The sequence below is a fragment of the Podarcis cretensis genome (genome assembly GCF_951804945.1).
Source record: "Podarcis cretensis genome assembly, chromosome: 10".
NCBI classification, from domain to species: domain Eukaryota; kingdom Metazoa; phylum Chordata; class Lepidosauria; order Squamata; family Lacertidae; genus Podarcis; species Podarcis cretensis.
Genome location: NC_137179.1, coordinates 104133 through 174845, shown reverse-complemented (window position 1 = coordinate 174845; position 70713 = coordinate 104133). Strand labels below are relative to the sequence as shown.

General features: G+C 48.7%; 4 protein-coding genes and 2 long non-coding RNA genes across 6 annotated transcripts in view; 4 read left to right on the top strand and 2 right to left on the bottom strand.

Moving 5' to 3' along the window:
- LOC307224824 (olfactory receptor 13H1-like) overlaps nt 1-1593 on the bottom strand; it is a 5567-nt gene extending 3974 nt beyond the window's left edge. Inside the window, exon 1 of the mRNA XM_079991951.1 lies at nt 825-1593. Coding sequence (XP_079848077.1) covers nt 825-1466 — 642 coding nt within the window. The 5' untranslated portion in view covers nt 1467-1593. The remainder of the gene's footprint in view (nt 1-824) is intronic.
- The window catches only part of LOC307225337, a 13763-nt gene extending 8500 nt beyond the window's left edge, over nt 1-5263 (top strand). The window contains exons 2-3 of the long non-coding RNA XR_013842904.1: nt 4929-5041; nt 5121-5263. This is a non-coding gene — a long non-coding RNA (uncharacterized lncRNA). The remainder of the gene's footprint in view (nt 1-4928; nt 5042-5120) is intronic.
- Nucleotides 5264-30086: 24823 nt separating this feature from the next.
- Nucleotides 30087-31052, top strand: LOC307225182 (olfactory receptor 13H1-like). Its single transcript, XM_079993029.1, has one exon. The coding sequence runs from the start codon at nt 30103-30105 to the stop codon at nt 31033-31035; it is 933 nt and encodes a 310-aa protein (XP_079849155.1). The 5' UTR covers nt 30087-30102; the 3' UTR covers nt 31036-31052.
- A 3006-nt stretch (nt 31053-34058) lies between these two features.
- On the top strand, nt 34059-36317 carry LOC307225181 (olfactory receptor 13H1-like). The gene is made up of 2 exons (XM_079993028.1): nt 34059-34262; nt 35195-36317. Exon 2 carries the CDS (start codon nt 35204-35206, stop codon nt 36134-36136), a length of 933 nt encoding a protein of 310 aa, XP_079849154.1. The 5' UTR covers nt 34059-34262; nt 35195-35203; the 3' UTR covers nt 36137-36317.
- A 13679-nt stretch (nt 36318-49996) lies between these two features.
- LOC307225344 lies at nt 49997-63764 on the top strand. Its single transcript, XR_013842912.1, has 3 exons — nt 49997-50013; nt 63430-63542; nt 63622-63764. It is a non-coding gene; the product is annotated as an uncharacterized lncRNA (long non-coding RNA).
- LOC307224823 (olfactory receptor 13H1-like) lies at nt 54523-60090 on the bottom strand. The gene is made up of 2 exons (XM_079991950.1): nt 59322-60090; nt 54523-55899 (listed from the first exon to the last, which is right to left on the bottom strand). The coding sequence occupies exons 1-2, from the start codon at nt 59961-59963 to the stop codon at nt 54958-54960; spliced, it is 1584 nt and encodes a 527-aa protein (XP_079848076.1). The 5' UTR covers nt 59964-60090; the 3' UTR covers nt 54523-54957.
- Nucleotides 63765-70713: the final 6949 nt, after the last annotated feature.

The following is a 70713-nucleotide window of genomic DNA, read 5'->3' as shown; positions in this document are numbered from 1 at the left end:
TCCCTCCTATCCTAGGCTACATCGCCCTATTAGCATACCATTTATGGTCTTTCCTTAATTGCATATTGTCAGAGCTGCCTCCAGGTCCCAGCTCACAGAGGACCAACGCTAGGCTGTAGTTATGTACAAAAGTCTTTATTGAGATTCAGTCTCCATTTAAAAGCCGCAACGTGCAGCTCTACGTCCCGACCTTAGACCGGCGAAGTCCCGTCTGAGTTTCCTCCCCCTCCACACCAGTTTAAGACTCTCGCTTTGCTCCACCTCTTCCTAAGTTCCTTTCTCCTCTGGGCCCTCCTGCCCGCTAGGGTCTCATCCTTCCTGGACTCCTCTGACGCTGACCCTGACGATTCTTGCCCCTCCTTCCGGCGGGCTTTAGGACCTGGTTCCCTATCCGGGCTACCTTCTGTGCCGCTCGCCTGTATCTTTGAACTTGGCGCGCGCGCCCAGCCTGCAACTTTCCTCTTGACCGTTAACTCGCTCTCCGATGGAGGCGTGGTCAACCCTGACTCATCTTCTCTCGCTGGTGGTGCATATGTGGGCTCTGACACCTGGGACTCCTCCCCCCCACTACGCTCTGGTGGGGAAGCTGGTCCTGATTTCCAACTGCTGCTCTGGGAGTCCCCGCTGGCCCCTTGCTTCTGGGGTGTCCCCCTTGGGTCGCTCCTTGCCCTGCCCATCGGCGCCCCCTTCTGTGAATCTTCCGATTCGCTGGAGAGGCTCATGGAATCTATCGGGCTGCTGTCATATTCTCCTACGCTGCCCTCGGATTGCTCCCCCTCACTCTCCATCTCCTCTCCTCCCTGCGCTCCCGCTGAGTCCCTGACAACTATGAAACCAAAGGGAGGTATTAAAATAGAGATGCTGGCAGCTTGCATAAAGAGCTCACTAGCATGAATGTCAGAGCAAGCCAGTTTGAGGAACGACTCCAGCTCACATGCAAAATGATTGATGACATTTTGTCCACAGAAGTCAGTAGGCCGCAACAGTGCATTGATCAGAGTTATCAGGAAAGGAAAGCCCACAGATGCAGCCACGAGGCAAAGGCAAAATTTCCAGCTCATGATCTTCATGTAGTGCAAGGGCTGACATATAGCCACAAAGCGGTCATATGCCATGAGCGCAAGCAGGACACACTCAGTGGAGACAAGTAATAGACCAATGTACATCTGGGACAGGCATCTGTAGAAGGAAATTGTCGGCCTGTAAATGAAGCAGTTGACCAAGACCTCTGGAACTGTATTGCTGATGAGGGCGATGTCTATAGAAGATAGAGCACACAGAAAGAAATACATGGGAGTATGAAGCCTGGGGTCCACAATGATCAGCATGATAATGAGGCCATTACCAAGAAAGCTAGTGAGGTAGACTACCAAGAGGAAGAGGAAGAAGATGGTTTGAGCTCTGGGGTATTTGGATAATCCAATCAAGATGAACTCTGTCACCATAGTCTCATTTGCAAGTCCCATGGTATTCTGAGACTGGTATCTCCTGCAGGGAAGAAAGGTCAGTGTGTTTAGAAGCACAGACAGAGGTTTCTCTAAGAAGCATCCAGCATAGAACCAGGCATGTCCTAGCTCACGGGCTGCTTTCCAACTCATTTATGCACAATTAGATCCCACTGAAATCAGTCAGTGCTGCTGTTGGTTTGACAACTTATTGTACTAGGGTTGTCATATTTCAAGAAATATGGGCACAAAAAGTACTTGAGGTTTCTTAGGGCCATCGCCCGATAGCCCCACCACCACCGCCAAGCCAGAGCCAGAGCCTGGGTCACCTGTGCCTGCACCAAAGCCTGAACCAGAGCACACACCCCCCCCACATATTTTTTTTAACCCCAGATCCAGGACATTTACTGTAAAATGTGAAATTTCCCCCTGGATGGGCATGTAGGACCCTGAAAAGAGGACATGTCCAGGAATTCCTAGACGTATGGCAACCCTATATTATAACTACCTGACTTCCCAGCAGCACAATTCCCACACTTCCCATTTCTGGCAGGGGCAAAGCAGTGGGGAGGTCTGCAAACACTAGGGTTGCCATATTTCAAAAAGTTCTGAAATGGGATGCCCTATGTCTGGATTTCCTTGGCCATTGCAGATTTCCGCCCGGATGCTGTTTATGAGGGCCGAATGCCAGTTATGTCCAGGAAATTCCAGACGTATGGCAACTCTAGCAAACACAATGAGTGAGCCAATCCTGCACTCCCAGTGCTGCGTTTGCATTGCACTGACTGCCGTTGCCACCTCTCCCTCTCGCTCCTGGTAAGCACCAGTAACTCCACTGCCAGGAGGTCAGCCAAGATCCCCTTGAACAGCCCTGCCATCTGCTATGGAGAATGAAGTTGCAGAACTTGTCTGAAACCCTGGAAAGCCATTTTACTGAGGAAGATTGGTCAATGGTCTGACTCAGTACAGTAAAGCAGCTTTCTATGTACCTAAGGAACACTGAGAGTCATGGAAAGGGGTGTCATTGTTAAACAGAAGTTGCTAGCTTTACACAGAATTGGGCAAGAGCAAAAATTGTATATAAAGTGTTGATAAAATGGCTACAAAACAACAACATTTAATCCCACAAAAAACATCAACATACAATTGAAATGTGAATAAAATTATCGAAACATAGTGATGTATATCTGTCTAGAATGATGGCCATATATCAACCCGATGGGGCAAACAATGACTAGAGACCAATTGTGTTTTTGACACCCCCAGGGGTCTTCCTCAGTGGTCAAGGCCACTTGTATTTATTCCAGGTCAGCTCCCCCTGTTGTCTATATAGATTGGCCAAGTGGCTAACTAATGTTGACCAATTGCATTACAAATTCAATACGTTGTTTTTATAATTTCTAATGAGACCGAGAACCTTATTCTGATAAACTAAGATTTTAAAACTCACCAAATATATCCATAAGGCTACTACACACACAAACACACACTGAACATGCAGATATATATGAGCTGATATAAAAAGATAGTCCATTAATTTCCATTAAGTTAGTGATTTTTTTAATAATAATAAAAAAGTTGTAGCATCAGCTTTCTGGATTATCTGGTGGTGTTATTCCACAATTCCTTCTGCGTATTTCCTGTATTTGTTGCTTTATTGTGTTGTTTAATTTTAATTTGTTGTTGTGTCTTTTAATTTCGTGGCTGCTCTCACCATCTGCAGTGATCATGGTGCCCAAGAAAGTAAAATCTCTCACTGCCTCCATTCCACCATTCCTCATCAGGCTTCGCTCCCATACCTTGGATCCTCTTGGTTGCCCTCCTCTGCACATGTTCCAGCTTGTCAACATCCTTCTTAAATTGTGGTGCCTAGAACTGGGCCCAGGACTTTAGGAGGATCTTACCAAGGCAGAAGAGAGCAGGACTATGACTTCATTAACATACATGAGGATTACTGATGGGAAACTGGATAACTTGGTGCAAAGGCCCCCAAATGTCTACAGCCTGTAAGCGTCCAGGGCCTGCTTGTTCTTGGTGTACCTTCATGGGGTGTGAACTGGTGGTGACAGACCAGCAAGGAGACTTAGTAGTAGTAGTAGTAGTCATAGTAGATAGCTCCAAGAAGATGTGGGCCCAGTGTGCGGCAGCTGTGGAAAAGATGAACTCCATGCAAGGGATCATTAGGAAAAGGATAGGAATGTGAGCTGCCAATATCGTCTTGCCATTATGCAAACCTATGGTGTGACCACCTTTGGAATCCTGCGCAGTTCTGGTCACCTCACCTAAAGAAGAAGATTGTAAAGCTGGAAAAGGTTCCATCGGCCTCAGCCTCACAATGGTTCTCCTGCATGCTGGGGGTGATGGGACTTGTAGTCCCAAACATCTGAGGCACGAGGTTGCAAAGGCTATGATGTGCACAGGTGTGAGTTGTGGTCTGTGCCCAGATCTGTGGTCTTCCCCTTTTGTTGTTGTTTGGCTTTTCTGTCATATCTCGTTGTCAACACATACTATGTTACAGTCATACATAATATAATAAGAAAAAGATAGCATAGATATAAAACATAAACATATGATAGGTGGTGAATGCAGGGTAGCAAATGCTTCCCTCTGTGAGGGAGTCTTCCCAGACCTGCTGAAAGAGGTGGTCATTAAACCACTTCTCATAAAAACATCTTTAGACCCGGCCAGTATGGCCAATATGACCAACTATCGTCTAGTCTCAAATCTTCCATTCTTGGGCAAGGTGATTGAGCAGGTGAACACACCTGGAGGATGCAGTCCATTTGAATCCCTTCCAATCAGGATTCAGGCCTCATCATGGGACTAAAACTGCCTTGGTCGAGCTGGTTAACGATCTCTGGTAGGCTAGGGACAAAATTAAAAGCTGTTTCCTAGTTCTGCTGGATCCTTCAGGACTGTCTAGAGGAGTTAGGAGCTGGGGGCACTGGCATACAGTGGTTCCGCTCCTTCCTCCTGGGCCATGTCCAGAAAGCAATGTTGGGAGATGAGTGTTCAGACCCCTGGGCTTTCACTTGTGGGGTGCCTCAGGGTTCTGTCCTCTCCCCCATGCTTTTTAACATCTATATGAAGCTGCTGGGAGAGATCATCGGGGGTTTGGGCTGGGTGTTCATCAGTATGTGGATCATACCAAGCTCTACCTCTCTTTTCAATCAGAACCAGTGAAGGCACTTGTCAGGGACGCAGCAGCAGCGCAGGGAGGGGAGGAGATGGAGAGCGAGGGGGAGCAATCCGAGGGCAGCGTAGGAGAAGATGACAGTAGCCCGAGAGATTCCATGAGCCTCTCCAGCGAATCAGAAGATTCACAGAAGGGGGCGCCGATGGCCAAGGCAAGGGGGGTCCCAAAGGGGATACCCCAGAAGGAAGGGGCCAGCGGGGACTCCCAGAGCAGCAGTTGGAAATCAGGACCAGCTTCCCCACCAGAGCGTAGTGGGGGGGGGGAGGAGTCCCAGGTATCAGGGCCAGCGTATTCACCACCAGCGAGAGAATATGAGTCAGGCTTGGCCACGCCTCCATCGGAGAGCGAGGGAACGGTCAAGAGGAAAGTTGCCGGCTGGGCGCGCGCGCCAAGTTCAAATGTACAGGCGAGCGGCACAGCAGGTAGCCCGGATAGGGAACCAGGTCCTAAAGCCCGCCGGAAGGAGGGGCAAGAATCAGGGGGGTCAGCGTCAGAAGAGTCCAGAAAGGAGGAAACCCCAGCGGGCAGGAGGGCCCAGAGGAGGAAGGAGCTAAGGAAGAGGTGGAGCAAGGCGAGAGTCTTAAACTGGTGTCAAGGGGGCGGAGACTCAGACGGAGCTTCGCCGGTCTAGGTTCTAAGACGTAGAGTTGCACGCTGCGGCTTTGAAATGGCAACTGAACTTCAATAGACTTTTGTACATAACTACAGCCGGGCGTTGGTCCTTTGTGAGCTGGGACCTAGGGGCGGCTCTGACAGCAGTGAATGTCCTTTGTGAGTGTCTGGAGGCAGTTGCAGGATGGATGGTGGCTAACAGATTGAGGTTGAATCCTGTAGCAGGAGACCCCCCCTTCATTACACTGTAATGCACAAGCACCACACACACACTTCCCACCTTCCCCGAGCCTGGAGATGCCCCTTTTAGAGGGGCATCCCCTGAAAAGCCTTCCGTAAATAAGGAAGCACTAATTTGACAGCTCCGCACGGAGCCCCTTTGTTTTCATGTATATTTTTTTGGGAGTTGACCGTAAAACCCTTCTTTGCTCTATTCTTATAATGGGTAGATCAGTTTTCTGAACCCTAGGTCAATCGGCTGCCGCTCCAGCCAATCAGCGTTACCAAACAGCGCCCCTTGTGGCGGCCACGAAGGTACTGCAGGCAAAGGCGTACGCTTCTCTATACTTTGACAGCTCTCAAATACAAAGTTTCCAGGTTTAATTGACCGTGACTGATCTAATCAAAATGTAACAAGCTGCTTCCGGAAAAGTGAAAGTGCCTTTTGAACTCTTTGGACAGTTTCTTCATAAATTCACTATAAATCAGCCGTACGTCGGATTTGCACCGGACCACTTTTATTTTACTTCTTATGACAAGGACTATCAAAGGGGGGTGGCTTGATACTAGTCAGCCATAATTCCTTGAGCGAGAGGGCACGTACTCTGCAGCCCTTCCCAGTTGGCATGGCAACCTTGATAGTCATCTTGATGGGCTCAGACAGAAGACTATCAAGGATTAAGGATTGGATTACCCTGAAGAACGTAGACTTGCTGGACTTGGAGGGGTTTGACGCCAGATTTGGCTGGCATGCGTACCTATGGCAAGATAAGGAGAGGGCCCATAAAGGATTCTATAACCATATAATCAGAGGTGCGCTACTTGAGGTATGGAATAGAAATAAGAAACTTTTAGAAAAGGACACCCCCTGGTGGCTATCACCGGTTGATATTTTGACAATAAAAAAAGCTAACATGGAGGGTCAAAGATGGACTTATGAGGATCTACTGGTAAAATCAGATAAAGGGTGGAAACTCAGACCATATGAAGAACTTAAAGATAAATTAACAACCTGGCTACAATTTTACCAAATCAATTCCCTATGGAATGAGCATAAAAAAATAGGGATGAGTGAGAAAAAGTCCAGATTCCAGGTGGAAATAATAGAAGGAAACTCCAAACTCCTATCTAAAATGTATAACCAACTATTAGACTGGGACACGAAGGATGAGGAGGTAAAGGAGGTAATGATTAAATGGGCCATAGATCTTGGCTATAACTTAGATTATGACAGATGGGCGAAACTCTGGAATAAGGACATGAAATTTACGGCATGTGTTGATCTCCGAGAAAATCTACAAAAAATGATGTACAGGTGGTATCTTACCCCTGTGAAATTAGGAAAAATGTACAGGACGGGTGATAAAACATGCTGGAAATGCAAGGTGAAGGAAGGAGACTTCCATCATATGTGGTGGACCTGTGAAAAAATAAAAAGGTTTTGGGGACTCATCCATGATGAACTAAAAAAAATTTTGAGATACACCTTCCCTAAAAAACCTGAAGCCTTCCTTTTAGGGATGGTGGGGAAGGAGATCAGACAAGAGGACCAAACCATGTTTCAATACGCAACGGTAGCTGCCAGGATACTGCTAGCGCAAAACTGGAAAACCCCTAATATTCCAACCATTAGAGACTGGCAATCTAAGTTATTTGAGTATATAGAGCTAGCAGGGATGACACAGAAGATCAGGCATCAGAAAAATGTAAAATTTATTAACGATTGGAGTAAATTCCTTACATACATGGAAACAAATCTAGGTAACATTAAAATCACAGTAGGCGATACATAAAGTTTGAGAGGTGTAAACAAGGTAACAAAAATACCCGGCAGGAAAATAACATGGGAGTACAACTCAAGCCGTTTTGAAGGGAAGTCAATCACTGTTTTGGGATGGGTGGGGGTATATATATATATATATATATATATATATATATCTCTTTTGTATGGTTGTATGTGTCGGTGGTTTTGTAATTTTGCCATATGGTACCTTTGTTTGTTATTTCTTGTTTTCTTCTTGTATTTGATTTTTTTGTTTGTTTTTGTTCTTATGAAAAAGAGCTCAATAAAAATATTTTTTTTTTAAAAAAAGAACACAACGGACTGCATACACGAGTGGATTCAGCACGGACAATGACAAAAGAACAGTGATTGGACTTCCGGGTTAGTGCGATCTGGTTAATGGCGGATTCCCTCTGAGCTCCGGAGGGAATCGGCTCCGCTGGAGAAGGGTTCTACCGTGACGGCGACGCGGGGACCCTCAGAAACCGCAGGCGCTGAAGCCTGTGGACTTGGTGACTCGGCGGGCACCTTAAGCGCCCCCCGACCCACGAAGAGCCTTTTTAAAGGCTGCGGAGAGGGTACGGGGAGCGGCGTGGTGCTGTGAGTGGACCGCTACTGCAGTGGAGCGAAGCCGCGAGCCATGGCCGGAGACCGCTGACTTTCTTCCCTGAAATTCGGACTTTAATTAATCCGTGAGTAGAATGGAATTGGGACTTTAAAATTTCTACCTTTGAATTCGGTACGATCGGGGGATGTGCTAAAGGGATGTCCGCACCCCCCCTATTTACAGAAGATTTAAAGCAAGGATCGGAGAACTAAGGTGGAGAGTTTTTTCTTTTTGGTGTTTTTTAAAAGATAATATTTTCATGAGTTTGACAGAAGAAGATTTGCGCTGGAGAGTAAGAGTGGAATTTTAGAAGCTTTGTCTAAACCCCCCCCCCCAGACCCGGGAGTGTCCTGTATGTGAGCTGGAGAAAAAGGAACAAGGAGTTTGACAGCTGTCAAAGGAGCTGTCAAACGGGCAGTGAAAGTTAAAAATCTTATTATTTAACACCTTTCTGGACTAAATTTGTTATATTTGAATTAAAGTGGTTGGGAACAAAGTAGTGAAATAACAAAGTAACGGACTGTTGGGAAAGGACTATTAAGTAACCAGAATCCCCCTAGGGGAAACATTGAAACACTACAATGGCTGCAGATGGAAAATTACAGGCAGAGATAGAAAGAATGTTCTTTCTCGTGGGAATGTTGCAGGAGCAGACTACGGCTATGAATAAACAACTTATAACCTTGAACTCTAAAATAAGTGACTCTGCTGAATGCACAATGGACTTGACCGGAAAAAAATCTGCAGCTGAATTAGAAGAGATAACTTTGGAACAGGAGGAGAGGGAACAAGGAGTGGAGCCAGTACAGATGGAGAGTACCAACCAGAAGCCTACATTGTTAGAACATGAAGAAGAAGACCTTTGGATTACAAATCTGCGAAAGATGCGAAAGAGGAGGGAGGAAGCCCCTGGAACACTTGGAATATTTGAATTTAAAAGAAACAAGAAATATGATTGGGGCTTCCTCTTTGAGTATGGAAGATCAGTTGACCTTTCGCAGCAGCTGGTACCAAGTACTTTGGATGGAAGAAAATCTGATGAGACTGAGCTAGAACTCCTTCGAGACCCGATGACCAACAAAGAGGGCTACCAACAAAATCGGCAGAGAGAGACATTGGGACATTGGGAAGGGACAGAAACCGGGGCGGGGGGGGGGGGAGAAAGAATTTTAAAAATGTTTATGACCTTTGTGTTTGATTATTATGACCTATTTTTAAGATAAAAGGGAAATTCGTGGAAGGAATTTGGGTCGACCTTAGAAAAGGATTTAATATTTATAAGAAAATTGGATAAGTAAAATTTGGCCAAGTAATAAGAATCAAGTATTTTTTTAAAAAAAATATATATATAACAACAATATGTAAAGGATGAGAGATATGAGCTTGCTGAGCTAATTCAATTGAATTAGGATGTATGAAGGGGGGGGGTGGGGGGAGGTCAAGAACTGGGGTTAGGAATGTAAGGACATGAAACCTTATACGTGTTGTCTTTGTCTGTGTGTGTCTGTGTTTATAAAATGTGAAAACCCAATAAAATTTTTATATATATAAAAAAAGAACAGTGATTGGATTCCCCCTCAGGGGGCAGGAAACTGCACCTACCCTTTTGCCTTCTGAAAATGACTTATGGGGAGGGGGAGAAGGGGCACCAGCCAGGTGTCATGATACTCAGGTTACCTGTGCAACCCCTCCCCTGACCCCTCCTGTTTTTAATGTAGTCATGATGTAGTTATGATGTATTTCTAGGGGTGTAACTTAGGGGATTAGAAACTAATAAAAGTTGGGGTCTTCTTTTGTTTGGGGCTTCCATTTTGCTTCACCTTGTGGATGGTGGGAGTCCTATTGCGACAGTATCAAATAAAGGCCAAGCCTACAGGCTGCTGGTTTGTCCAAATCGTCTTGGTTGGTGTCTTTATTTTGTCCAAGGGAGCCCTCAGATTTTTCTGGTAACAATCCTGACAAGACAGAAGTCCTGAATGGGGTAACTGTGCCCCTGAAGGACCAGGTGCACAGCCTGGGAGTCATTTTGTCCATGGAGGCGCAGGTCAATTCTGTGTCCAGGGAAGCTGTCTACCAGCTCCATCTGGTATGTAGGATGAGACCCTCCCGGACTTCCGGGTTAGTGCCATCGGCAATGGCGGCGTTCCACTGACTGAGAGGAACCCGCTCCGTGGAATTCGGGTCGTGCCGCGGCGGCGAAGGCAGAGACCCTTTAGAAATCCCAGGCAGATGAAGCCTGGGAACATGGGATTTGGCTGACACCAGGAGCGCCCCCCCTACCCACAGGGAAACCCCTTTTCGGGGGCTCCGAAGTGACGTGGGGTGAGTGGCGCGGTGTTTTGAATCGACCGCTATTTTTACGGAGTGAAGTCGCGTAGCCGTTGCCGGAGAGTGCTGACTTTTTCTTGTGGACAATTGGATTTCAAACAATAACCCGTGAGTAGAATGGAAATTGGATTTTTAAAGTATTTTTAAACAGGCACCGATCGGGGAAGGTCTAAACAGGAAGTCCGCCTCCCCTTTCTGTAAATAAACTGAAGCAAAGAACCTGTTAACTAAGGTCATGGAGAGTTTTATGTAAAGGATTTAAATTCCACTGATTGAAACTACCATCAATATTCTTTTTGGAAGCAGGGGAGCCTGCAGGAGAAGGTTAAAATTCGGGAATTGAAGCGCCACTTCCCTAAACCCGGGAGTGGTCTGTGAGAGCCCGCTGACGGTGAATAGATAAATTTGACAGCTGTTCACCAAGTTGGATCTTCGAGGGGCGTACAACCTTATACGCATGCGGGAGGGCGATGAGTGGAAGACGGCCATGTTTACGCCTTTAGGCACCTATGAATATCGAGTTATGCCGTTTGGTTTGCAAAATGGCTCCCATTGCTTCCAAGCCTTCATGCACCACGTGTTAGCGGGACTCCTCTACAAGAAGTGCGTCTGCTTCCTAGACGACATCCTGATCTTCTCGGAATCGCAGGAGGCTCACGAGAGAGACATCAAGGAGGTCCTGCAGAGACTGCGGGAGCACAGACTTTACGCCAAACTGGAGAAGTGCCAGTTCGACATGACGGAGGTGGACTTCCTGGGCTACAAGCTGTCTGACAAGGGACTCGCCATGGACAGCACCAAGGTCCGCTCGGTGTTGGACTGGAAGAGCCCGCGCAATCGGAAGGAGGTCCAGAAGTTCGTCGGATTCGCCAACTTTTATCGCAAGTTCATCAAGGGGTTCGCGATGGAGACGGCGGCCATCACGGACACCCTCAGCTCCAAGAAGAAAAAGTTCACCTGGACGGACCAGGCGGAGCAGTCCTTTCAGAGACTCAAGCGTCTCTTCGCGTCCGAAGAACAGCTGCTACACGTAAACCCCAGCAAACCAATGAGGGTGGAAATGGACGCCTCGGACAGAGCGGTGGGGGCGGTCCTGTTGCAGCAAGATCCGCAAGGGGACTGGAGGCCGTGTGCATTCTACTCCAGGAAACTCAGCAAGTCGGAACAGAACTACACCATCTGGGACAGGGAGTTGCTGGCCATTCATGCAGCCTTCAAGGCGTGGCGGCACTTCCTCATCGGAGCCAAACACACAGTACAGGTCCGCACGGACCACAAGAACCTGGAGTACTGGCGCACGGCGCGGTTCCTGAACCAGAGGCACATCCGCTGGGCGGAGTTCTTTGCGGATTTCGACTTCCGGATAGAATACATCCCAGGAGACAACAACGTCATGGCAGATGCACTGTCCAGGAAGCCGCAGTATCTCGAGGAAGCGGCACTGGTGGCAGCCAAACACATTTTTGCACCGAAAGCGTGGGCGTGTGCTTCAGCCACAGTGGACCTGGACGCCGTACATCGCACGCTGCAGATGGATTCGTTCGCTCAATCCAAGATGGAGGAGGTGCGAAGAGGCACAGCGAAGGACGACGAGTTCCAGATACGCGACGGACTGCTCATCCGCAAAGGGGCCCTCTACGTGCCGGGAGACGACCTCCGCGCGAAAGTACTGCAGCAGTTACACGACGCGCCCAGCGCCAGGCACTTCGGCAAGGACAAGACGGCGGAATTAGTAGCCAGAGACTTTTGGTGGCCCAAGATGAGGGGAGAAGTCGCGGATTACGTCACTAGGTGTGACACATGCCGGCGGGACTGCTGGAACCGCTACAGACGCCGCTCGAGCCATGGGAGAAAGTGGCCCTGGACTTTGTCACAGATTTGCCCAGCTCGCGAGGCAAAACAGCGGTGCTCGTGGTCGTAGACCTGTTCACCAAGCGGAGAGGGTCAACGCCATCATGCAGCAGTACCTGAGATGCTACGCGAATCAACAGCCCTCGACCTGGGTGGACTACCTACCGCTGGCCGAGTTTGCCTACAACAACACGAAGCACGTGTCCACGGGGGTGACACCATTCTTCGCCAACAATGGACGGCATCCCAGAACCTTCCCGGGATTAGAGAAAGTGGGGGAGGGGGAGACACAGGGAGCAGAGGCCTTTGTCAGCGGAATTACAGGAGGTCCACGAGCAACTCCGAAGGCACTTAGAACTAGCAAAACACGCCTACAAAGTGCAGGCAGACAGGCACAGGAGAGTCAGGGAAGACATCCAAGTGGGGGACTGGGTCTGGTTAGCAGCCCAGGCAGTGCCGGCCAGAAGGTTAGCTAAGAAGAAGCTCGGACACAAGCAGCAAGGGCCTTACCAAGTCGAGGCACAAATCAATCCGGTAGCCTTCCGGTTGACACTCCCGGAGGGCTCCAGAATGCACCCGGTCTTTCATAGGTCAGTGCTTACACCCTACAAGGAACCCCACAGGTTTCAGGCGCCAGGGAACGCACCAGACCCACCCCGCAAATCGCCAACAAGGGGGGGTCACCGAGGGCGGCGCCACTCAACGAGGTCACGGAGATTTTAGACTCGAGATGGGGGGGAAGAGGGGGTTGAATATCTCCTCGCCAGGGAAGGTACCCCGGCCAGCGCCAACAGGTGGGTACCGTACTATGCCGTGGAGGAGCACTACCTCAAAGACGAGTTCCATGCACTCTTCCCACACAGACCTATGCCGGCGGATTTTTTCGACGACTATCTTTTCACACCCACACTTTCAGCCAGCACGTTCCAGGGGTTCTCATCAGCTGAGGAAACGGCGCCAGAAACAAGCTCCCCAGAGGGATCGCTCTCGGGGTTTGCCACAAACCGCTCTTACTGGTGGGACAATCAACTGGAGGTGGGGTGGAGCAGGGAACTGCTGAAGGGGCCCTTACACGCAGCATCACCCGAGGCAACAGGGGGAGAGAGGGACATGGACGTGTTGGGGGAGGATCCTGGGTTCGAGCACAGCTGCAGAGAAATGGAAGCAGAGGAGATCGACGTCGACGAGCCCATTACGGACTGGCCGGATCCAGCTGGCCGGCTGCACACCAGGGGGGAAGAACTGTATCCCGCACTCACCCCCACAGCACTGGAGCACCCGGAACCCACACCCGAAGAGGGGGAGGGGGGAAGGGGGGCTTCGAGGGGGGATGGATGTCAGAGGCTCAGGAGCAGAGGCACAGGGGAGAGAGGAAATGGAGAGCGAAGGGGAAGAATCGGAGGGCAGCGTAGGGGAGTATGAAAGTGGCCCGAGAGATTCCATGAGCTTCTCCAGTGATTCAGAAGATTCCCGGAGGGGGGCACCGACGGCCAGGGCAAGGGGGGTCCCAGGGGGGACACACCAGAAGCAAGGGGCCAGCGGGGACTCCCAAAGAAGACGTAGGGCTGCACGCCGCGGCTTTGAAATTGAAACTGCGTTTCAATAAAGACTTTTGTATATAACAACGGACTGGCGTTGGTCCTTTGTGAGCTGGGACCTCGGGCAGCTCTGACAATAAGTTTTAATGAGAAATAAGATTAAATAAAGTAAAAGTGGATGGTTATTTGGTGAAAGAAAGAATGGAAAATTATAGTATATTAAGATAAGATATAAGGATAAAAATAAGATGAAGGATTTGCTGAAATATCTATATGAATTAGAATACAAAGAGGGGAATTATAGTATGTTAAGATAAATTATTAGGATAAAAACAAAGTTGGAAGGATTTGCTGGAATATCTAATTGAATTAGAATACAAAAATGGGAGTCGTGAGGAAGTCAAGGAAATAAGTGAATGTAAGTAAGTGAGTTAAAGGTTTGACTTGTTTTTTACTTCTTTCTTTTTTTTCTTTTTTATGTTTTTTGTGGATGGTTTTTTTATATGTACTGTTTTTTCTTTCTTTTCCTTGATTGTTTTCTTTTTCTTTTTCTTTTTTTCCGTAACCTTTAAAATCTTAATAAAAATTTATTTATTTTTTATAAAAAAGAGACCCTCCCTGCCCGTGGACTGTCTCGCCAGAGTGGTGCATGCTCTGGTTATCTCCCGCTTGGACTACTGCAATGCGCTCTGCTTGGGGCTACCTTTGAAGCTGACTTGGAAACCAGAACTAATCCAGAATGCAGCGGCTAGACTGGTGACTGGGGGCGGCTGCCGAGACCATATAACACCGGTCCTGAAAGACCTACTTTGGCTCCCAGTACGTTTCCAAGCACAGTTCAAAGTGTTGGTGCTGACCTTTAAAGCCCTAAACGGCCTCAGTCCAGTATATCTGAAGGAGTGTCTCCACCCCCATCATTCAGGCCAGACACTGAGCTCCAGCTCTGAGGGCTCTCTGGCGGTTCCCTTCCTGCAAGAAGCGAAGTTACAGGAAACCAGGCAGAGGGCCTTCTTGGTAGTGACACCCGCCATGTGGAATGCCCTCCCATCAGATTGCAGGAATCTTCAGGGTTGCAGGAGAGGATATATTGTTTATTAATATCCTTCCTGACTTGCACTAGCAAGTTCCTTTACTTAGCAGAGTTTCACATTCCCCTTCAGTAGAAAGCTGGTTACAGGCTTGTAAGAACCTTTTACTATTATGCAATTCAATCTGCCTCAGATTGAATTGTATGTTCCTGGTAAGATCCCCTTTTAAATTTACTCATGATCAAGCAGAGCACAGTGTGACCCCTGAAGGCAGGTTTTAAGCTTAAAGTTACAAACTTACTGTATACTAACAGGTTTATCCCTTAAGGGAGTTGACCTGGGGAACTGCTTGGCTGGCAGCCAGGAGTTCAGTCCAGGAAGTTTGCAGGATGAAAAGAAGATGGAAAAGAGGAGAGAGTGGCAGCATGCCTTGGCCTTTGACCAGGTCACTCCCACCCACTAGTCACATGCAAAAGGAAGGATGCTCCAGGCCAGGAGGAACAGGAAGTTTCAACTGGCTGGTCCAACATCCCCTTGCATGTCCACTCTAGCAGAACAAGGAATGTTGTACTTGACTGCTCCCAGTGGATTACATCCCACAGAAATGTCAAGGAAATAAACAACTATCTGACTTTTAGAAGACATTTGAAAACAGCTTTGTTTAGGGAAGATTTTAATGTTTGATGTTTTATCGTGTTTTTAATATTCTGTTGGGAACCGCACAAAGTGGGTGGGGTATAAATAATAAGTTGTTGTTGTTGTTGTTGTTGTTGTTGTTGTTGTTGTCATCTCTGTTCCAGGACAGTTCACTCTGTTCTATCGAGAAATTCCTCATCTTTCCCATTAGCTCAAAGTGTGGATAGATGGGCCTCAAGTTGCTGTACCTTCTCTTCCAGCAAGGCAACCAGCTTGCACTTGCTGGAGGAGTAGTTTTGCACGTTCACAGGCAGGAGGACAAACATGGAATGAGCGTAGCCAAGGGGTGGGTGGAGTAATCTATCCCAAAAAGCTTAACAAAAATCCTGGCTATACCCATGAAACATGGCACAGATATTGCAGGTGACTGCATCAGCTCCCTTTTTGTTCATGTCTCTTGGTCCTATGCACACTGTGAAATAGCACTCCGGGTCTCCCTCTCAAACTCCTGGATTCGAGCTCCCAGAGACTGCAATCAGCTAAAGAGAACTGTGCTGAATTGAAACAAACAGCAATGGGATTTTCTGTGGAATGCTATTTGTTCTGATTTAGAGCTAAAGAGCAGGTTTCCCAGGGGAAAGCAGCAGGGCCAAGGCAAAACCTGTGTCTAGAAAGCACAGGGAAAGCAGAAAACTTCCGGGCCTGTGCTTTCCAGGCCTGGGTCAGGCGGAAGTGCTCTGTATCTACACAGGTTGTACCTCCCAGAGACTAGCATGGTTATGAAAGTAATCAGCAATTCATCAGCTTGTCCATGCTGGTTATTGGATACTATTGCACAGGTATTGTGGTGCAGCCCAAATTACCTCTCAATTTGCTGCCAACCTAGCAGTTCAAAAACATGCCAGAACAAGTAAATAAATAGGTACTGCTGCGGTGGGAAGGTAAATGGTGTTTCCGTGTGCTCTAGCTTCAGCCACTGTGTTCCGTTGCTCCAGAAGTGGGTTAGTCCTGCCGGCCCCATGACCCGGAAAGCTGTCTGTGGACAAACTCCGGCTCCCTCGGCCTGAAAGCAAGATGAGCACTGCAACCCCATATTCGCCTTTGACTGGACTTTACCGTCCAGGGGTCCTTTATCTTTTTTTTTTTTTACCTTGCCTCTCAATTATGAAATAATAATAATAATAATAATAATAATAATAATAATAATAATTTTCCCTTAATAATCAATAAGTACTCAGTGGAATCAGGGAACAGAGCAATGTTTGATTGCTTCTTGCTTCTTATCCCTCCCATTCACCCATCAAACAGGAAAAGAGTTCTAACTGGACTCAATTTATTGAAGTTCTTAAAGCAGAGAAACCCACAATGGCAAGCAAGATCGCTGCCCACTCCAGACACATTTTTTAAAAATACATTCTCTCCTTCCTGTAGAAAGAAAGCTATTCTACTGCACCATGGGAGTTACAGTATGTAACTGCTTGTATAGAAAGAAGCAGCTGGATTTTGCTTGTAGAGATCACTGTCACTAAAGGGAAAATCCAGAGAAATGCTGGATCTCATACAGGACTATGGAGCTCAAAGGCTGCAGCCAGCTGTCCACTCGGAGAGATCCTTTCCTTTGCAATGGTTCTTCCAAGCAACCCTGAAAGAAAGAAAAATGAAAGCAAAAAATGAGGATGGTGGGGAGTAAGGCGACTGCTCTTTGGACTGCAGTGGGTGGAATGGATTGCTTTTAAGAACCTCAGAAAGCGTCCCAGTGAGGCCTCAGCACCAGCTGCTCATTCCTTCTTCCTGTTCACTGTGTGACCTTGACTGGGCCAGACTAACCACAGAATCACATAATGTTTTGCCCCCTGGTCCCCCTTCTGCTCCCTTGCAATCTATTTAAAACCCATCCCTGATTTTTTTCTTTTTTCTTTTAACAACAAAGGGACTGGTGCAATTTACAAGGCACATCATGGCTTCTTCAAGAAATGAATCATTCCCAAGTTCATGTTACATACATTAAAGTTGCCAAATGCCTATACCTGCCCTTGTGGTGTATTTTTGTAAGTCTTACAAGATGCATGTGTAACAAGGTTCTTCCAGTGGTGTAAAATGATTATTTTCCTCTTTTCCTTGCATAATCTGCATTTTAAGGGCAATTTTCTTTCTATTGCTAAAATCCAAACTGGTCTGTACTATACTGTTATGTTTAAGCTACCCAGATTTCCCCCCCTGTCAGGTGATGATTTATCTGGCTGCAATTAGAAAATGCAAAATTAAGTTCTTCAACTTGATAAGCTCATTATACCCTGTAAACATAGAAAGCCAAAAACATTCTGGAGTAAATTCAATATTATCACTTGTAATGCTAATCAGTTCCCTTTGGACATTAGACCAGAACCTTCATATTGAGGTGCAATTCCATCAGAAGAATGATCAGTGCTGGTGGTCAATGTAGAGTCTACCTATCCACACCCCAGAATTACCTGATGAAACCTTATTTGTCATGGAACTTTAAGCATGCTAAAAACCAGCTTTCTCAAACCTGGTGCCTTCTGTATATTTTGGACCATAACTCCCATCATCCCTGACCGTTGGCCACACTGGCTGAAGGTGATGGAAATTAGAGTTCAAACTATTGGGAGGCGCCAGACTGGGGAAAGCTGCTCAAGATCCTTGGTTTTGTTTCCCTTCTCCTAGTTTTCTCATAAACCACATTTTACCCCCAGGGCCAAGAGCAAATGGGAAAGCTGCAGTACATGAGCCTAATAAGAGCCCAGCTGGGTCAGGTGGAAGGACCCAGTGGCGTAGCATGGGTTGTCAGCACCCGGGGCAAGGCAAGTAATTTGCACCCCCTAACCCGTGGATTTTAGCACTTGAGTGCGAGCGCGGCCCCCCCAGATGTTGCGCCCGGTGCGGCCAGCCCCCCCCTGCACCCCCATGCTACGCCACTGGAAGGACCATCTCTGGCAGCATCCTAAACCGCTTGCTGTGCTGTGCAATGCCATGCCTTGTAGTGGCCTTGAATGTAAGAACATGTTCCCCAGCAATTTGCCAGGCATTTATTAGGACTTTGCTTTGAAAGAAATCAGACTCTCCCACTGGCTCAAGACTGCAATACCTCAAGGACCACCTCAAGTGCTGCCTCAATACTGCTGTGCCCTTCTGTTGCAGGGCTCTCTTGGAAATGATTTATCCGTGTGTCAGGGACTCAGCGGGAGCGCAGGGAGGAGAGGAGATGGAAAGCGAGGGGGAGCAATCCGAGGGCAGCGTAGGAGAATATGACAGCAGCCCGATAGATTCCATGAGCCTCTCCAGCGAATCGGAAGATTCACAGAAGGGGGCGCCGATGGGCAGGGCAAGGGGCGACCCAAGGGGGACACCCCAGAAGCAAGGGGCCAGCGGGGACTCCCAGAGCACCAGTTGCAAATCAGGACCAGCTTCCCCACCAGAGCGTAGTGGGGGGGAGGAGTCCCAGGTGTCAGAGCCCACATATGCACCACCAGCGAGAGAAGATGAGTCAGGGTGGACCACGCCTCCATCGGAGAGCGAGTTAACGGTTAAGAGGAAAGTTGCAGGCTGGGCGCGCGCGCCAAGTTCAAAGGTACAGGCGAGCGGCACAGAAGGTAGCCCGGATAGGGAACCAGGTCCTAAAGCCCGCCGGAAGGAGGGGCAAGAATCGTCAGGGTCAGCGTCAGAGGAGTCGAGGAAGGATGAGACCCTAGCGGGCAGGAGGGCCCAGAGGAGAAAGGAATTTAGGAAGAGGTGGAGCAAAGCGAGAGTCTTAAACTGGTGTGGAGGGGGAGGAGACTCAGACAGGACTTCGCCGGTCTAAGCTCGGGACGTAGAGCTGCACGCTGCGGCTTTGAAATGGAGACTGAATCTCAATAAAGACTTTTGTACATAACTACAGCCTAGCGTTGGTCCTCTGTGAGCTGGGACCTGGAGGCAGCTCTGACAGTAAGTCCTGTCTCAAATTTCAAAGAACCTCGCAACGTGAGAGGACGCAGCGAGGGGCGAAGATTGGTGCTTCGCGAGCTCACAAAAGCAGCACAAGATGACTACAGAAGAACGACTGGCAGCTTTGCAAGAAGCCGTGGTACAACTTAACGCAGAAATACGAGCGGCAAGGAGGAGAGAAGAGGAATCAGATGCTGTCTGCAAGGATCTGCAAAACAGGTTGGAAATGTTGACTAAACAGGGGCCACCGGCAGCCAAATCAGAAGGGATCGGGCTCGGGAAGAGAGGGGGGAGCCTGGTGTCGCATTTCGATGGGAGTCTGCAGCAATATCCTAACTTCAGAGCAGACGTAGTTTTTGCGCTAAAGTTGCTGGAGAAGGACTTTAGAGATGAGCAGGAGAAAGTAGGCTTTATACTAACGCATCTCCATGGAGAAGCTAAAGCGTGGTTGCGCAATCTGTGGAGAGATAATGATCCAGCCCTCCAAAACGCAAAAGCCTTCATTAAGGCGATGGACGATTGTTTTTTATCGGAGATAGATGTCGATGTCGCTAGAAAAGAGATTCACGGTCTGAAACAAGGCAGAGCCACTGTAAGGCAATATCATTCCCGCTTTTTTGCATTGGTCAACGCGCTGGGATGGGAAAAAGATTCAGCGGCCGTCAGGGACCTGTTCTGGGAGGGGCTGAACGGGGCTGTGAAAGACGAAATCGCAAGGGGGGAGAGGCCACGGAGCACTCAAGAAGTGGTCCAGAAGGCGTTGACGATTGGTGTGCGGCTGGAAGAACGTCCCTGGAGCAAAGATGAAGGGCGTTGGGGACGCACGCCAGCAAGGGCACCTCCTTTCTTCCCCAGAGACTCAGCGCGCGCTCAATCCACGCCTCCACTGGGAGGGGGAGAGGAGCCGATGGAGATAGGTGGTGCCAAGGCTCAGTCAGCAGCCAGAGCCCTCACACCAGGAGCAGCCAAAGTGAAGCCTCCTAGAGGGAACAGGAAGTGTTACATCTGCGAAAGTGCTCAGCATATGGCAAAAGAGTGCCCCCAGAGGCTCCACAAGCACAATGCAGCCTCAGCAAAAGTAACAGAAGCAGCTCAGCAGAGGGAACCGCAGCAGGGAAACGACGAAGTCTGGCTGGAAGCAGAGCCGCTGGGGCCCAGCCAGACGAATCAGTGAAGCAGTCCCCAGGAATCTTACAGCCCACAGACCCCCTCCCGCCCAAACCAGTGGTGCAGCTCACCGCAACACTCCAGCTTCCCAATGGGCTCACCATGGAAGTGCCTATTACCATTGACTCTGGTAGCAATGCAGACTTTATGGGGGTGGATTTCATCAAGCAACATAGCATAGCGCTCCTGCCTGCCACGATGCCCCTGAAAGTAGTGACAGTCGATGGAAGAGAATTGCTGGGGGGACAGGTGGTACAGCAAACGCCGCCAATGGTGATGCGCATTGGAAATCACCGCGAAGTCATCAGCTTCAACGTCACCCAACTGTCAGACACGCCCATAGTGTTGGGCATGAGCTGGTTGGACAGGCACAGCCCGGCATTGGCATGGTACCAGCGTAAATTGACCTTCTGCTCCTCCTACTGCGCAGAACATTGCATCATGACTAACCAGGAGGACGAGGGGCAAGAGGATGACCCACAGCTACAACTGGGCATGCTGCAAGCTGTACCCGACAAGTACAAGGCGTTTTTGGAGGTCTTCTGCGAGAAGGAAGCGGACAAGCTGCCTCCCCACAGACCCTACGACTGCAAGATTGACCTCCTGCCGGGGGCAACGCTGCCGACCGGAAAACTGTACTCCATGTCTGAAGACGAACTGCAAGAGCTCAGGGAGTTCATAGATCACAATTTGAAGCGGGGATTCATCCGAGAATCCAAAGCAGTGGGGGGCAGTCCTGTTTTCTTTGTGAAGAAAAAAGACACGCCCCAGAAGAGGCTTGTAGTTGATTTCAGAATTTTAAATTCGAAAACCAAGCCCACGGCTTTCCCGATGCCCAAGATCGACGACTTGCTCGCGACGGTGAGAAAGGGACGCATCTTCACCAAGCTGGATCTACGAGGGGCGTACAATCTTATACGCATGCGGGAGGGCGACGAGTGGAAGACGGCCATGTTCACGCCCTTGGGCACCTATGAGTATAGGGTTATGCCTTTCGGTTTACAAAATGGCTCCCACTGCTTCCAAGCCTTCATGCATCACGTGTTAGCGGGGCTCCTCTACAAGAAGTGCGTCTGCTTCCTGGACGACATTCTGATCTTCTCGGAATCGCAGGAGGCTCACGAGAGAGATGTCAAGGAAGTCCTGCAAAGACTACGGGAGCACAGGCTTTACGCCAAACTGGAGAAATGCCAGTTCGACATGACGGAGGTGGATTTCCTGGGCTACAAGCTGTCCGACAAGGGAATCGCCATGGACAGCGCCAAGGTACGATCAGTACTGGACTGGAAGAGCCCGCGCAATCGGAAGGAGGTCCAGAGGTTTGTCGGCTTTGCTAACTTTTATCGCAAGTTCATCAAGGGTTTCGCTATGCAGACGGCGGCCATCACGGACACCCTCAGCTCCAAGAAGAAGAAGTTCATCTGGACGGACCAGGCGGAGCAGTCCTTTCAGAAACTCAAGCGTCTTTTCGCTTCCGAGGAACAACTGCTGCATGTGAACCCCAGCAAGCCCATGAGGGTGGAGACGGATGCCTCCGACAGAGCCGTGGGGGCAGTCCTGTTGCAGCGAGACCCGCAAGGGGATTGGAGGCCGTGTGCTTTCTACTCCAGGAAGCTCAGCAAGTCGGAGCAGAACTACACCATCTTGGACAGAGAGTTGCTGGCCATTCATGCAGCATTCAAGGCGTGGCGGCACTTCCTCATCGGAGCCAAACACACGGTGCAAGTTCGCACGGACCATAAGAACCTGGAGTACTGGCGCACGGCGCGGTTCCTGAACCAGAGACACATCCGCTGGGCGGAGTTCTTTGCGGATTTCGACTTCAGGATAGAATATATCCCCGGAGACAACAACGTCATGGCTGATGCGCTATCCAGGAAGCCGCAGTATCTGGAGGAAGCAGCACCGGTAGCGGCCAAACACATTTTCGCACCCAAGGCGTGGGCATGCGCTTCTGCCACAATAGACCTGGAAGCGATACGGCGCGAGCTGCGAACAGATTCCTTCGCGCGCTCCAAGATGGAGGAGGTGCGCAGCGGCACGGCAAAGGACGACGAGTTCCAGATACGCGACGGACTGCTCCTCCGCAAGGGGGCCATCTACGTACCGGGAGATGAACTCCGCGCGACAGTACTGCAACAGCTACACGACGCACCCAGCGCCGGACATTTCGGCAGGGAAAAGACGGTGGAATTAGTAGCCAGAGACTTTTGGTGGCCCAAGATGCGGGGAGAAGTCGCGGAATACGTCACGAGGTGCGACACCTGCCAAAGGGCCAAGCCAGTACACAGACCGCCGGCGGGACTGTTAGAACCGCTACAGACCCCGTCCGAACCGTGGGAGAGGGTAGCCTTGGACTTTGTCACTGACCTGCCCAGCTCGAGGGGCAAAACAGCAGTACTTGTGGTAGTCGACATGTTCACCAAGATGGCGCACTTCATTCCTTGCGCGAAGGTGGCCACAGCGGAACAGACAGCCAAGCTGTTCATAGACCACGTGTTCAAGGTACACGGCCTGCCACGGTCTATCCTGTCTGACAGGGGGCGCCAGTTCATCTCGAGTTTCTGGCGGAAGCTGATGGGGATCCTGAACGTCAAGGTCAACCTAGCGTCGGCAAGACACCCGCAGACCAACGGACAAGCGGAGAGGGTCAACGCCGTCATGCAGCAGTACCTGAGATGTTACGCCAACCAGCAGCCCTCGACCTGGGTGGACTATCTGCCCCTGGCCGAGTTTGCATACAACAACACACAACACGTGTCCACGGGGGTGACACCGTTTTTTGCCAACCACGGGCGACATCCCAGGACCTTCCCGGGCTTAGAGAAAGAGGGGGAGGGGGAGCCACAGGGAGCAGAGGCATTGGCAGAGGAGTTACAGGAGGTCCATGAACAGCTCCGTAGACAGTTAGACCTAGCAAAACACGTATACAAGATGCAAGCAGACAAACACAGAAGAGTGGGGGAGGACATACGGGTAGGGGACTGGGTCTGGTTAGCGGCCCAGGCAGTGCCGGCCAGGTCCTTAGCTAAGAAGAAGCTAGGACACAAGCAGTTGGGCCCTTACCTAGTCGAGGCACAGATCAACCCAGTGGCTTTCCGTTTGACACTACCGGAGGGTTCCAGAATGCACCCGGTCTTTCATAGATCGGTGCTAACGCCCTACAAGGCACCTCACAGGTTTCAGGAGCCAGGAACAGCTCCCAGTCCGCTTAGAGATGCACCCATGACAGGGGGGTCGCCGAGGGCGGGGCCACTCAACGAGGTGACGGAGATTTTGGACTCGAGATGGGGGGAAGAGGGAGTCGAATATCTCATCGCAAGGGAAGGTGCCCCGGCCAGCGCCAACAGCTGGGTGCCGTACTATGCGGTGGAGGAGCACTACCTCAAAGACGAGTTCCACGCACTCTTCCCACACAGGCCCATGCCGGAGGATTATTTTGACGAATATCTTTTCACCCCCACACTCTCAGCCAGTACGTTTCAGGGGTTCTCCTCGGTTGAGGAGACGGTTCCAGAGACTACCTCGCCGGAGGGGTCGGTCTCAGACTTGGGTGCGGAGCGCTCTTATTGGTGGGACACTCAACCCAAGGAGGAGTGGCGCAGGAGACTGCTCAGAGGGCCCTGGCACGCAGACTACCCAGAGGAAATGGGGGAACAAGGGGGCATGGACGGGTTGGGGGAGGATCCTGGTTTCGAGCACGCCGGCAACGAGATGGAAGCGGAGGAGAGCGACGTCAATGTACCCGTCACGGACTGGCAGCATGCCAGGGGGGAAGACCGGTATCCGGCATGCACCCCCACAGCATTGGAGCACCCGGAACCCACGCCAGAAGAGGGGGAGGGGGGAAGGGGGGGCTTCGAGGGGGGGATGGATGTCAGGGACTCAGCGGGAGCGCAGGGAGGAGAGGAGATGGAAAGCGAGGGGGAGCAATCCGAGGGCAGCGTAGGAGAATATGACAGCAGCCCGATAGATTCCATGAGCCTCTCCAGCGAATCGGAAGATTCACAGAAGGGGGCGCCGATGGGCAGGGCAAGGGGCGACCCAAGGGGGACACCCCAGAAGCAAGGGGCCAGCGGGGACTCCCAGAGCACCAGTTGCAAATCAGGACCAGCTTCCCCACCAGAGCGTAGTGGGGGGGAGGAGTCCCAGGTGTCAGAGCCCACATATGCACCACCAGCGAGAGAAGATGAGTCAGGGTGGACCACGCCTCCATCGGAGAGCGAGTTAACGGTTAAGAGGAAAGTTGCAGGCTGGGCGCGCGCGCCAAGTTCAAAGGTACAGGCGAGCGGCACAGAAGGTAGCCCGGATAGGGAACCAGGTCCTAAAGCCCGCCGGAAGGAGGGGCAAGAATCGTCAGGGTCAGCGTCAGAGGAGTCGAGGAAGGATGAGACCCTAGCGGGCAGGAGGGCCCAGAGGAGAAAGGAATTTAGGAAGAGGTGGAGCAAAGCGAGAGTCTTAAACTGGTGTGGAGGGGGAGGAGACTCAGACAGGACTTCGCCGGTCTAAGCTCGGGACGTAGAGCTGCACGCTGCGGCTTTGAAATGGAGACTGAATCTCAATAAAGACTTTTGTACATAACTACAGCCTAGCGTTGGTCCTCTGTGAGCTGGGACCTGGAGGCAGCTCTGACAGTTGGCTAACCAAACGCCCACCTGGTGCTCACGGCTGCCCACAACAGATGGCTGTCCCAGCTCTCCTTGGTACCCACTCAAGATGGCGGCCGCGCTGAGGACCCTCTCAAAATGGCGCCCACCGACAATAGGCCGCGCTGCTAGCGGCAATAAACCGGGAACGTGCAGCCTCGGCTGAACCCTTGTCAACGGTGCAAATAAACCGTGCGGGAAAAGGGAGGGGGGATCCCGGCAGCGGCTACCCCGGTGCCCAGCAGCGACGCCCCTGACAAACTCTTCTCCCCCGCTGTCGGCTGCCTCACCTAAAATGGCTGACTGAAGCCAGTCACGTGGAGTATGGACAATGGCGGCGCCATGTGATCGGGAACCAGCTGAATAAGCGGAAGAGGATAAGGGATGGGGCGCTAGCCTGAGATGAGACCACAGCAACTGGGACGAGCGGCAAACTTAAGCGAGCGAAAAATGCTGAAATGAGCGGAAAAAGACCTTAGGAAGCGTCTAGTAAATAAAGGACTTGGGGTCACGGGAAAAGGATTGGTAAAAGAAAAAGAAAAAAAATGGGGGGGAAAGGGGGGTAGGTCTGAGTAAGATAGAAGCAAGCAACGACGGAGAGAATCCCGCGACGGGAATCAGGCAGCGGTCAGATGTACGTTACCGCCCGGGATAATGCTATAGAGCTGGAGTGTTGAAGGGATGATGCTGATGATCCTCACGCTTCGTGCCTTTCCCGAACGGGAGATAAATTTCCAAGGGGACACCCTCAAGGATCTGCTGTCCGGCCGCTCGGCGTCCAGGCGGGTCCTGCCCAAGCCGATTTTCCCGTGCGTTGTTCCGTCTGCTTTTTTATCTTCGCACCAATAGCAAGCCACAGACAGCAGACACAGCGAACCGAAGGATCCCCTAGAACGTCCTCGCTCGGGAAAAAAAAACAGCTCTCTCGCAGCAAAGGCTTGGAGAACAAACTTCTCAGCTGACCAGGAGTAAAGAGGGCGGTCCCTGGGCATGCCTGGCCTTAAGAATGCTAGGCCACACCTCCCCAGCCCGCCGATTGGCGGGCGGGTGGAAAGCACGCCCAGGGATTCCCACAGATCTCGCGGGGGCCAAATGCCAGCCCCCGCACTTGGGGGAGGGGCTAGACCGCAACCCCCTCTCCTCCCCAAGGGTCAGAAATGGCTTTGAGGCCAGCAGTTATCTCAGACAGTCCAGAGGTTACTGACTCTGGAGCTCTCAAAGATCCACTGTGACCAACTGGCTATGCCACCCTTCTGATCAGAGAGCCCAAGAGGCTCCACAGCATCACCCGCACCACCTCAATGTGGCTCATTAATCACTAGGAAACAGGTGTGAGCAAAATAATTACCTTTGGTCTAATGAGCAGAGCTGCAGGAATGAAGAATGGATCTTCCTGCATGACCCACATAAGCGTTCTCCACAAAGCTATTGGGCTCCTAAGGTTCTTTGAAAAGGAATGTAAATATCTCCCCAACCCACCCACACATCCTAGTATTTTCCTTTCTCAAATACAAGTTTCAAATCAACAACCTTTAGTGATGGAAATGTTTGATGTGAACACTATTTATCAGAGCAAACTCCAAAATGTGACTATATGAAGATCGAATTGACTGGATTTTATGGAATTTCAATAATTTTGAAGTTAAATGGGATTCTTACAGCTTCCTCTTCCTCTTCGACACTTCTTTAGACTGCACTTAGGATTGTACACATTACAGAGGATCTCAGTCTTTTGTCAAATTGGGAGATCTAAATTTAGGTAAGCAATATGATCTTTGCAATTGATATAACCTATGCCTTTGCAATCTATTCCAGCTCAGAAATAAGCTTCATTGAAATCCAATGGGGCTTACTCCCAAGTAAGTGGTTATGATTGCAGTCTTAATGTACTTTTAGGGTTGCATTGCTGTCTTTCTTCTGATCTAACCAGTTAATTCTAAGCTGTTTTTTCTTTCTAAATGCCCCTATTTTTCTACCTTTGGCACATAAATCTGCATGTGTGGACACCATGGTTGAACTAGGCTGCAACAGCATAAAACTAGGAATTCCATTTTCAAATACTAATGAGCACAGGAGGTTGCTTTATATTAAGTTGGTCCATGTAGCTCAGTGTTGTCTACGGTAATTGACAGTGGCTCTCCAGGACTCCAGACAGGGGTCTCTCCCAGCAGATACTCTGCCACTGAGTCATGACCTGAGTTAACAATCCACACGTTTAATTGCTTTTCTATGGAATTTCTTGCTAGCACTGTACCCTGAGGATTGCATAGACAAAAAATAAATAAATACAGTGACAAAATAATAATCAGTAAACCATAAGAAGAAGAAGAGTTTGGATTTGATATCCCGCTTTATCACTACCCAAAGGAGTCTCAAAGCGGCTAACATTCTCCTTTCACTTCCTCCCCCACAACAAACCCTCTGTGAGGTGAGTGGGGCTGAGAGACTTCAGAGAAGTGCGACTAGCCCAAGGTCACCCAGCAACTGCAGTTGGAGGAGCGGAGACGCGAACCCGGTTCACCAGATTACGAGACTACCGCTCCTAACCACTACACCACACTGGCTCTACACCATAGCATACTATAAAAAAGAAGACAGATAGCAACAAATCATGCAAAAGGCTGGGCTGGATGAATCCCTAGCTGGAATTAAGATTGCCGGAAGAAATATCAACAACCTCAGATATGCAGATGACACAACCTTGATGGCAGAAAGTGAGGAGGAATTAAAGAACCTTTTAATGAGAGTGAAGGAGGATAATACAAAATATGGTCTGAAGCTCAACATCAAAAAAACTAAGGTCATGGCCACTGGTCCCATCACCTCCTGATAAATAGAAGGAGAAGAAATGGAGGCAGTGAGAGATTTTACTTTCTTGGGTGCCATGATCACTGCAGATGGTGAGAGCAGCCACGAAATTAAAAGACGCCTGCTTGTTGGGAGAAAAGCAATGACAAACCTAGACAGCATTTTAAAAAGCAGAGACATCACCATGCCAACAAAAGTCCATATAGTTAAAGCCATGGTCTTCCCAGTAGTGATGTATGGAAGTGAGAGCTGGACCATAAAGAAGGCTGATTGCCGAAGAATTGATGCTTTTGAATTCTGGTGCTGGAGGAGACTTTTGAGAGTCCCATGGACTGCAAGAAGGTCAAACCTATTCATTCTGAAGGAAATCAGCCCTGAGTGCTCACTGGAAGGACAGATCCTGAAGCTCAGGCTCCAATACTTTGGCCACCTCATGAGAAGAGAAGACTCCCTGGAAAAGATCCTGATGTTGGGAAAGATGGAGGGCACAAGGAGAAGGGGATGACAGAGGACGAGATGGTTGGATAGTGTTCTCGAAGCTACCAGCATGAGTTTGACTAAACTGTGGGAGGCAGTGGAAGACAGAAGTGCCTGGCATGCTCTGGTCCATGGGGTCACGAAGAGTCGGACACGACTAAACGACTAAACAACACAACAAAGCAACAAATACAGGAAATACGCAGAAGGAATTGTGAAATAACACCACCAGATAATCCAGAAAGCTGATGCTACAACTTTTTTATTATTATTTAAAAAATCACTAACTTAATGGAAATTAATGGACTATCTTTTTATATCAGCTCATATATATCTGCATGTTCAGTGTGTGTGTGTGTGTGTAGTAGCCTTATGGATATATTTGGTGAGTTTTAAAATCTTAGTTTATCAGAATAAGGTTCTCGGTCTCATTAGAAATTATAAAAACAACGTATTGAATTTGTAATGCAATTGGTCATCAATAGTTAGCCACTTGGCCAATCTATATAGACAACAGGGGGAGCTGACCTGGAATAAATACAAGTGGCCTTGACCACTGAGGAAGACCCCTGGGGGGTGTCAAAAACACAATTGGTCTCTAGTCATTGTTTGCCCCATCGGGTTGATATATGGCCATCATTCTAGACAGATATACATCACTATGTTTCAATAATTTTATTCACATTTCAATTGTATGTTGATGTTTTTTGTGGGATTAAATGTTGTTGTTTTGTAGCCATTTTATCAACACTTTATATACAATTTTTGCTCTTGCCCAATTCTGTGTAAAGCTAGCAACTTCTGTTTAACAATGACACCCCTTTCCATGACTCTCAGTGTTCCTTAGGTACATAGAAAGCTGCTTTACTGTACTGAGTCAGACCATTGACCAATCTTCCTCAGTAAAATGGCTTTCCAGGGTTTCAGACAAGTTCTGCAACTTCATTCTCCATAGCAGATGGCAGGGCTGTTCAAGGGGATCTTGGCTGACCTCCTGGCAGTGGAGTTACTGGTGCTTACCAGGAGCGAGAGGGAGAGGTGGCAACGGCAGTCAGTGCAATGCAAACGCAGCACTGGGAGTGCAGGATTGGCTCACTCATTGTGTTTGCTAGAGTTGCCATACGTCTGGAATTTCCTGGACATAACTGGCATTCGGCCCTCATAAACAGCATCCGGGCGGAAATCTGCAATGGCCAGGGAAATCCAGACATAGGGCATCCCATTTCAGAACTTTTTGAAATATGGCAACCCTAGTGTTTGCAGACCTCCCCACTGCTTTGCCCCTGCCAGAAATGGGAACTGTGGGAACTGTGCTGCTGGGAAGTCAGGTCAGTTATAATATAGGGTTGCCATACGTCTAGGAATTCCTGGACATGTCCTCTTTTCGGGGTCCTACATGCCCATCCAGGGGGAAATTTCACATTTTACAGTAAATGTCCTGGATCTGGGGTTAAAAAAAATATGTGGGGGGTGTGTGTGCTCTGGTTCAGGCTTTGGTGCAGGCACAGGTGACCCAGGCTCTGGCTCTGGCTTGGCGGTGGTGGGGGGGCTATCGGGCGATGGCCCTAAGAAACCTCAAGTACTTTTTGTGCCCATATTTCTTGAAATATGACAACCCTAGTACAATAAGTTGTCAAACCAACAGCAGCACTGACTGATTTCAGTGGGATCTAATTGTGCATATATGAGTTGGAAAGCAGCCCGTGAGCTAGGACATGCCTGGTTCTATGCTGGATGCTTCTTAGAGAAACCTCTGTCTGTGCTTCTAAACACACTGACCTTTCTTCCCTGCAGGAGATACCAGTCTCAGAATACCATGGGACTTGCAAATGAGACTATGGTGACAGAGTTCATCTTGATTGGATTATCCAAATACCCCAGAGCTCAAACCATCTTCTTCCTCTTCCTCTTGGTAGTCTACCTCACTAGCTTTCTTGGTAATGGCCTCATTATCATGCTGATCATTGTGGACCCCAGGCTTCATACTCCCATGTATTTCTTTCTGTGTGCTCTATCTTCTATAGACATCGCCCTCATCAGCAATACAGTTCCAGAGGTCTTGGTCAACTGCTTCATTTACAGGCCGACAATTTCCTTCTACAGATGCCTGTCCCAGATGTACATTGGTCTATTACTTGTCTCCACTGAGTGTGTCCTGCTTGCGCTCATGGCATATGACCGCTTTGTGGCTATATGCCAGCCCTTGCACTACATGAAGATCATGAGCTGGAAATTTTGCCTTTGCCTCGTGGCTGCATCTGTGGGCTTTCCTTTCCTGATAACTCTGATCAATGCACTGTTGCGGCCTACTGACTTCTGTGGACAAAATGTCATCAATCATTTTGCATGTGAGCTGGAGTCGTTCCTCAAACTGGCTTGCTCTGACATTCATGCTAGTGAGCTCTTTATGCAAGCTGCCAGCATCTCTATTTTAATACCTCCCTTTGGTTTCATAGTTGTGACATATGGGCGCATAGGCCTGGCTGTACTGCGCATCCGTTCAGCACAGGGTCGCAAGAAAGCCTTTTCCACCTGCAGCTCTCACCTTGTTGTCGTCAGTGTCTTCTATGGCACAATCATGATCATGTACTTGAGACCACAAGGGAAATCAGTTTCTGAAAAGGACAAGCTCATATCTGTAGCATATGGAGCTTTGACACCTATGCTCAACCCTTTGATCTACAGCCTGAGAAACAGGGATGTGAAGGGTGCCCTTTGGAAACTGGCTGGAAGGAAAATGTCAGAATAAGTATCAAATGGATTGCATTTGATAGTGGGCAATTTCTGATAACAAGAGGAAGTTGTGGTAAAGAGGAGGAGGAGGAGGAGGAGAAGGAGGAGGAGGAGGAGGAGGAGGAGGAGGGGGAGGAGTTTGGACTTGATATCCTGCCTTTCACTCCCTTTAAGGAGTCTCAAAGTGGCTAACATTCTCCTTTGCCTTCCTCCCCCACAACAAATCCTCTGTGAGGTGAGTGAGGCTGAGAGACCTCAGAGAAGTGTGACTAGCCCAAGGTCACCCAGCAGCTGCATGTGGAGGAGCGGGGAAGCGAACCCGGCTCACCAGATTACCAGTCCATCGCTCTTAACCACTACACCACACTGGCTCTCTCAGTGGGACAAATTACACCCTCACTGTAGAGTTGAAGCAAATTAACCTTTCCAGTTCAACCTAAGTAATTTCTGTGATAAAAATTGTGACAGTTCCCAAGTCTGACAACCAGGGAGACACTTTTGTGACCAATGTGACCAATGTTGTCTGTCCTGAGGAATGCTTAGCTTTGATATACAGAAGCAAACCAGTTTCCAGTCTCATTTCTGTTCTTATTGGAATTCCCCAGCATCTTTACTCCTCCCACAGCTCTATTTCCATGTCCAGGAGCGGAACATGTTTGCTCAGCCCACAGAGGTGGCCAGAGATAGCTGCCCCAACCTTCCTTCCCAGTGCCTGCTTTCAGAAGGCAACCACTGGATAACCCCCAGACCCACGTGTGTGTGTGTGTGTGCATGTGTGTGGAGTATCAGTTCATTAGGCTTCAGAAAAACTGAATTTTTAAAATGTCTCTACTTTTGATACATATAAAGACCTTCAAGCCAGGCTATCCTAATTTTGTACCATGAGCTGTTATCTTTGTCTCGCAAAAACACTTTCCGGAGTGTCTGCATAAGAAAGGGAGACGTGCCTTGCTTCATGTCCTAAACTCCCTCAAGGTGTACCCATATAAGGAAAGGAATAGAGAGTTCTTTGTGAGCTTGCTTAGTGTATAAGTGTTACGGTAAATTCCGGGTGCGGAGTTGCCCTGCCACCCAGCTCGTCGGACGGAGTCCGCGGGTCCTAGCGGAAGAAATGAGTTCAGCCGGAGACGGAGCAAGATGCGGAGATCCGAGTTTATTGCGCAATAGGTTCAAGATGAGGTTGAACCCCAAGAATGGGGCGACATAAACTTTTAAAAGTTCCCTCCAGGTCCCAGAATACAGTGCAGAAAACGTCACGAATACATCACAAGAGGTGGGATTACACAGATCAGCACTTCAGGAAAGTGGGTGGGGGTTTACACAGATCAGCACTTCAGTAAGGTAGGGGTGGCTCAGATCAGCACTTCAGTAAGGTAGGTAAGGTAGAGGTTGCATAGATCAGCACTTCAGTAAGGTAGGGACTACATAGATCAGCACTTCAGTAAGGTAGGGGTTGCACAGAGTAAAGAGATATGCATAAACATTTCCTGAGTACAGGTGATGGCAAGACAATGGCACAGATATGCATCGCCCATTACCTAGCATTGCCCGGAGGAAGGGCTTGACTGGACCATCTGACAGGATTAAGGTTTTCCTGGGTACGTGACCTGTCGGTTCGAGGATTATGGCGCTGAGAGTAGCATCATGGAGTCCGGAGGGAATCAAGTAAAATGACGTTAAAATGGAGAAGATCGGAGCTTTGGCTGATTTTATATTATTTTTTGAAGTTTTCGGCTTCTTGCCGGTCAAGTGTATATTGTATATTAAAAGCGGAAACAAATGGATACAATGTAACAAGACTTTGACAGTTTTACAAGGTCGCTAGTTTCGGTTCCATTGTTCTAGCAGCGGGGAGCCATCAACAACTTGTCAGGAGGTTAAATGAGGCGTGCAAGAACTCCCTGAGCTAGCTCCTGCAGGGGAATGCACGTTCTTGATTGGCTAAGGCGCAGCCATTATAGTCAATGGGGAAAACAGTACGATACGGTCTACTCATGTTAGAGATAGGGCGAACAAGACTTAAGAAGGAAGGGCTTATTTCGCCCGTATATAGAAGGAAATATATAAAGTCAAGGGGTATAGTGTGGTGCTTGTGCAACAGTGTGGGGGTTCAGGAGTCACGGTAGAGCTGGGCGCCGTCGAGGTCATCGCCTCGGGCCCCTTACTCAGGAGGAGGAGGAGTGAGGAAAGGTACCCCCCTCTCCTTCTGTATCAATATGCAATTAAGGAAAGACCATAAATGGTATCCTAATAGGGCGATGTAGCCTAGGATAGGAGGGATTTTGCCGCAGTCTATGCATATGTAGTGCCTTAAGAGATAACAGAAATGTATATATGAAGGAGCCCCTCCCTTTTCTCAGGGCTCAGACTTTGGAACTGATTCCTCTGAGTCAGCTTGCTGGCTAGCCAAGCAATAAACCTTTTGTTATTCTTCATTCACTGCGTGGAGTTTTCTTTCAGCCCAGACGCTGCTATTTTGCAACACTTTGTTAAGAATGTAATAATCTCAGAACGATCTACTGCTTCATAATAACCCAGTGAAAAGACACAGGGCCTAGAGGTCAGACTTAGATCTTATGTGATAATGTATATTTCTCTCTTTTACTTATTTCCTTTCTTGGTTGTACTATCCTTATAATGAAGCCATAATTACTTTTGTTTATGATTATCTACCTTATGAGAGAATATAAAAAGACCACAGCGCCACCCGCATCCCTTTGTGAGGGGAATACATTCCATCAAATGAAAGATTGGAAGAATAGTGAGGCAGAAGAAAAGTAAATTTATGTTGCTAATATGTTGGTGGTGCTTACCATATAATTTCCCTCCTTCCTCCACTGTTCACAATATAGTCTTATTTAGATTATGAAATAATAAAGTCCAAAATGTTAATGTGAAGTATGTTCCCCCTGGGTTCAATTACATACCATTACTTGTGGGACTCACCTCTGGGCTTACCTTACTTACTCCAGAAGGACCTATAATACAAATGCAGCTTACGAAAAAGGGAAAGAAAATGAGAGCAAAATACTTACCTTCTTTATCTCAAGGACTAAGCAGGACTCTTCCGTTTACATGGAAGTGAACTAGATTTCAATTCATTTCACTGACCTTAAAAACAAACATCACTCTCTTAACACCAACTTTCCCACTACAACTTCTTTGTGTTCTGGGTCTGTGATGTATTGTGGAGAGCATATTGTTATAAACCTCTCAGATCAACATTAGGAGAAGTACCAGCAGGTAAGCATTTTAGTGAAAAGGGGATGACCATGCTTTGACTTCTCAGTAGTATCCATACTGTTTCCAACACTTGGCCTGATGAAGAATCAGAGGCATAACTATTCAGGGCTTTGGGAGTAAGTGAGCTTATTATCTGCATGTAAATGCTACATCTGTAGTTCAGATTCAGTAGCTCTATAGCAGGGACAGGGAACACTTGGTCCTCCAGATGCCACTAAACTACAATTCTCATCAGCGCCAGCAAGTCAAGCTGGTTTGTGCGACTACCTACAATTGAGATGGCAATCCTATCTCAATTCTTCTTTCTTTATTTTCTTGATTACCTGACTAAAGAGAACTGAAAGGTTGGGAGAAATTTGTGTTAAAATTTTATTTTGGGAAATGAGCCACTTATACATAAGACTATATGTTTACAACTTCTGACTGCCAGTGGAGGCAAAGCATTTTCACAGTGGGTGGTTTGTTTGTTTGTTTTTGTCCTTTAAACACATGCTCAGATATTTGTCGATGAGTTTATGACTTCCTCAATAATTCTTTTTTTATTTGTTTTTTTGGACAGGGTATCTACTGAAGAAGGAATGGATATCTGTGTGTTCCAGATAACCTTTTTGATTTCTTAGGTGTGCATTAATGTGGGTTTTGAATTTCAGAAATTTTTTATTTAGTAGTAGTCATAGCAGTCATAGTTACCATCTTGCCTTCTATGAAAGTTTCTCAGGACAATATACCATAAAAACAGCACAATAAAATTGAAAAACAACACACAGCAGATATCTTCAAAACTCAAAGCAAAGCAAAATAGGCACCCATGGTCCATACATTTGTCTTGGCTAGGTCTTCTGTCTTGGATAGAGCAGTTTTTAGGGATGACCAAAACTGCATACCTCTCACTGTGACATATTTCTAAACACTTCATTCTTTTCACCCTGCAGGAAAATGTTATGGCTGCTGAAAATGAGACTGTGGTGACTGACTTCATCTTGATTGGATTATCCGAATACCCCAGAGCTCAGGCTGTATGTTTTTGGTTCCTTTTGATTGCCTACCTCATTAGTGTGCTTGGCAATGGACTTATTATCCTGCTGAGTATAAAGGATCCTGACCTTCATACTCCCATGTATTTCTTTCTTTGTGTCCTCTCATCACTTGACCTTATCCTTACTAACAATGTACTTCCAAATATCTTGGTCAACTGCTTCATATACATGCCCACAATTTCCTTCTTCGGATGCCTGCTGCAGATGTACATTGGTTTGTTAGTTGTCGCAACAGAATGCATCATCCTGGCCATCATGGCATATGACCGCTTGGTGGCTATATGCCAACCCTTATACTACATGCAGATCATGAGCTGGAGAGTTTGCATAGCCCTGGTGGCTGTCCCTGTAACACTTTGCTTCCTCTACACCGTAGCCACAGCCCTGTTGCGGCCTACTGACTTCTGTGGCCGACACATCATCAACCACTTTGCATGTGAGTTACAGTCATTCCTCAAACTGGCTTGCTCAGATACACGTATCAGTGAGTTATTTATGCAAATTTCCAGCCTTTTTCTCCTAATACCACCCTTTGGTTTCATAGTTGTGACATATGGGCGCATAGGCCTGGCTGTACTGCGCATCCGTTCAGCACAGGGTCGCAAGAAAGCCTTTTCCACCTGCAGCTCTCACCTTGTTGTCGTCAGTGTCTTCTATGGCACAATCATGATCATGTACTTGAGCCCACAAGGGAAATCGGTTTCTGAAAAGGACAAGCTCATATCTGTAGCATATGGAGCTTTGACACCTATGCTCAACCCTTTGATCTACAGCCTGAGAAACAAGGATGTGAAGGGTGCCTTTTGGAAACTGGTTGGAAGGAAAATATCAGAATAAGTATCAAAATATGATGATAAGGCCATAGCTTTCAATTACTTTTATTAGCATAGGTCTGATCTGAAGATACTTGAGGGAAAACGATGTCCTTCACCCATATTTTTTGTTAATGACATTTAACCAGCCCCTGTTCCATTATAGCTCTCAGTTCTGTTAACCAGTTTCCCTCCCAGAGATTCATGTCCCCTAGAAGTGCCCCCCCCCATCTACATCACGAATTGAAGGAAACTGTAGCAAGCGGTGACAGCTCTGGACTTGACTTAATTTGAAACCTTTTCCAAATCATATAGATGTTTGGAGTGACAGAGTTTCATTAAAAAACTGTATGTTCTCTCCTATATTTATGGCATAGGGAATTTTTTATTTCAGCAGGTGAACCATTTTGTTGTTGTTTTTTTGTTGACAGCAGATTTTGCAAACCATTTTATTATATTCTGAGCATGGCTGTGTTGTAATAGCATTATATGTTAGGAAATATCAAACCACCTGATATTTGTTGACAGAATGTTTTTGATGTAATTCTGAGTTTCCTGCATGCCCATAAAAAACTTAGATATTCCTATTTTTCATTCATTTGTCACTCATTGTCAGGGGAGTGCCATTGGGACAGGGGAGGGAGGCAGGGGGATACAGAGAGCCTCCAGCGCTTCTGAGGAGCAGCTCCTTGTCCAACGGTGGGGAAAGCCACACCTCCAGTGCAGCAGAGGGGGAAGGGGGAAGCCAACTGAGAGCCCAAGCGCCTCACCTAGCCTGGCCAGCCAGGAAACAGGCACTCCCTTTCTGTCGCCCAGTTTGAGCAGAGGGGTGAAGTGTAAGGAGGGGAGGCAGAGTTTGGGGTGTCTAAGTATTTATGCTGGGGGAGAAACCAGAAGGGGCCACTCCCGGAATCTACAATAAACTAAGACGGACATGAACTTTGTGGTTCTGCACTGTAAATAGTTGCACAAATAAAAACCTGCAAAAGACAGGTCGGAGTCCTGCCTGGTTACTCGTGAGCAACCACATCACCACCTGACACTCCTGCTTAATATAATAGTATTAGAAATGGAATATCTGTATTTTTTATAAAAGAGCTTCTTCCTGCCCCTGAGAAATTTAAACTTTCCCAGTTTGATAGATCTATTTTTATTTCTCTAATTGATTTGGAATGATTGACTTGACTTAGATCTTCCAAATCTCCAGATTCTCAGATATCCAGCTGCGGTCTCCTTTAATCTACGCTTTCCCATGTGTGTTACAAAGCTAACTGGCTGGCGCTGTCCACCTCCAGCCACATCAGGCCCCCAGGGAACAGTGGGCAGTGCCCACTTAGCCAATCGGAGGCAGGGGCTTGGGGGTTGCAAGCAGCCTGCCCCTACCCTACTTAAGAGGGCGGCCAGGTGTGAGGATCGTCGTGGGATTTTTCCACCCACCCACCTAGTCTTTAAGGGCCCGTCCATGGGGGGGGGGGGGAGTGGGCACGTTGCCTATGAGCCTTGCTATGGTTTATTCCGTCGCCATATCCAGGGCCAAGGGAATTTTCTCCTGCAAGCAAATAGGCCAGCTTGCAGGTTTTTGCCTACCTCACATCAGCTTTCACAACTTTGGCAAATAAGGCATTGGTCTGGATACTTAATCACAGGGGTCCTGTAAAAGGGGTCCAGGAGGGGTGACTCTGTCCGAGAGTCCACTGGGGGACCAATGAACCAAAACACCCCTCCCAATGGCAGCCTGTGCAGGGTTGGGGCATCCAATCCATGTTGGGGGGTGACTCCCCAGCATAAGTTCCACCCCACCAGGTTCCTATCAGGAATTTGGATGCTAAGTTCAATACCTTTTCCTGTTTAGTGCTGATAGATTGTAGTCTTAGCACACTTAATAGGCACAACTCAGACAGTAGATCTGCTTCATGTTCAAAAGGTACAGTGGTACCTCAGGTTACAGACGCTTCAGGTTACAGACTCCGCTAACCCAGAAATAGTGCTTCAGGTTAAGAACTTTGCTTCAGGATGAGAACAGAAATTGTGCTCCAGCGGCATGGCAGCAGCACGAGGCCGCATTAGCTAAAGTGGTCTTCAGGTTAAGAACAGTTTCAGGTTAAGTACGGACCTCTGGAAAGAATTAAGTACTTAACCCAAGGTACCACTGTATTGGCTTGTCCACGGGAGGTGAATCAACAAGGCTTCATGGTAACATAGTGGCTTCAATGTTCTCTTGTTGAGTTGCCCTCACCTCTTGAGTTGCCCACTACTCTGCCAGGAGTCTTCTTCTTTGGCAATCCCTCGTAGCCGAGTAAGATTGTCTTCCATAAACATGGTTTTAACAACGAGTCCATAAGTGATTGTGGAGGCCAATTCTGGATCCACACGTCCTTCCACAGTGGGGACATTGGTTTCCAGGTGGGAGTTGATCACAGTGTGGATTTGCCAAGCGTGCCTTCCTCTTGGCACAGTTCTCCCTTGCGTCCTGAGTTCAAGCATCTTCAAAGCCCATGACACCTTTGGTGAAGGCTGTTCTCCAATTGGAGCGCTCACAGGCCAGTGTTTCCCAGGATTGATAATTTTGGCATCCCTAAAATCTGCTAGGATCGCTTCTCTTTCCCAGATTTTTTCGATTAGCTTGTGAAGTTGTTGTGCAAGTTCGATTCCACCCACTTTGAAGATTTTAGCAGGTATCCCATCAGGTCCACTGGCTTTGTTGTTTTTCATTTGGTTAATAGCTGTACACAACTCTCCTAGATTTGGAGATACTGCAAGCTCGTCTCTAATTTGTTTTTGTGGAATTTGTGAGAGGACTTCAGCAGCTACGGGGGAGATGCAGTTAAGGAGATGTTGGTAGTGTTCTTTCCAGAGCAGTGCAATAGCTTCTTTATCTTTTAGAAGTGTGGTACTATCTGCTGTCTTTGTCCATGGAGTTTTCTTGGCACGGATACTGGAGTGGCTTGCCGGTTCCTCCTCCAGGTGGATCACATTTGGTCAAAACTCTCCACTATGACCTGTTCATCTTGGGTGCCCTGCTCGGCATAGTTCATAACTTCTCTGAGTTCTTCAAGCCCCTTCGCCACGGCAAGGCAGTGATCCATGAAGGGGAACCTGGAATGTAAGAACCATGAACCTGGGTAAGTTGGATGTGGTCAAAAATGAGATGGCAAGAATAAATATTGACATCCTGGGCATCAGTGAACTAAAATGGACGGGAATGGGCGAATTCAGTTCGGATGACCATCATATCTACTACTGTGGGCAAGAAACCCGCAAAAGAAATGGAGTGGCCCTCATAGTCAAGAAAAGAGTTGTGGTCGTGGAAAGAAGCTTTCATCACACTTATACCGAAATCTGAATCTGAAAAGACACAACTTAAGAACTACCGTCCCATATCCCTTTTAAATGTGGATTACAAAATTTTTGCAGATATTTTAGCTAATAGATTAAAAAGAGTCCTAAATGAAGTGATACATAAAGATCAGGCAGGCTTTCTCCCAGGCAGACACTTGTCTGATAATACAAGGAACATTATTGATATTTTGGAGTTATTACAAGAGAATATTAATACAAAAGCAGTTATAATTTTTATTGATGCGGAGAAGGCCTTTGATAACTGTCAGAGCTGCCCGAGGTCCCAGCTCACAAAGGACCAACGCCAGTCCGTTGTTGTATACAAAAGTCTGTATTGAAACGCAGTTTCGATTTCAAAGCCGCGGCGTGCAGCCCTACGTCTTAAAGCCTAGACCGCTGAAGCTCCATCTGAATCTCCACCCCCCAGACACCAGTTTAAGACTCTAGCCTTGCTCCACCTCTTCCTTTGCTCTTTCCTCCTCTGGGTCTGCCTGTCCGCTGGGGTCTTGCCCTTTCTAGACTCTTCTGATGCTGAGTCCCCTGAGTCTTCCCCCTCCCTCCGGCGGGCTTTAGGACCTGGTTCCCAATCCGGGTTACCTGCTGTGCCGCGCGCCTGTACATTCGAACTCGGCCCCTTTGAGGGCCCCTTTGAGGATGAGCAGTCCGTCGCGTATCTGGAACTCGTCGTCCTTCGCAGTGCCTCTGCGCACCTCCTCCATTTTGGATTGTGCGAACGAATCCACCTGCAGCGCGCGACGTACAAATGTGCTTGGCCGTCACCGGTGCCGCTTCTTCAAGATACTGCGGCTTCCTGGACAGCGCATCCGCCATGACGTTGCTGTCTCCCGGGATGTATTCTATCCGGAAGTCGAAATCCGCAAAGAACTCCGCCCAGCGGATGTGTCTCTGGTTCAGGAACCGCGCCGTGCACCAGTACTCCAGGTTCTTATGGTCCGTGCGGACTTGCACTGTGTGCTTGGCTCCAATGAGGAAGTGCCGCCACGCTTTGAAGGCTGCATGAATGGCCAGCAACTCCCTGTCCCAGATGGTGTAGTTCTGTTCCGACTTGCTGAGTTTCCTGGAGTAGAATGCGCATGGCCTCCAGTCCCCTTGCGGATCTTGCTGCAACAGGACCGCCCCCACCGCTCTGTCCGAGGCGTCCGTCTCAACCCTCATTGGTTTGCTGGGGTTGACGTGTAGCAGATGTTCTTCGGACGCGAAGAGACGCTTGAGTCTCTGAAAGGACTGCTCCGCCTGGTCCGTCCAGGTGAACTTCTTCTTCTTGGAGCAGAGGGTGTCCGTGATGGCTGCCGTCTCCATCGCGAACCCCTTGATGAACTTGCGATAAAAGTTGGCGAAGCCGACGAACTTCTGGAACTCCTTCCGATTGCGCGGGCTCTTCCAGTCCAACACCGATCGGACCTTGGCGCTGTCCATGGCGAGTCCCTTGTCGGACAGCTTGTAGCCTAGGAAATCCACCTCCGTCATGTCGAACTGGCACTTCTCCAGTTACAGATAGGTAGCCGTGTTGGTCTGCCATAGTCAAAACAAAAAAATTCCTTCCAGTAGCACCTTAAAGACCAACTAAGTCAGTTCTTGGTATGAGCTTTCGTGTGCATGCACACTTCTTCAGATACACGGTATCTGAAGAAGTTTGCATGCACACGAAAGCTCATACCAAGAACTGACTTAGCTGGTCTTTAAGGTGCTACTGGAAGGAATTTTTTTGTTTTCACTATGGCACTTCTCCAGTTTGGCGTAAAGTCTGTGCTCCCGTAGTCTCTGCAGGACCTCCTTGACGTCTCTGTCGTGAGCCTCCTGCTTTTCCGAGAAAATCACGATGTCGTCTAGGAAGCAGACGCACTTCTTGTAGAGGAGGCCCGCTAACACGTGGTGCATGAAGGCTTGGAAACAATGGGAGCCATTTTGTAAACCAAATGGCATAACTCGGTATTCATAGGTGCCCAAAGGCGTAAACATGGCCGTCTTCCACTCATCGCCCTCCCGCATGCATATAAAGTTGTACGCCCCTCGAAGATCCAGCTTGGTGAAGATGCGTCCCTTCCTCACCGTTGCGAGCAGGTCGTCGATCTTGGGCATGGGGAATGCCGTGGGCTTCGTCCTGGAATTGATAATTCTGTAATCAACTATCAATCTCAGTTGGGGCGTGTTTTTTTCTTCACGAAAAACACGGAACTGCCCCCCGCTGCTTTGGATTCTTGGATGAATCCCCGCTTCAAGTTGTGATCTATGAACTCTCTGTCTTCAGACATGGAATACAGTTTCCCAGTCGGCAGCGTCGCCCCCGGCAGGAGGTCAATCTTGCAGTCGTAGGGCCTATGGGGAGGCAGCTTGTCCGCTTCCTTCTCGCAGAAGACCTCCAAAAACGCCTTGTACTTGTGGGGTACCGCTTGCAGCATGCCTAAATGTAGCTGCGGTTCATCCTCTTGCCCCTCGTCTTCCTGGCTGGTCAGGATGCAGTGTTCTGCGCAGTAGGAGGAACAGAAGGTCAACTGACGCTGGTACCTTGCTGTCAGAGCTGCCTCTAGGTCCCAGCTCACAGAGGACCAACGCTAGGCTGTAATAATGTACAAAAGTCTTTATTGAAGTTCAGTTTCCATTTCAAAGCCACAGCGTGCAGCCCTACGTCTTAAAGCCTAGATCGGCGAAGTCCCGTCTGAGTCTCCTCCCCTATGACACCAGTTTAAGATCCTAGCCCTGCTCCACCTTTTCCGCTGCTCTCTCCTCCTCTGGGTCCTCCTGCCCGCTGGGGCATTGCCCTTTCTGGACTCTTCCGACGCTGAGTCGCTTAGCTCCTCCCCCTGCCTCCGGCGGGCTTTAGGACCCGGTTCCCAATCCTCATTCTCTGCTGTCCCGCGCTCCTGTACATTTGAACTTGCCTCTCGCGCCAACCCAGTGACCTTTCTCCTAACCGATACACTTCTTCGGTCACTGCTTCCCTCTTCCGGGATACTGGCCGGATCTGACCTCTCCTCCGTTGTCCGACTTTCTGATGGAGGCGTGGTCAGCCCTGCCTTATCTTCTCTCCCTGGTGGGGAATGCACTGGCCCCGATCCTTGGGACTCTTCCCCCCCACTATGCTCCGGTGGGGAAGCTGGTCCTGATTTCCAGCTACTGCTCTGGGAGTCCCTGCTGCCCCCTTGCTCCTGGGGTGTTCCCCTTGGGAACCCCCTACCCCTGGCCCCTGGCGCCCCCTTCTGTGAATCTTCCGATTCGCTGGAGAGGCTCATGGAATCCCTCGGTCCACTGTCCTCTTCTCCTACGCTCCCCTCGGATTCTTCCCCTTCGCTCTCCATCTCCTCTCTTCCCTGTGCCCCTGCTCCTGAGCCCCTGACACATGCTAATGCCGGGCTGTGCCTGTGCAGCCAACTCATGCCCAATACTATGGGCGTGTCTGACAGGTGGGTGACATTGAAGCTGATGACTTCCCGGTGATTTCCAATTTGCATCACCATCAGCGGCGTTTGCTGTACCACCTGTCCTCCCAGTAACTCTCTTCCATCGACCGTGACGACGTTCAGGGGCATCGTGGCTGGCTGGAGCGCTATGCGATGTTGGTTGATGAAATCCACTCCTATAAAGTCTGCATTACTACCACAGTCAATGGTAATAGGGACTTCCATAGTGAGTCCATTGGGCAGCTGGAGCGATGCAGTGAGATGCACCACTGGTTTGGGCGGGAGTGGGTCTGTGGGCTGTAAAATCTCTGGGGACTGCTTCACTGACTCGCCTGGCTGGGCCCCAGTGCCTCTGCCTCCAACCAGGCTTCGTCGTTTCCCTGTAGCTGTTCCCCCTGCTGAACTGCTCCTTTTACTGTTGCTGAAGCTGCAGTGTGCTTTTGGAGCCTCTGGGGACACTCTTTGGCCATGTGCTGTGCACTGTTGCAGATGTAACACTTCCTGCTCCCTCTAGGAGGCTTCGCCTTGACTGCTCCTGGTGTTTGGGCTATGGTTGCTGTCTGAGCCCTGGCACCACCTATCTCCATCGGCTCTTCTCCCCCTCCCAGTGGAGGCATGGACCGGGTGCGCGCTGTCTCTCTGGGTAGGAAAGGAGTTGATCTGGCTGGTGTGCGTCCCAAACGTCCTTCATCCTTGCTCCAAGGGCGTTCTTCCAGACGCACCCCAATCGCCAGCGCTCTTTGGATGACTTCCGTGGTGCTGTTGGGTCTTCCCCCCCTCGCAATTTCATCTTTCACAGCCCCATTCAGCCCCTCCCAGAACAGGTCTCGGACGGCAGCTGAGTCCTTCTCCCAGCCCAGCGCATTTACCAACGTAAAAAAGCGGGAGTGATATTGTCTCACAGTGGCTTTCCCCTGCTTCAAACCATGCATTTCCCTTCTGGCCACATCTACATCAACCGTTGATTTAAAACAAGCGTCCATAGCCTTGATAAAAGCTGTTGTCAGGGGTTCAGGAGCAGAAGCACAGGGAAGAGGGGAGATGGAGAGCGAAGGGGAAGAATCTGAGGGCAGCGTAGGAGAAGATGACAGTGGCCCGAGAGATTCCATGAGCCTCTCCAGCGAATCAGAAGATTCACAGAAGGGGGCGCCGGTGGCCAGGGCAAGGGGGGTCCCAAGGGGGACACCCCAGAAGCAAGGGGCCAGCAGGGACTCCCAGAGCAGCAGTTGGAAATCAGGACCAGCTTCCCCACCAGAGCAGAGTGGGGGGGAAGAGTCACAGGTATCGGGAGTAGCGTCTCCCCCAGCAGGGAGAGGAGAGGAGTCAGGGCTGACCACGCCTCCATCGGAGAGTCAGGCAACGGAGGGGAGGTCAGATCCGGCCAGTATCCCAGAAGAGGGAAGCAGTGACAGAAGTAGTGTAACGGTCAGGAGGAAGGTCACTGGGTTGGCGCGAGAGGCAAGTTCAAATGTACAGGAGCATGGGACAGCAGAGAATGAGGATTGGGAACCGAGTCCTAAAGCCCGCCGGAGGCAGGGGGAGGAGCTAAGCGACTCAGCGTCTGAGGAGTCCAGAAAGGGCAATGCCCCAGCGGGCAGGAGGACCCAGAGGAGAAGAGAGCAGCGGAAAAGGTGGAGCAGGGCTAGGATCTTAAACTGGTGTCAGAGGGGAGGAGACTCAGACGGGACTTCGCCGATCTAGGGTTTAAGATGTAGGGCTGCACGCTGTGGCTTTGAAATGGAAACTGAACTTCAATAAAGACTTTTGTACATTACTACAGCCTAGCATTGGTCCTCTGTGAGCTGGGACCTAGAGGCAGCTCTGACAGTAAGTCCCGTCTCTCTAAAAACCTCGCAACGTGAGTGGACGCAGCCAGGGGCGAAGATTGGTACTTCGCGAGCTCACGAAAGCAGCACAAGATGACTACCGAAGAACAAATGGCAGCCCTGCAAAATGCAGTGACACAACTTAACGCAGAAATACTAGCGTCCAGGAGGAGAGAAGAGGAAGCAGCTGCTGTCTGCAAGGATCTGCAAGCCAGGTTCGAAATGTTGACTAAACAGGGGCTACCGGGAGCGAGACCAGAGGGGATTGGGCTGGGAAAGAGAGGAGGCAGCCTTGTGTCTCATTTCGATGGGAGTCTGCAGCACTATCCTAACTTCAGAGCAGACGTGGTTTTTGCGCTAAAGTTACTGGAGAAGGACTTTAGAGATGAGCAGGAGAAAGTAGGCTTCATACTAACGCATCTCCATGGAGAAGCTAAAGCGTGGTTGCGCAATCTGTGGAGAGATAATGATCCAGCCCTCCAAAACGCGAATGCCTTCATTAAGGCAATGGATGCTTGTTTTTTATCAGCGATAGATGTAGATGTCGCCAGAAAAGAGATACATGGATTGTAACAAGGCAGAGCCACTGTGAGGCAATATCACTCCCGCTTTTTTGCATTGGTCAACGCGCTGGGATGGGAAAAAGATTCAGCGGCCGTCAGGGACCTGTTCTGGGAGGGGCTGAACGGGGCTGTGAAAGACGAAATCGCAAGGGGGGAGAGACCCCAGAGCACTCAAGAAGTTGTCCAGAGAGCGCTGACGATTGGGGTGCATCTGGAAGAACGTCCCTGGAGCAAAGACGAAGGGCGTTGGGGACGCACACCAGCGAGAGCACCTCCCTTCTTTCCCAGGGACTCAGCGCGCGCTCAATCCACGCCTCCACTGGGAGGGGGAGAGGAGTCGATGGAGATAGGTGGTGCCAAGGCTCAGTCAGCAACCAGAGCCCTAACACCGGGAGCAGCCAAAGCGAAGCCTCCTAGAGGGAACAGGAAGTGTTACATCTGCGACAGTGCTCAGCACATGGCAAAAGAGTGCCCCCAGAGGCTCCACAAGCACACTGCAGCCTCAGCAACAGTAAAGGAAGCAGTTCAGCAGAGAGAACCACAGCAGGGAAACGACGAAGTCTGGCTGGAAGCAGAGCCACTGGGGCCCAGCCAGACGAGTCAGTGAAGCAGTCCCCAGGCATCTTACAGCCCACAGACCCCCTCCCGCCCAAACCAGTGGTGCAGCTCACCGCAGCACTCCAGCTTCCCAATGGGCTCACCATGGAAGTCCCTATTACCATTGACTCTGGTAGCAATGCAGACTTTATAGGAGTGGATTTCATCAAGCAACATAGCATAGCGCTCCTGCCTGCCACGATGCCCCTGAAAGTAGTGACAGTCGATGGAAGAGAATTGCTGGGGGGACAGGTGGTACAGCAAACGCCGCCAATGGTGATGCGAATTGGAAATCACCGGGAAGTCATCAGCTTCAATGTCACCCGCCTGTCAGACACGCCCATAGTATTGGGCATGAGCTGGTTGGACAGGCACAGCCCGACACTGGCATGGTACCAGCGTAAATTGACCTTCTGCTCCTCCTACTGCGCAGAACTTTGCATCATGACTAACCAGGAAGACGAGGGGCAAGAGGATGACCCACAGCTGCAACTGGGCATGCTGCAAGCGGTACCTGACAAGTACAAGGCGTTTTTGGAGGTTTTCTGCGAGAAGGAAGAGGACAAGCTGCCTCCCCACAGACCCTACGACTGCAAGATTGACCTCCTGCCGGGGGCAACGCTGCCGACCAGAAAACTGTACTCCATGTCTGAAGACGAACTGCAAGAGCTCAGGGAGTTCATAGATCACAATTTGAAGCGGGGCTTCATCCGAGAATCCAAAGCAGTGGGGGGCAGTCCTGTGTTCTTTGTGAAGAAAAAAGACACGCCCCAAAGGAGGCTAGTAGTTGATTTCAGAATTTTAAACTCGAAAACCAAGCCCACGGCCTTCCCGATGCCCAAGATCGACGACTTGCTCGCGACGGTGAGGAAGGGACGCATCTTCACCAAGTTGGATCTACGAGCGGCGTACAATCTTATACGCATGCGGGAGGGCGACGAGTGGAAGATGGCCATGTTCACGCCCTTGGGCACCTATGAGTATAGGGTTATGCCCTTCGGTTTACAAAATGGCTCCCACTGCTTCCAAGCCTTCATGCATCACGTGTTAGCGGGGCTCCTCTACAAGAAGTGCGTCTGCTTCCTAGACGACATTCTGATCTTCTCGGAATCGCAGTAGGCTCACGAGAAAGATGTCAAGGAAGTCCTGCAAAGACTACGGGAGCACAGGCTTTACGCCAAACTGGAGAAATGCCAGTTCGACATGACGGAGGTGGATTTCCTGGGCTACAAGCTGTCCGACAAGGGAATCGCCATGGACAGCGCCAAGGTGCGATCAGTGCTGGACTGGAAGAGCCCACGCAATCGGAAGGAGGTCCAGAGGTTTGTCGGCTTTGCTAACTTTTATCGCAAGTTCATCAAGGGTTTCGCTATGCAGACGGCGGCCATCACGGACACCCTCAGCTCCAAGAAGAAGAAGTTCATCTGGACGGAGCAGGCGGAGCAGTCTTTTCAGAAACTCAAGCGTCTTTTCGCTTCCGAGGAACAACTGCTGCATGTGAACCCCAGCAAACCCATGAGGGTGGAGACGGATGCCTCCGACAGAGCCGTGGGGGCAGTCCTGTTGCAGCAAGACCAGCAAGGGTATTGGAGGCCGTGTGCTTTCTACTCCAGGAAACTCAGCAAGTCGGAACAGAACTACACCATCTGGGACAGAGAGTTGCTGGCCATTCATGCAGCATTCAAGGCGTGGCGGCACTTCCTCATCGGAGCCAAACACACGGTGCAAGTTCGCACGGACCATAAGAACCTGGAGTACTGGCGCATGGCGCGGTTCCTGAACCAGAGACACATCCGCTGGGCGGAGTTCTTTGCGGATTTCGACTTCAGGATAGAATATATCCCCGGAGACAACAACATCATGGCTGATGCGCTATCCAGGAAGCTGCAGTATCTGGAGGAAGCAGCACCGGTAGCGGCCAAACACATTTTCGCACCCAAGGCGTGGGCATGCGCTTCAGCCACCGTAGACCTGGAAGCGATACGGCGCGAGCTGCGAACAGATTCCTTCGCGCGCTCCAAGATGGAGGAGGTGCGCAGCGGCACGGCAAAGGACGATGAGTTCCGGATACGCGACGGACTGCTCCTCCGCAAGGGGGCCATCTACGTACCGGGAGATGAATTCCGCGCGACAGTACTGCAACAGCTACACGACGCACCCAGCGCCGGACATTTCGGCAAGGAAAAGACGGTGGAATTAGTAGCCAGAGACTTTTGGTGGCCCAAGATGCGGGGAGAAGTCGCGGATTACGTCACGAGGTGCGACACATGCCAAAGGGCCAAGCCAGTACACAGACCGCCGGTGGGACTGTTAGAACCGCTACAAACCCCGTCCGAACCGTGGGAGAGGGTGGCCTTGGACTTTGTCACTGACCTGCCCAGCTCGAGGGGCAAAACAGCAGTACTCGTGATAGTCGACATGTTCACCAAGATGGCGCACTTCATTCCTTGCGCGAAGGTGGCCACAGCGGAACAGACAGCCAAGCTGTTCATAGACCACGTGTTCAAGGTACACGGCCTGCCACGGTCTATCCTGTCCGACCGGGGGCGCCAGTTCATCTCGAGTTTCTGGTGGAAGCTGATGGGGATCCTGAACGTCAAGGTCAACCTAGCGTCGGCAAGACACCCGCAGACCAACGGACAAGCGGAGAGGGTCAACGCCATCATGCAGCAGTACCTGAGATGCTACGCCAACCAGCAGCCCTCGACCTGGGTGGACTACCTGCCCCTGGCCGAGTTTGCCTACAACAACACACAACACGTGTCCACGGGGGTGACACCGTTTTTCGCCAACAACGGGCGACATCCCAGGACCTTCCCGGGCTTGGAGAAAGAGGGGGAGGGGGAGCCGCAGGGAGCAGGGGCATTGGCAGAGGAGTTACAGGAGGTCCATGAACAGCTCCGTAGGCAGTTAGACCTAGCAAAACACGTATACAAGATGCAAGCAGACAAACACAGAAGAGTGGGGGAGGACATACGGGTAGGGGACTGGGTCTGGTTAGCGGCCCAGGCAGTGCCGGCCAGATCCTTAGCTAAGAAGAAGCTAGCACACAAGCAGCTAGGCCCTTACCTAGTCGAGGCACAGATCAACCCAGTGGCCTTCCGTTTGACACTACCGGAGGGTTCCAGAATGCACCCGGTCTTTCATAGATCGGTGCTAACACCCTACAAGGCACCTCACAGGTTTCAGGAGCCAGGGACAGCTCCCAGTCCGCTTAGAGACACACCCATGACAGGGGGGTCGCCGAGGGCGGAGCCACTCAATGAGGTAACGGAGATTTTGGACTCAAGATGGGGGGAAGAGGGGGTCGAATATCTCATCGCAAGGGAAGGTGCCCCGGCCAGCGCCAACAGCTGGGTGCCGTACTATGCGGTGGAGGAGCACTACCTCAAAGACGAGTTCCACGCACTCTTCCCACACAGGCCCATGCCGGAGGATTATTTTGACGAATATCTTTTCACCCCCACACTCTCAGCCAGTATGTTTCAGGGGTTCTCCTCGGCTGAGGAGACGGTTCCAGAGACTACCTCGCTGGAGGGGTCGGTCTCAGACTTGGGTGCGGAACGCTCTTATTGGTGGGACACTCAACCCGAGGAGGAGTGGCGCAGGAGACTGCTCAGAGGGCCCTGGCACGCAGACTCCCCAGAGGAAATGGGGGAACAAGGGGGCATGGACGGGTTGGGGGAGGATCCTGGGTTCGAGCACGCCGGCAACGAGATGGAAGCGGAGGAGAGCGACGTCAATGTACCCGTCATGGACTGGCAGCATGCCAGGGGGGAAGACCTGTATCCGGCATGCACCCCCACAGCATTGGAGCACCCGGAACCCACGCCAGAAGAGGGGGAGGGGGGAGGGGGGGCTTCGAGGGGGGGGGATGGATGTCAGGGACTCAGCGGGAGAGCAGGGAGGAGAGGAGATGGAGAGCGAGGGGGAGCAATCCGAGGGCAGCGTAGGAGAATATGACAGCAGCCCGATAGATTCCATGAGCCTCTCCAGCGAATCGGAAGATTCACAGAAGGGGGCGCCGATGGGCAGGGCAAGGGGCGACCCAAGGGGGACACCCCAGAAGCAAGGAGCCAGCGGGGACTCCCAGAGCAGCAGTTGGAAATCAGGACCAGCTTCCCCACCAGAGCATAGTGGGGGGGGGAGGAGTCCCAGGTGTCAGAGCCCACATATGCACCACCAGCGAGAGAAGATGAGTCAGGGTTGACCACGCCTCCATCGGAGAGCTAGTTAACGGTCAAGAGGAAAGTTGCATGCTGGGCGCGCGCGCCAAGTTCAAAGGTACAGGCGAGCGGCACAGAAGGTAGCCCGAATAGGGAACCAGGTCCTAAAGCCCGCCGGAAGGAGGGGCAAGAATCGTCAGGGTCAGCGTCAGAGGAGTCCAGGAAGGATGAGACCCTAGTGGGCAGGAGGGCCCAGAGGAGAAAGGAACTTAGGAAGAGGTGGAGCAAGGCGAGGGTCTTAAACTGGTGTGGAAGGGGAGGAAACTTAGACGGGACTTCGCCGGTCTAAGGTCGAGACGTAGAGCTGCACGCTGCGGCTTTAAAATGGAAACTGAATCTCAATAAAGACTTTTGTACATCACTACAGCCTAGCGTTGGTCCTCTGTGAGCTGGGACCTGGAGGCAGCTCTGACAGCATTGTTTAATGTTTGGATAAGATATAAGGACTTGTTAGAAAATAAAACCCCAAGATGGTTGTCACCAATGGAAGCGAAGGCATAGAAAAAACTCAATATGGAGGCCTAATGGCAGAAATATTGGGAAATTTTGGAACAAGATGGAGACAGGGTAAAATTGCAGGGTTTTGAAAAATTAAAAAACAAAGTGCGAAATTGGCTTCATTATTACCAAATAATGGAGGCATATAATTTGGATAAAAAAGTTGGCTTCCAGGTGGAAAAATCAAAATTGGAAACAGAATTGTTAGATCCCAAAATTAAGAATTTGTCAAGAATGTATAATTTGCTGTTGAAATGGAACACTCAGGATGAAACGGTGAAATCTGCTATGATTAAATGGGCACAAGATGTTCGACATAACATAATGATGGCTGACTGGGAACGGTTATGGACCACAGGTATGAAATTTACGGCATGTAATGCCCTAAGAGAGAATTTAATGAAAATGATTTATAGGTGGTACATGACACCAGTCAAGCTTGCAAAAATCTACCATTTGCCCGAAAATAAATGTTGGAAATGTAATGAGACTGAAGGTACATTCTTTCACCTTTGGTGGACATGCCCAAGGATTAAGACATTCTGGGAGATGATTTATAATGAAATGAAAAAGGTATTTAAATATACCTTTTTGAAGAAACCAGAGGCCTTTCTCCTGGGCATGGTCGGCCAATTGGTGCCAAAGAAGGACAGAACTTTATGTATGCAACAACAGCAGCAAGAATACTCATCGCGAAGTATTGGAAGACACAAGATTTACCCACCCGGCAAGAATGGCAGATGAAGTTGATGGACTATATGGAATTGGCGGAAATGACTGGCAGAATCCGAGACCAGGGAGAAGAGTCGGTGGAAGAAGATTGGAAAAAATTTAAAGATTATTTACAGAAATATTGTAAAATGAATGAGCTTTAGAAAAATGGTGGAATGAAGTTATATGGCTTTGGCAGAATGTTATAAGAAACTAGGTACAGATAGATTGTTAATGTATTAAAGGGAAAAAACAAGGTTAGAATATGTTAAGATTAATTACAGGACAGAAAACAGAGGAAGATGGAAAGGAATTACTGAAACAGTTAATTGAAGTGGAATACAAAAAGGGAGGGTTTGAGGAAGTCAATGAAACAAGTGAATGAAAGATAAGCTTGAAAATATTGGAAGTGTTTTTAATTGTTCTTGTTTTGTTTTGTTAATTCAATGTTTTATGTAGTGTCAGAGCTGCCCGAGGTCCCAGCTCACAAAGGACCAACGACAGTCCGTTGTTATATACAAAAGTCTTTATTGAAACGCAGTTTCGATTTCAAAGCCGCAGCGTGCAGCCCTACGTCTTAAAGTCTAGACCGCTGAAGCTCCATCTGAATCTCCACCCCCCAGACACCAGTTTAAGACTCTAGCCTTGCTCCACCTCTTCCTTTGCTCTTTCCTCCTCTGGGTCCGCCTGTCCGCTGGGGTCTTGCCCTTTCTAGACTCTTCTGACGCTGAGTCCCCTGAGTCTTCCCCCTCCCTCCGGCGGGCTTTAGGACCTGGTTCCCAATCCGGGTTTCCTGCTGTGCCGCGCGCCTGTACATTCGAACTTGGCGCGTGCGCCCAGCCGGCAACCTTCCTTCTGACCGTTACACTGCTCCTGTCACTGCTTCCCCCTTCGGAGAGGCTAGCTGGACCTGACTTCCCCTCCGTTCCCTCACTCTGCGATGGAGGTGTGGCCAGCCCTGATTCATCTTCTCTCCCTGCTGGAGGAGAAGCTGGTCCTGATACATGGGACTCTTCCCCCCCACTACGCTCTGGTGGAGGAGCTGGTCCTGATCTCTCGCTGCTGCTTTGGGAGTCCCCGCTGGTCCCTTGCTTCTGGTGTGTCCCCCCTGGGACCCCCTTTGCCCTGGCCGTCGGCGCCCCCCTCTGGGAATCTTCTGATTCACTGGAGAAGCTCATGGAATCTCTCGGGCCACTCTCATACTCCCCTACGCTGCCCTCCGATTCTTCCCCTTCGCTCTCCACTTCCTCTCTCCCCTGTGCCTCTGCTCCTGAGCCCCTGACATGTAGTTTTTTTGTTTCTGTTTTTGTATTGTATTATATTAATTTGTTTAATTCTTTTTCTTTCTTTTTGTAATCTTTAAACTCTTAATAAATATTATTTTTTTAAAAAGGGAAGTATGCAGCCTTCCCTCCCCCCCAGGATGTGGGGGGGCCCTGTCTTGCCAGCGGTGCTCACAATGCACCCCCTGATCCGAGAGATGGGGGTGCTGAACACTTGGCACAAGCCCTCGGTGAAGTCAGCTCTTCCTGACGCCGATTCCAATTAGCGCATGCTGGTTGCTTCAGCTCGGAATTATAATTGGAAACATACGATTGGAAATGAAGCTGAAGCACATACATCAAGTAAAGCTCGACAGATAAGGCTGCTGATTAATGGATCTCTGTGACCGGGAGTGACGGATGGATAAGTAAATCTTCTGACGAATCACCACTAGGAGACTGTATGTTTGGAACAAAGGGGGGTGGTGGAGGAAAAAACTCTTTTTTTCTTTGCACGATGTGATATTAATAACCCTTCACCCCAGAAAGAAACAAGATCGTCACATTTTTATTAATCATAAGCAGGATTTTAAGAACTGTGTGGGGATGGATTACAACAGGAGAGAAGACTGGTGAACGGTGAGAAAGAGGAAAATTTTTATGACACAGTTAAAAAATGGCATCTCGCCAAGACAGGCTTGCCGGAGAAAGAAGGACAGGGGGGAGGAGAATCAGGATCGTTCGAAAGAGAAGGAGTGCTGGAATGCAAGTTTGACTTGACAGAGCCCCCTGATTTATTTGGCTAGCCTGAGAAAAAATAAAGGACAGACCGAAGATTAACTTTGTTTATGGAAGCGTTGAACAGAGGCTGTCCACGAGTGATATGGTTTTTAAAGAGTACAAAACCCACACAGAGACGCCACTTTTCAGTCTGCTTGTGAGAATCATCAGAGATCGCAAAGAAAGGAATATATGATAACAACAAGATGAGAAAGAAAGTAATAAAGGACTATCTGGATCGAACTGGATAGAACTGTCTAATTAAAGCAGTAAAATAAGTGATGCCTGGAGTTATCCGGAATTTTGGACTCGTGCGGAGCTTGATGTATGGGTACCCTCAACAAAATTTAAAATTTGGCTGTAGAATTTGGAACTAATGTGATTTGAATAATGTGATGTGATTGGCCTGTTAATAAAAAATATTTTTTTAAAAAAAGAGAATCTGGAGATTTGGAAGATCTAAGTAAAGTCAATCATTCCAAATCAATTAGAGAAATAAAAATAGATCTATCAAACTGGGAAAGTTTAAATTTCTCAGGGGCAGGAAGAAGCTCTTTTATAAAAAATAAAGATATTCTGTTTCTAATACTATTATATTAAGCAGGAGTGTCAGGTGGTGATGTGGTTGCTCACGAGTAACCAGGCAGGACTCCGACCTGTCTTTTGCAGGTTTTTATTTGTGCAACTATTTACAGTGCAGAACCACAAAGTTCATGTCCGTCTTAGTTTATTGTAGATTCCGGGAGTGGCCCCTTCTGGTTTCTCCCCCAGCATAAATACTTAGACACCCCAAACTCTGCCTCCCCTCCTTACACTTCACCCCTCTGCTCAAACTGGGCGACAGAAAGGGAGTGCCTGTTTCCTGGCTGGCCAGGCTAGGTGAGGCGCTTGGGCTCTCAGTTGGCTTCCCCCTTCCCCCTCTGCTGCACTGGAGGTGTGGCTTTCCCCACCGTTGGACAAGGAGCTGCTCCTCAGAAGCGCTGGAGGCTCTCTGTATCCCCCTGCCTCCCTCCCCTGTCCCAATGGCACTCCCCTGACAATGAGTGACAAATGAATGAAAAATAGGAATATCTAAGTTTTTTATGGGCATGCAGGAAACTCAGAATTACATCAAAAACATTCTGTCAACAAATATCAGGTGGTTTGATATTTCCTAACATATAATGCTATTACAACACAGCCATGCTCAGAATATAAAAAAATGGTTTGCAAAATCTGTTGTCAACAAAAAAACAACAACAAAATGGTTCACCTGCTGAAATAAAAAAATCCCTATGGCATAAAAATAGGAGAGAACATACAGTTTTTTAATGAAACTCTGTCACTCCAAACATCTATACGATTTGGAAAAGGTTTCAAATTAAGTCAAGTCCAGAGCTGTCACCGCTTGCTGCAGTTTCCTTCAATTCGGGATGTAGATGGGGGGGGGGCACTTCTAGGGGACATGAATCTCTGGGAGGGAAACTGGTTAACAGAACTGAGAGCTATAATGGAACAGGGGCTGGTTAAATGTCATTAACAAAAAATATGGGTGAAGGACATCGTTTTCCCTCAAGTATCTTCAGATCAGACCTATGCTAATAAAAGTAATTGAAAGCTATGGCCTTATCATCATGTTTTGATACTTATTCTGATATTTTCCTTCCAACCAGTTTCCAAAAGGCACCCTTCACATCCTTGTTTCTCAGGCTGTAGATCAAAGGGTTGAGCATAGGTGTCAAAGCTCCATATGCTAGAGATATGAGCTTGTCCTTTTCAGAAACCGATTTCCCTTGTGGGCTCAAGTACATGACCATGATTGTGCCATAGAAGACACTGACGACAACAAGGTGAGAGCTGCAGGTGGAAAAGGCTTTCTTGCGACCCTGTGCTGAACGGATGCGCAGTACAGCCAGGCCTATGCGCCCATATGTCACAACTATGAAACCAAAGGGTGGTATTAGGAGAAAAAGGCTGGAAATTTGCATAAATAACTCACTGATACGTGTATCTGAGCAAGCCAGTTTGAGGAATGACTGTAACTCACATGCAAAGTGGTTGATGATGTGTCGGCCACAGAAGTCAGTAGGCCGCAACAGGGCTGTGGCTACGGTGTAGAGGAAGCAAAGTGTTACAGAGACAGCCACCAGGGCTATGCAAACTCTCCAGCTCATGATCTGCATGTAGTATAAGGGTTGGCATATAGCCACCAAGCGGTCATATGCCATGATGGCCAGGATGATGCATTCTGTTGCGACAACTAACAAACCAATGTACATCTGCAGCAGGCATCCGAAGAAGGAAATTGTGGGCATGTATATGAAGCAGTTGACCAAGATATTTGGAAGTACATTGTTAGTAAGGATAAGGTCAAGTGATGAGAGGACACAAAGAAAGAAATACATGGGAGTATGAAGGTCAGGATCCTTTATACTCAGCAGGATAATAAGTCCATTGCCAAGCACACTAATGAGGTAGGCAATCAAAAGGAACCAAAAACATACAGCCTGAGCTCTGGGGTATTCGGATAATCCAATCAAGATGAAGTCAGTCACCACAGTCTCATTTTCAGCAGCCATAACATTTTCCTGCAGGGTGAAAAGAATGAAGTGTTTAGAAATATGTCACAGTGAGAGGTATGCAGTTTTGGTCATCCCTAAAAACTGCTCTATCCAAGACAGAAGACCTAGCCAAGACAAATGTATGGACCATGGGTGCCTATTTTGCTTTGCTTTGCTTTGAGTTTTGAAGATATCTGCTGTGTGTTGTTTTTCAATTTTATTGTGCTGTTTTTATGGTATATTGTCCTGAGAAACTTTCATAGAAGGCAAGATGGTAACTATGACTGCTATGACTACTACTAAATAAAAAATTTCTGAAATTCAAAACCCACATTAATGCACACCTAAGAAATCAAAAAGGTTATCTGGAACACACAGATATCCATTCCTTCTTCAGTAGATACCCTGTCCAAAAAAACAAATAAAAAAAGAATTATTGAGGAAGTCATAAACTCATCGACAAATATCTGAGCATGTGTTTAAAGGACAAAAACAAACAAACAAACAAACCCCCCACTGTGAAAATGCTTTGCCTCCACTGGCAGTCAGAAGTTGTAAACATATAGTCTTATGTATAAGTGGCTCATTTCCCAAAATAAAATTTTAACACAAATTTCTCCCAACCTTTCAGTTCTCTTTAGTCAGGTAATCAAGAAAATAAAGAAAGAAGAATTGAGATAGGATTGCCATCTCAATTGTAGGTAGTCGCACAAACCAGCTTGACTTGCTGGCGCTGATGAGAATTGTAGTTTAGTGGCATCTGGAGGACCAAGTGTTCCCTGTCCCTGCTATAGAGCTACTGAATCTGAACTACAGATGTAGCATTTACATGCAGATAATAAGCTCACTTACTCCCAAAGCCCTGAATAGTTATGCCTCTGATTCTTCATCAGGCCAAGTGTTGGAAACAGTATGGATACTACTGAGAAGTCAAAGCATGGTCATCCCCTTTTCACTAAAATGCTTACCTGCTGGTACTTCTCCTAATGTTGATCTGAGAGGTTTATAACAATATGCTCTCCACAATACATCACAGACCCAGAACACAAAGAAGTTGTAGTGGGAAAGTTGGTGTTAAGAGAGTGATGTTTGTTTTTAAGGTCAGTGAAATGAATTGAAATCTAGTTCACTTCCATGTAAACGGAAGAGTCCTGCTTAGTCCTTGAGATAAAGAAGGTAAGTATTTTGCTCTCATTTTCTTTCCCTTTTTCGTAAGCTGCATTTGTATTATAGGTCCTTCTGGAGTAAGTAAGGTAAGCCCAGAGGTGAGTCTCACAAGTAATGGTATGTAATTGAACCCAGGGGGAACATACTTCACATTAACATTTTGGACTTTATTATTTCATAATCTAAATAAGACTATATTGTGAACAGTGGAGGAAGGAGGGAAATTATATGGTAAGCACCACCAACATATTAGCAACATAAATTTATTTTTTCTTCTGCCTCACTATTCTTTCTTCCAATCTTTCATTTGATGGAATGTATTCCCCTCACAATGGGATGCGCGTGGTGCTGTGGTCTAAACTACAGAGCCTAGGGCTTGCCAATCAGAAGGTCAGCGGTTCAAATCCCCACAACGGGATGAGCTCCCATTGTTCGGTCCCAGCTCCTGCTCACCTAGCAGTTTGAAAGCACGTCCAAATTCAAGTAGATAAATAGGTACCGCTCCGGTGGGAAGTTAAACGATGTTTCCGTGCACTGCTCTAGTTCACCAGTAGCGGCTTAGTCATGCTGGCCACATGACCCGGAAGCTGTCTGAGGACAAACGCTGGCTCCCTCGGCCTATAAAGCGAGATGAGCGCACAACCCCAGAGTCGTCCGCGACTGGACCTAATGGTCAGGGGTACCTTTACCTTTACCTATGCCCCTCACAAGCATACAATTCCTTTAAGAATCATTGACAAAATACAGTTTTTTATGTATGTATAGTTTTATTTTTATATTCTATCATAAGGTAGATAATCATAAACAAAAGTAATTATGGCTTCATGATAAGGATTATACAACCAACAAAGGAAAAAAGTAAAAGAGAGAAATATACATTATCACATAAGATCTAAGTCTGACCTCTAGGCCCTGTGTCTTTTCACTGGATTATTATGAAGCAGTAGATCGTTCTGAGATTATTACATTCTTAACAAAGTGTTGCAAAATAGCAGCATTTGGGCTGAAAGAAAACTCCACGCAGTGAATGAAGAATAACAAAAGGTTTATTGCTTGGCTAGCCAGCAAGCTGACTCAGAGGAATCAGTTCCAAAGTCTGAGCCCTGAGAAAAGTCCTCATATATACATTTCTGTTATCTCTTAAGGCACTACATATGCATAAAGGTAAAGGTAAAGGGGACCCCTGACCATTAGGTCCAGTCGTGACTGACTCTGGGGTTGCGCGCTCATCTCAGCTTCCGGGTCATGTGGCGAACCAGAGCAGTGCACGGAAACGCCGTTTACCTTCCCACCGGAGCAGTACCTATTTATCTACTTGCACTTTGACGTGCTTTCGAACTGCTAGATTGGCAGGAGCTGGGACTGAGCAACGGGAGCTCACCCCGTCACGGGGATTCAAACCGCCAACCTTCTGATCAGCAAGTCCTAGGCTGTGTGGTTTAACCCACAGCGGCAAAATCCCTCCTATCCTAGGCTACATCGCCCTATTAGCATACCATTTATGGTCTTTCCTTAATTGCATATTGTCAGAGCTGCCTCCAGGTCCCAGCTCACAGAGGACCAACGCTAGGCTGTAGTTATGTACAAAAGTCTTTATTGAGATTCAGTCTCCATTTAAAAGCCGCAACGTGCAGCTCTACGTCCCGACCTTAGACCGGCGAAGTCCCGTCTGAGTTTCCTCCCCCTCCACACCAGTTTAAGACTCTCGCTTTGCTCCACCTCTTCCTAAGTTCCTTTCTCCTCTGGGCCCTCCTGCCCGCTAGGGTCTCATCCTTCCTGGACTCCTCTGACGCTGACCCTGACGATTCTTGCCCCTCCTTCCGGCGGGCTTTAGGACCTGGTTCCCTATCCGGGCTACCTTCTGTGCCGCTCGCCTGTATCTTTGAACTTGGCGCGCGCGCCCAGCCTGCAACTTTCCTCTTGACCGTTAACTCGCTCTCCGATGGAGGCGTGGTCAACCCTGACTCATCTTCTCTCGCTGGTGGTGCATATGTGGGCTCTGACACCTGGGACTCCTCCCCCCCACTACGCTCTGGTGGGGAAGCTGGTCCTGATTTGCAACTGGTGCTCTGGGAGTCCCCGCTGGCCCCTTGCTTCTGGGGTGTCCCCCTTGGGTCGCTCCTTGCCCTGCCCATCGGCGCCCCCTTCTGTGAATCTTCCGATTCGCTGGAGAGGCTCATGGAATCTATCGGGCTGCTGTCATATTCTCCTACGCTGCCCTCGGATTGCTCCCCCTCACTCTCCATCTCCTCTCCTCCCTGCGCTCCCGCTGAGTCCCTGACAACTATGAAACCAAAGGGAGGTATTAAAATAGAGATGCTGGCAGCTTGCATAAAGAGCTCACTAGCATGAATGTCAGAGCAAGCCAGTTTGAGGAACGACTCCAGCTCACATGCAAAATGATTGATGACATTTTGTCCACAGAAGTCAGTAGGCCGCAACAGTGCATTGATCAGAGTTATCAGGAAAGGAAAGCCCACAGATGCAGCCACGAGGCAAAGGCAAAATTTCCAGCTCATGATCTTCATGTAGTGCAAGGGCTGACATATAGCCACAAAGCGGTCATATGCCATGAGCGCAAGCAGGACACACTCAGTGGAGACAAGTAATAGACCAATGTACATCTGGGACAGGCATCTGTAGAAGGAAATTGTCGGCCTGTAAATGAAGCAGTTGACCAAGACCTCTGGAACTGTATTGCTGATGAGGGCGATGTCTATAGAAGATAGAGCACACAGAAAGAAATACATGGGAGTATGAAGCCTGGGGTCCACAATGATCAGCATGATAATGAGGCCATTACCAAGAAAGCTAGTGAGGTAGACTACCAAGAGGAAGAGGAAGAAGATGGTTTGAGCTCTGGGGTATTTGGATAATCCAATCAAGATGAACTCTGTCACCATAGTCTCATTTGCAAGTCCCATGGTATTCTGAGACTGGTATCTCCTGCAGGGAAGAAAGGTCAGTGTGTTTAGAAGCACAGACAGAGGTTTCTCTAAGAAGCATCCAGCATAGAACCAGGCATGTCCTAGCTCACGGGCTGCTTTCCAACTCATTTATGCACAATTAGATCCCACTGAAATCAGTCAGTGCTGCTGTTGGTTTGACAACTTATTGTACTAGGGTTGTCATATTTCAAGAAATATGGGCACAAAAAGTACTTGAGGTTTCTTAGGGCCATCGCCCGATAGCCCCACCACCACCGCCAAGCCAGAGCCAGAGCCTGGGTCACCTGTGCCTGCACCAAAGCCTGAACCAGAGCACACACCCCCCCCACATATTTTTTTTAACCCCAGATCCAGGACATTTACTGTAAAATGTGAAATTTCCCCCTGGATGGGCATGTAGGACCCTGAAAAGAGGACATGTCCAGGAATTCCTAGACGTATGGCAACCCTATATTATAACTACCTGACTTCCCAGCAGCACAATTCCCACACTTCCCATTTCTGGCAGGGGCAAAGCAGTGGGGAGGTCTGCAAACACTAGGGTTGCCATATTTCAAAAAGTTCTGAAATGGGATGCCCTATGTCTGGATTTCCTTGGCCATTGCAGATTTCCGCCCGGATGCTGTTTATGAGGGCCGAATGCCAGTTATGTCCAGGAAATTCCAGACGTATGGCAACTCTAGCAAACACAATGAGTGAGCCAATCCTGCACTCCCAGTGCTGCGTTTGCATTGCACTGACTGCCCTTGTCACCTCTCCCTCTCGCTCCTGGTAAGCACCAGTAACTCCACTGCCAGGAGGTCAGCCAAGATCCCCTTGAACAGCCCTGCCATCTGCTATGGAGAATGAAGTTGCAGAACTTGTCTGAAACCCTGGAAAGCCATTTTACTGAGGCAGATTGGTCAATGGTCTGACTCAGTACAGTAAAGCAGCTTTCTATGTACCTAAGGAACACTGAGAGTCATGGAAAGGGGTGTCATTGTTAAACAGAAGTTGCTAGCTTTACACAGAATTGGGCAAGAGCAAAAATTGTATATAAAGTGTTGATAAAATGGCTACAAAACAACAACATTTAATCCCACAAAAAACATCAACATACAATTGAAATGTGAATAAAATTATCGAAACATAGTGATGTATATCTGTCTAGAATGATGGCCATATATCAACCCGATGGGGCAAACAATGACTAGAGACCAATTGTGTTTTTGACACCCCCAGGGGTCTTCCTCAGTGGTCAAGGCCACTTGTATTTATTCCAGGTCAGCTCCCCCTGTTGTCTATATAGATTGGCCAAGTGGCTAACTAATGTTGACCAATTGCATTACAAATTCAATACGTTGTTTTTATAATTTCTAATGAGACCGAGAACCTTATTCTGATAAACTAAGATTTTAAAACTCACCAAATATATCCATAAGGCTACTACACACACACACACACACACACTGAACATGCAGATATATATGAGCTGATATAAAAAGATAGTCCATTAATTTCCATTAAGTTAGTGATTTTTTTAATAATAATAAAAAAGTTGTAGCATCAGCTTTCTGGATTATCTGGTGGTGTTATTCCACAATTCCTTCTGCGTATTTCCTGTATTTGTTGCTTTATTGTGTTGTTTAATTTTAATTTGTTGTTGTGTCTTTTAATTTCGTGGCTGCTCTCACCATCTGCAGTGATCATGGTGCCCAAGAAAGTAAAATCTCTCACTGCCTCCATTCCACCATTCCTCATCAGGCTTCGCTCCCATACCTTGGATCCTCTTGGTTGCCCTCCTCTGCACATGTTCCAGCTTGTCAACATCCTTCTTAAATTGTGGTGCCTAGAACTGGGCCCAGGACTTTAGGAGGATCTTACCAAGGCAGAAGAGAGCAGGACTATGACTTCATTAACATACATGAGGATTACTGATGGGAAACTGGATAACTTGGTGCAAAGGCCCCCAAATGTCTACAGCCTGTAAGCGTCCAGGGCCTGCTTGTTCTTGGTGTACCTTCATGGGGTGTGAACTGGTGGTGACAGACCAGCAAGGAGACTTAGTAGTAGTAGTAGTAGTCATAGTAGATAGCTCCAAGAAGATGTGGGCCCAGTGTGCGGCAGCTGTGGAAAAGATGAACTCCATGCAAGGGATCATTAGGAAAAGGATAGGAATGTGAGCTGCCAATATCGTCTTGCCATTATGCAAACCTATGGTGTGACCACCTTTGGAATCCTGCGCAGTTCTGGTCACCTCACCTAAAGAAGAAGATTGTAAAGCTGGAAAAGGTTCCATCGGCCTCAGCCTCACAATGGTTCTCCTGCATGCTGGGGGTGATGGGACTTGTAGTCCCAAACATCTGAGGCACGAGGTTGCAAAGGCTATGATGTGCACAGGTGTGAGTTGTGGTCTGTGCCCAGATCTGTGGTCTTCCCCTTTTGTTGTTGTTTGGCTTTTCTGTCATATCTCGTTGTCAACACATACTATGTTACAGTCATACATAATATAATAAGAAAAAGATAGCATAGATATAAAACATAAACATATGATAGGTGGTGAATGCAGGGTAGCAAATGCTTCCCTCTGTGAGGGAGTCTTCCCAGACCTGCTGAAAGAGGTGGTCATTAAACCACTTCTCATAAAAACATCTTTAGACCCGGCCAGTATGGCCAATATGACCAACTATCGTCTAGTCTCAAATCTTCCATTCTTGGGCAAGGTGATTGAGCAGGTGAACACACCTGGAGGATGCAGTCCATTTGAATCCCTTCCAATCAGGATTCAGGCCTCATCATGGGACTAAAACTGCCTTGGTCGAGCTGGTTAACGATCTCTGGTAGGCTAGGGACAAAATTAAAAGCTGTTTCCTAGTTCTGCTGGATCCTTCAGGACTGTCTAGAGGAGTTAGGAGCTGGGGGCACTGGCATACAGTGGTTCCGCTCCTTCCTCCTGGGCCATGTCCAGAAAGCAATGTTGGGAGATGAGTGTTCAGACCCCTGGGCTTTCACTTGTGGGGTGCCTCAGGGTTCTGTCCTCTCCCCCATGCTTTTTAACATCTATATGAAGCTGCTGGGAGAGATCATCGGGGGTTTGGGCTGGGTGTTCATCAGTATGTGGATCATACCAAGCTCTACCTCTCTTTTCAATCAGAACCAGTGAAGGCACTTGTCAGGGACGCAGCAGCAGCGCAGGGAGGGGAGGAGATGGAGAGCGAGGGGGAGCAATCCGAGGGCAGCGTAGGAGAAGATGACAGTAGCCCGAGAGATTCCATGAGCCTCTCCAGCGAATCAGAAGATTCACAGAAGGGGGCGCCGATGGCCAAGGCAAGGGGGGTCCCAAAGGGGATACCCCAGAAGGAAGGGGCCAGCGGGGACTCCCAGAGCAGCAGTTGGAAATCAGGACCAGCTTCCCCACCAGAGCGTAGTGGGGGGGGGGAGGAGTCCCAGGTATCAGGGCCAGCGTATTCACCACCAGCGAGAGAATATGAGTCAGGCTTGGCCACGCCTCCATCGGAGAGCGAGGGAACGGTCAAGAGGAAAGTTGCCGGCTGGGCGCGCGCGCCAAGTTCAAATGTACAGGCGAGCGGCACAGCAGGTAGCCCGGATAGGGAACCAGGTCCTAAAGCCCGCCGGAAGGAGGGGCAAGAATCAGGGGGGTCAGCGTCAGAAGAGTCCAGAAAGGAGGAAACCCCAGCGGGCAGGAGGGCCCAGAGGAGGAAGGAGCTAAGGAAGAGGTGGAGCAAGGCGAGAGTCTTAAACTGGTGTCAAGGGGGCGGAGACTCAGACGGAGCTTCGCCGGTCTAGGTTCTAAGACGTAGAGTTGCACGCTGCGGCTTTGAAATGGCAACTGAACTTCAATAGACTTTTGTACATAACTACAGCCGGGCGTTGGTCCTTTGTGAGCTGGGACCTAGGGGCGGCTCTGACAGCAGTGAATGTCCTTTGTGAGTGTCTGGAGGCAGTTGCAGGATGGATGGTGGCTAACAGATTGAGGTTGAATCCTGTAGCAGGAGACCCCCCCTTCATTACACTGTAATGCACAAGCACCACACACACACTTCCCACCTTCCCCGAGCCTGGAGATGCCCCTTTTAGAGGGGCATCCCCTGAAAAGCCTTCCGTAAATAAGGAAGCACTAATTTGACAGCTCCGCACGGAGCCCCTTTGTTTTCATGTATATTTTTTTGGGAGTTGACCGTAAAACCCTTCTTTGCTCTATTCTTATAATGGGTAGATCAGTTTTCTGAACCCTAGGTCAATCGGCTGCCGCTCCAGCCAATCAGCGTTACCAAACAGCGCCCCTTGTGGCGGCCACGAAGGTACTGCAGGCAAAGGCGTACGCTTCTCTATACTTTGACAGCTCTCAAATACAAAGTTTCCAGGTTTAATTGACCGTGACTGATCTAATCAAAATGTAACAAGCTGCTTCCGGAAAAGTGAAAGTGCCTTTTGAACTCTTTGGACAGTTTCTTCATAAATTCACTATAAATCAGCCGTACGTCGGATTTGCACCGGACCACTTTTATTTTACTTCTTATGACAAGGACTATCAAAGGGGGGTGGCTTGATACTAGTCAGCCATAATTCCTTGAGCGAGAGGGCACGTACTCTGCAGCCCTTCCCAGTTGGCATGGCAACCTTGATAGTCATCTTGATGGGCTCAGACAGAAGACTATCAAGGATTAAGGATTGGATTACCCTGAAGAACGTAGACTTGCTGGACTTGGAGGGGTTTGACGCCAGATTTGGCTGGCATGCGTACCTATGGCAAGATAAGGAGAGGGCCCATAAAGGATTCTATAACCATATAATCAGAGGTGCGCTACTTGAGGTATGGAATAGAAATAAGAAACTTTTAGAAAAGGACACCCCCTGGTGGCTATCACCGGTTGATATTTTGACAATAAAAAAAGCTAACATGGAGGGTCAAAGATGGACTTATGAGGATCTACTGGTAAAATCAGATAAAGGGTGGAAACTCAGACCATATGAAGAACTTAAAGATAAATTAACAACCTGGCTACAATTTTACCAAATCAATTCCCTATGGAATGAGCATAAAAAAATAGGGATGAGTGAGAAAAAGTCCAGATTCCAGGTGGAAATAATAGAAGGAAACTCCAAACTCCTATCTAAAATGTATAACCAACTATTAGACTGGGACACGAAGGATGAGGAGGTAAAGGAGGTAATGATTAAATGGGCCATAGATCTTGGCTATAACTTAGATTATGACAGATGGGCGAAACTCTGGAATAAGGACATGAAATTTACGGCATGTGTTGATCTCCGAGAAAATCTACAAAAAATGATGTACAGGTGGTATCTTACCCCTGTGAAATTAGGAAAAATGTACAGGACGGGTGATAAAACATGCTGGAAATGCAAGGTGAAGGAAGGAGACTTCCATCATATGTGGTGGACCTGTGAAAAAATAAAAAGGTTTTGGGGACTCATCCATGATGAACTAAAAAAAATTTTGAGATACACCTTCCCTAAAAAACCTGAAGCCTTCCTTTTAGGGATGGTGGGGAAGGAGATCAGACAAGAGGACCAAACCATGTTTCAATACGCAACGGTAGCTGCCAGGATACTGCTAGCGCAAAACTGGAAAACCCCTAATATTCCAACCATTAGAGACTGGCAATCTAAGTTATTTGAGTATATAGAGCTAGCAGGGATGACACAGAAGATCAGGCATCAGAAAAATGTAAAATTTATTAACGATTGGAGTAAATTCCTTACATACATGGAAACAAATCTAGGTAACATTAAAATCACAGTAGGCGATACATAAAGTTTGAGAGGTGTAAACAAGGTAACAAAAATACCCGGCAGGAAAATAACATGGGAGTACAACTCAAGCCGTTTTGAAGGGAAGTCAATCACTGTTTTGGGATGGGTGGGGGTATATATATATATATATATATATATATATATATCTCTTTTGTATGGTTGTATGTGTCGGTGGTTTTGTAATTTTGCCATATGGTACCTTTGTTTGTTATTTCTTGTTTTCTTCTTGTATTTGATTTTTTTGTTTGTTTTTGTTCTTATGAAAAAGAGCTCAATAAAAATATTTTTTTTTTAAAAAAAGAACACAACGGACTGCATACACGAGTGGATTCAGCACGGACAATGACAAAAGAACAGTGATTGGACTTCCGGGTTAGTGCGATCTGGTTAATGGCGGATTCCCTCTGAGCTCCGGAGGGAATCGGCTCCGCTGGAGAAGGGTTCTACCGTGACGGCGACGCGGGGACCCTCAGAAACCGCAGGCGCTGAAGCCTGTGGACTTGGTGACTCGGCGGGCACCTTAAGCGCCCCCCGACCCACGAAGAGCCTTTTTAAAGGCTGCGGAGAGGGTACGGGGAGCGGCGTGGTGCTGTGAGTGGACCGCTACTGCAGTGGAGCGAAGCCGCGAGCCATGGCCGGAGACCGCTGACTTTCTTCCCTGAAATTCGGACTTTAATTAATCCGTGAGTAGAATGGAATTGGGACTTTAAAATTTCTACCTTTGAATTCGGTACGATCGGGGGATGTGCTAAAGGGATGTCCGCACCCCCCCTATTTACAGAAGATTTAAAGCAAGGATCGGAGAACTAAGGTGGAGAGTTTTTTCTTTTTGGTGTTTTTTAAAAGATAATATTTTCATGAGTTTGACAGAAGAAGATTTGCGCTGGAGAGTAAGAGTGGAATTTTAGAAGCTTTGTCTAAACCCCCCCCCCCAGACCCGGGAGTGTCCTGTATGTGAGCTGGAGAAAAAGGAACAAGGAGTTTGACAGCTGTCAAAGGAGCTGTCAAACGGGCAGTGAAAGTTAAAAATCTTATTATTTAACACCTTTCTGGACTAAATTTGTTATATTTGAATTAAAGTGGTTGGGAACAAAGTAGTGAAATAACAAAGTAACGGACTGTTGGGAAAGGACTATTAAGTAACCAGAATCCCCCTAGGGGAAACATTGAAACACTACAATGGCTGCAGATGGAAAATTACAGGCAGAGATAGAAAGAATGTTCTTTCTCGTGGGAATGTTGCAGGAGCAGACTACGGCTATGAATAAACAACTTATAACCTTGAACTCTAAAATAAGTGACTCTGCTGAATGCACAATGGACTTGACCGGAAAAAAATCTGCAGCTGAATTAGAAGAGATAACTTTGGAACAGGAGGAGAGGGAACAAGGAGTGGAGCCAGTACAGATGGAGAGTACCAACCAGAAGCCTACATTGTTAGAACATGAAGAAGAAGACCTTTGGATTACAAATCTGCGAAAGATGCGAAAGAGGAGGGAGGAAGCCCCTGGAACACTTGGAATATTTGAATTTAAAAGAAACAAGAAATATGATTGGGGCTTCCTCTTTGAGTATGGAAGATCAGTTGACCTTTCGCAGCAGCTGGTACCAAGTACTTTGGATGGAAGAAAATCTGATGAGACTGAGCTAGAACTCCTTCGAGACCCGATGACCAACAAAGAGGGCTACCAACAAAATCGGCAGAGAGAGACATTGGGACATTGGGAAGGGACAGAAACCGGGGCGGGGGGGGGGGGAGAAAGAATTTTAAAAATGTTTATGACCTTTGTGTTTGATTATTATGACCTATTTTTAAGATAAAAGGGAAATTCGTGGAAGGAATTTGGGTCGACCTTAGAAAAGGATTTAATATTTATAAGAAAATTGGATAAGTAAAATTTGGCCAAGTAATAAGAATCAAGTATTTTTTTAAAAAAAATATATATATAACAACAATATGTAAAGGATGAGAGATATGAGCTTGCTGAGCTAATTCAATTGAATTAGGATGTATGAAGGGGGGGGGTGGGGGGAGGTCAAGAACTGGGGTTAGGAATGTAAGGACATGAAACCTTATACGTGTTGTCTTTGTCTGTGTGTGTCTGTGTTTATAAAATGTGAAAACCCAATAAAATTTTTATATATATAAAAAAAGAACAGTGATTGGATTCCCCCTCAGGGGGCAGGAAACTGCACCTACCCTTTTGCCTTCTGAAAATGACTTATGGGGAGGGGGAGAAGGGGCACCAGCCAGGTGTCATGATACTCAGGTTACCTGTGCAACCCCTCCCCTGACCCCTCCTGTTTTTAATGTAGTCATGATGTAGTTATGATGTATTTCTAGGGGTGTAACTTAGGGGATTAGAAACTAATAAAAGTTGGGGTCTTCTTTTGTTTGGGGCTTCCATTTTGCTTCACCTTGTGGATGGTGGGAGTCCTATTGCGACAGTATCAAATAAAGGCCAAGCCTACAGGCTGCTGGTTTGTCCAAATCGTCTTGGTTGGTGTCTTTATTTTGTCCAAGGGAGCCCTCAGATTTTTCTGGTAACAATCCTGACAAGACAGAAGTCCTGAATGGGGTAACTGTGCCCCTGAAGGACCAGGTGCACAGCCTGGGAGTCATTTTGTCCATGGAGGCGCAGGTCAATTCTGTGTCCAGGGAAGCTGTCTACCAGCTCCATCTGGTATGTAGGATGAGACCCTCCCGGACTTCCGGGTTAGTGCCATCGGCAATGGCGGCGTTCCACTGACTGAGAGGAACCCGCTCCGTGGAATTCGGGTCGTGCCGCGGCGGCGAAGGCAGAGACCCTTTAGAAATCCCAGGCAGATGAAGCCTGGGAACATGGGATTTGGCTGACACCAGGAGCGCCCCCCCTACCCACAGGGAAACCCCTTTTCGGGGGCTCCGAAGTGACGTGGGGTGAGTGGCGCGGTGTTTTGAATCGACCGCTATTTTTACGGAGTGAAGTCGCGTAGCCGTTGCCGGAGAGTGCTGACTTTTTCTTGTGGACAATTGGATTTCAAACAATAACCCGTGAGTAGAATGGAAATTGGATTTTTAAAGTATTTTTAAACAGGCACCGATCGGGGAAGGTCTAAACAGGAAGTCCGCCTCCCCTTTCTGTAAATAAACTGAAGCAAAGAACCTGTTAACTAAGGTCATGGAGAGTTTTATGTAAAGGATTTAAATTCCACTGATTGAAACTACCATCAATATTCTTTTTGGAAGCAGGGGAGCCTGCAGGAGAAGGTTAAAATTCGGGAATTGAAGCGCCACTTCCCTAAACCCGGGAGTGGTCTGTGAGAGCCCGCTGACGGTGAATAGATAAATTTGACAGCTGTTCACCAAGTTGGATCTTCGAGGGGCGTACAACCTTATACGCATGCGGGAGGGCGATGAGTGGAAGACGGCCATGTTTACGCCTTTAGGCACCTATGAATATCGAGTTATGCCGTTTGGTTTGCAAAATGGCTCCCATTGCTTCCAAGCCTTCATGCACCACGTGTTAGCGGGACTCCTCTACAAGAAGTGCGTCTGCTTCCTAGACGACATCCTGATCTTCTCGGAATCGCAGGAGGCTCACGAGAGAGACATCAAGGAGGTCCTGCAGAGACTGCGGGAGCACAGACTTTACGCCAAACTGGAGAAGTGCCAGTTCGACATGACGGAGGTGGACTTCCTGGGCTACAAGCTGTCTGACAAGGGACTCGCCATGGACAGCACCAAGGTCCGCTCGGTGTTGGACTGGAAGAGCCCGCGCAATCGGAAGGAGGTCCAGAAGTTCGTCGGATTCGCCAACTTTTATCGCAAGTTCATCAAGGGGTTCGCGATGGAGACGGCGGCCATCACGGACACCCTCAGCTCCAAGAAGAAAAAGTTCACCTGGACGGACCAGGCGGAGCAGTCCTTTCAGAGACTCAAGCGTCTCTTCGCGTCCGAAGAACAGCTGCTACACGTAAACCCCAGCAAACCAATGAGGGTGGAAATGGACGCCTCGGACAGAGCGGTGGGGGCGGTCCTGTTGCAGCAAGATCCGCAAGGGGACTGGAGGCCGTGTGCATTCTACTCCAGGAAACTCAGCAAGTCGGAACAGAACTACACCATCTGGGACAGGGAGTTGCTGGCCATTCATGCAGCCTTCAAGGCGTGGCGGCACTTCCTCATCGGAGCCAAACACACAGTACAGGTCCGCACGGACCACAAGAACCTGGAGTACTGGCGCACGGCGCGGTTCCTGAACCAGAGGCACATCCGCTGGGCGGAGTTCTTTGCGGATTTCGACTTCCGGATAGAATACATCCCAGGAGACAACAACGTCATGGCAGATGCACTGTCCAGGAAGCCGCAGTATCTCGAGGAAGCGGCACTGGTGGCAGCCAAACACATTTTTGCACCGAAAGCGTGGGCGTGTGCTTCAGCCACAGTGGACCTGGACGCCGTACATCGCACGCTGCAGATGGATTCGTTCGCTCAATCCAAGATGGAGGAGGTGCGAAGAGGCACAGCGAAGGACGACGAGTTCCAGATACGCGACGGACTGCTCATCCGCAAAGGGGCCCTCTACGTGCCGGGAGACGACCTCCGCGCGAAAGTACTGCAGCAGTTACACGACGCGCCCAGCGCCAGGCACTTCGGCAAGGACAAGACGGCGGAATTAGTAGCCAGAGACTTTTGGTGGCCCAAGATGAGGGGAGAAGTCGCGGATTACGTCACTAGGTGTGACACATGCCGGCGGGACTGCTGGAACCGCTACAGACGCCGCTCGAGCCATGGGAGAAAGTGGCCCTGGACTTTGTCACAGATTTGCCCAGCTCGCGAGGCAAAACAGCGGTGCTCGTGGTCGTAGACCTGTTCACCAAGCGGAGAGGGTCAACGCCATCATGCAGCAGTACCTGAGATGCTACGCGAATCAACAGCCCTCGACCTGGGTGGACTACCTACCGCTGG

Coding starts and splice junctions, on each gene's coding strand:
- LOC307224823 (XM_079991950.1), bottom strand. CDS start 59,963: ATGGGACTTGCAAATGAGACTATGGTGACAGAGTTCATCTTGATTGGA. Junction 55,900..59,321: donor CTCCCTTTGGTTTCATAGTT/GTCAGGGACTCA, acceptor TTCACCCTGCAG/GAAAATGTTATGGCTGCTGA.
- LOC307225181 (XM_079993028.1), top strand. CDS start 35,204: ATGGCTGCTGAAAATGAGACTGTGGTGACTGACTTCATCTTGATTGGA.
- LOC307225182 (XM_079993029.1), top strand. CDS start 30,103: ATGGGACTTGCAAATGAGACTATGGTGACAGAGTTCATCTTGATTGGA.